At 40.2% G+C, this 72,089-nt stretch overlaps 2 protein-coding genes and 1 long non-coding RNA gene across 8 annotated transcripts in view; 2 read left to right on the forward strand and 1 right to left on the reverse strand.

The window, feature by feature from the left end:
• The first annotated feature begins 22,865 nt into the window (after window positions 1–22,865).
• Window positions 22,866–26,835, forward strand: LOC116551291. The gene is made up of 2 exons (XR_004268830.1): window positions 22,866–23,089; window positions 24,856–26,835. It is a non-coding gene; the product is annotated as an uncharacterized LOC116551291 (long non-coding RNA).
• Window positions 26,836–36,238: 9,403 nt separating this feature from the next.
• On the reverse strand, window positions 36,239–48,326 carry COMMD6 (COMM domain containing 6). Of its 3 annotated transcripts, none has more exons than XM_032277368.1 (4): window positions 48,174–48,326; window positions 48,074–48,085; window positions 39,778–39,930; window positions 36,239–36,441 (listed from the first exon to the last, which is right to left on the reverse strand). In XM_032277368.1, exons 1-4 carry the CDS (start codon window positions 48,213–48,215, stop codon window positions 36,391–36,393), a joined length of 258 nt encoding a protein of 85 aa, XP_032133259.1. In that variant the 5' UTR covers window positions 48,216–48,326; the 3' UTR covers window positions 36,239–36,390. The 3 variants fall into 3 exon arrangements, with proteins under 3 accessions (XP_032133259.1, XP_032133260.1, XP_032133261.1); XM_032277369.1 differs by having other exon boundaries at window positions 47,909–48,085; window positions 48,174–48,244; XM_032277370.1 differs by lacking the exons at window positions 48,074–48,085; window positions 48,174–48,326 and adding an exon at window positions 47,870–47,891.
• Window positions 48,327–59,207: 10,881 nt separating this feature from the next.
• Window positions 59,208–72,089, forward strand: part of UCHL3 (ubiquitin C-terminal hydrolase L3) — a 61,721-nt gene continuing 48,839 nt past the window's right edge. For all 4 annotated transcript variants that reach the window (XM_032277398.1, XM_032277399.1, XM_032277397.1 and 1 more), the window contains exons 1-3: window positions 59,208–59,542; window positions 59,657–59,668; window positions 71,092–71,220. In XM_032277398.1, the coding sequence (XP_032133289.1) occupies window positions 59,399–59,542; window positions 59,657–59,668; window positions 71,092–71,220 (285 nt within the window). In that variant the 5' untranslated portion in view covers window positions 59,208–59,398. The remainder of the gene's footprint in view (window positions 59,543–59,656; window positions 59,669–71,091; window positions 71,221–72,089) is intronic.

The raw sequence follows: 72,089 nt of genomic DNA on the forward strand, positions 1-72,089 counted from the left end.
CAGGTTAACTTCCTAAATATATCCATCCACTAATTATAAAATACTAGAAAATAATAGAACGCCTCCCAAAAATTGTAGTGGAGTTCTGGCTGGGGATGACACACAGAACCCAAGCATTTGTGATTAACAGAATGTCAAGATATTCACAGGGTTTTTCCTCATTGTTCCCTGTGACCTTCCCTCAGCTCAGGCAGCAGGGCATTCCATCTTCCCACTTCAGGGAAAGGATGACACAGCAGAACACAGAGAACAAAAGAGTCCATTCTTAGCTTTCAGGCAAAACCCAAGGACCTGGCAAGACAGGGATAAAATTTAGAATATATTATATGCTCCAAGAGTTGGTTTCTCATGCCCTAGACACTAAAGAAAATTTCCCCAAACTTGGGAGATAGAGGAAAAGAATGGGAATAAGAGGGTTCAGGTCCTGTGGATCTCCCGGGAGGGGACCTAGGCTCTATCTCTCTTGATTAAGTCAGAGGAGTGGGACAGAGATCTCCAGAGAAGAAGCTTGTGCTGCCCTTTCTTGCCAGATCTCAGCATTTCCCCCATGCCCATCATGGAGAGGGAGCAGAAGAAGGGGAGGGGGCATCTAGGCAGCAGACCTTAAACAGCCTCTGGAAATGCCCTGAATGGCAAAGGGGGCACTGGATATAGCCTCATGCAGCCGAGGAAGAGCACAGAGACAAGACAGAGTCAGTGAACTGAAAAGCCCTTGCAGTCAGAACCAGGAGGACAAGGCAGTGACTATGTTCGCTGATGCACTGGCTACACCTACCAGGACATGCAGCGAAGGCCCTACAGGAGGTCTAGAAATCATCCCATCCAGCCTACTAGTCTAAAGCTGAAAGACAGAAGCCTCCAGAAGGAAATTCCCCCTCCCCACCGAAAAAATGTTGTTAGGCAGAGAGAAAAGATGGCATAGAATACTGAGTATAATTAAATTCCTAGCTACTATGAAAGATTGGTTTGACTCAGAAGGGCTTCCCATCCACCCACAGACCAAACACAGGAAAATACTAGATAAATTTTTTTAAAACCTAAGCAACTATGAAAACTAGAAGGAAACATTTCTGGATGCCAGAAGTGAAGAGTTAGGCCAAAACCACAATGGTCAGTGGGAGTGAAAGCCAACAGCTTATGAGGCTATCAGATCTAGAAATATGGGTGGGTAGCTGGGACCATATTTTCATGTTCATGCAAGATTATAGATGAAGCTAACAGAAGTTAGGACCTGGAACGTGCTCCCCGATTAGAGACAAAAGCTGCTGACTGGCAAGGTGTCTCATCTATAAAACAAAGAGTGGAAAACTTTCATCAGCCATTCTGGAAAAGCAGCAGGGAGTCTGGCACAGCCCAAATTAACTTTATGTGCATCATGGGATAAATTGAAGTTAAGAAAATAATAAAAACAGCCTTGAACTAGTGAAAATGGACACTCTCCCTGGGGATCACGAACCAGTCTCCAGAGGACCCAGTCCTTCACCTCTAAGTTCTGTTTTCCTCTCTGTTGGCCCCATTTTTAGTTACTAAAGTAGACTGGACTACAAAGGCTGATCTCGGTTCAAATACTAGCAAGCATGTTAACTGGGAATTTACTGACACTGTTTTCCTTTTGACCACTAAGCCAGCAAAGAAACCCTGTGAGGTCAGTATTATACACATCAGTGTGTCTCAGATATGAAGCTCCTAGTAGCCTGTCTGTACTGAGGAATCAGACAGGTCAGAGATTCTCAGGCTCTCAAGGGACCGCCCTATTACCATTAGAAGAAATTCTTACTGCTCCACAATTAGAGAGTAGCACATTCTAATTTTTATGTGTGTGTTAACAGGTATCCATCAGGATTGGCCATAAACCTACCACAACCAGGCTCTTTCCTCTCTCTTTGAGGTTACAAAATCTTGTACCAGCTCCACGTTAACATCCTTACAGCTCCACTCACAGCAGAAAAGTGAACACTTCCATCCTGGTTGCCCAGGAAAAAGTTTGAATTTAGTTTTGAATGGGTTTGATTGGCTCAGCTTAATTAGATGTCCTTTCTTGGAGAAATCATGGTACCAAGAATATTCAATAGTCTGATTGGCCAAGCCTGGGTCTCATGGTCACCTATGGAGATAGCTTCAGGGTAACTTCTAACTATGTTCAATAAAAAGAAAATGCCTTATATATTTTATGTTATTCAGTGCACAAAAATGCTGACTCTGTAGAAGTAGAGAGTAGAGCCAGGCACGGTGGCTCACACCTGTTATCCCAGGACTTTGGGAGGCCAAAGCGGGCGGATCACTTGAGGTCCAGAGTTCAAGACCAGCCTGGCCAATGTGGCAAAACCCTGTCTCTACAAAAAATGCAAAAATTAGCCTGGTGTGGTGGCATGCACCTGCAATCCCTGCTACTTGGGAGGCTGAGGCTGGAGAATTGCTTGAGCCTGGGAGGTGGAGGTTGCAGTGAGCTGAGATCATACCACTATATTCCAGCCTGGGCAACATAGCAAGACTCCATCTTTAAAAAAAAAAGTAGAGGGTAGAAAGATGGTTACCAGGGGCTGGAGAAAGGGTGGTTGGGGAAGATATTGGTCAAAAGTAATAAAATTCAGTTAGATAGAAGAAATAAATTCAAGAAATCTGTTGTACAATACATTGATTTTAGTCATAACAATATATTGCATTCTTGAAAAATGCTAAGAGTAAATTTTAAGTGTTCTCACCACAAAATAACAACTATGTGAGGTAATGTATATATCAATTAGCTCAATGTAGCCATTCCACTATTATGTGTATTTCAAAACACTATGTTCAGTATCATAAATATATTACAGGTTTATCTGTCTTTTTTTTTAAGAAGAAAGACTGCTTGTGGTTGCTACATAAAAGAAGAAGAAAAGAAAGGAAGTAATAAAGATAACTCCAAAAATCAGGAAAATAGAGAATGGGAAAACAATAGGAAAAAACAGCAAATAATCAATAATCTTTTCATGTTTATTGATCACCTACATTTCTCCTTGAAGGATCTGATGCTCCTATCTTCTGCCTACTTTTAAAACTGAGGTCAAGCCGGGCGCGGTGGCTCACGCCTGTAATCCCAGCACTTTGGGAGGCCGAGGCGGGTGGATCACGAGGTCAAGAGATCGAGACCATCCTGGTCAACATAGTGAAACCCCGTCTCTACTAAAAATACAAAAAATTAGCTGGGCATGGTGGCTCGTGCCTGTAATCCCAGCTACTCAGGAGGCTGAGGCAGGAGAATTGCCTGAACCCAGGAGGCGGAGGTTGCGGTGAGCCGAGATCGCGCCATTGCACTCCAGCCTGGGTAACAAGAGCGAAACTCCGTCTCAAAAAAAAAAAAAAAAACAAAAAAAAAAACTGAGGTCAGATTATACAGTCTCCCTATATTGGGGATAGCAGCGTTTTGTCCAACATATGTTTCACATATTTTTTCCAGTCCATCATTACTTTTTGTGGGCACAAAAAAGAAAGAATGCAAATTTGTTTTCTCCAAGCACTCATGGAATATTCAGAGAAATTAATCACATCTTGTCTTTTGACATCGTTTAAGATGTCTTGACAAAAATTAGGTAATTCATTTAATTCATCCTGCACCCCAAACAGGTGCTACTTCCTAATGTTCCTGGCAGATAAATGAATGGCAAGAAATCTAAAAGTGCCATTTTTTTAGATGAAGAAATTGAAGTACAAAATAAGTAGATGAAGAAAGTAGCATTGGCCGGGCGTGGTGCCTCGTGCCTGTAACCCCAGCGGGTTGGAAGGGTAAGAGGGGCAGATGGCTTGAGCTCAGAAGTTACAGACCAGCCTCACAACATGGCGAAACCCTGTCTCTACTAAAAAATACACAAATTAGCTGGGCGTGGTGACGTGTGCGCTGCAGTCCCAGCTACTTGGGAGACTATGGTGGGAGGATGGCTTGAGCCCAGGAGGCGAAGGCTGCAGTGAGCCAAGATCATGCCATTGCACTCCAGGCTGGATAACAGAGCCAGACCATCTCAAAAAAAAAAAAAAAAAAAAAAGAGAGAGAGAGAGAGAGAGAGAGAAAGGTTGTAGAGAATTAATGGAATACAGAGCAACTAATTGCTAATCAAATGCGCAATACTTGGCACAGAGAGGGTGATTAATAAGTGCCTGGTCAATGCATTGATTTAGAGGTCTCTTGAACATCAAATAACAGAATCAGTTGGTTTCAGAAGTTAAACATTTCTACAGAGGAAGCGATTTTTTTCCCCACTAAAGGCTGGTGTGATTTTACCAATACCCATTTTTATCTTACTGCATAATTCAGAAGTCTGTGTGGTTCACATATCAGGTCTTGAGCAATCTGAAAACTCTGTTGTCATAAAACCTGTTTGAGGTGTGAAGGGAAACATAAAGTTTAAACAAACATTTATTTATTGCATGCTTTCAGGCTAGGGTTCCACACCCGCAAGCATGTGAGATAAACTGCAAGCTGTGAAATACTGCTTATTTGTATGAGGGTACTCATGTGGAATGATTAAACATTGTCTCCACTATACACTTTACCATTAAGTGAAACCTCACATGTATGCTGTTCAGAATTATGTGGACTTATATTGATATTAGTGACTATTTTCTCCTTAACGTAATGAAAACCTTTATAACTAAAAGCAGTATTCATGCCACAGTAAAATCTTGCCCCCATAAGAAAACTTATTGTTTAATTGCTATTAAACAAACAAAAATAAATCTTAAAAAGATTTATTTTTTAAGATTTATTTAAAATCTTAAAAAACAAAAATAAATCTATCTTAAATTTGTCATGGATGAATTATTCCAAGTTGTTCTTGCTGTTTTTAAAATATGTCATGCAAGCTATTAATAATAGAAATTAAAATGAACATGCATACATGTAGTACTTTTTAAATCAGGCAGTGTTGCTTTTCTTTTTTTTTTTTTTTTTTTCTTAGACGGGGAGTCTCACTCTGTCACCCAGGCTGGAGTTCAGTGGCACAATCTCGGCTCACTACATCTTCTGCCTCTTGGATTCAAATGATTCTCCTGCCTCAGCCTCCCGAATAGCCGGAATTACGGGCACTCACCACCACGCCTGGCTAATTTTTGTATTTTTTAGTAGAGATGGGTTTTGCCATGTTGGCCAGGTTGATCTCGAACTCCTGACTTCAAGTAATCTGCCCACCTGAGCCTCTCAAAGGGCTGGGATTACAGGTGTGAGCCATCATGCTCAACTCAGTCATTGTTTTCAATAGGTAATATATGCAGATGGTATACTATTCAAAAGCTACAAAAAATATGTATAGCAAAAAACCCAAGTCTCCTTTCCACTTCTTTCCCCAGCTACCCATTTTTTTTAAGAAGCAGCTTGTGTTACAAGTTTGTTCTGTATGGATGCAAAAATGAAAGAATAACAATAGTCACCATTTGTTGAATTCTTACTCTGTGGCAAACATCCGGACAACAATCACGTAAGTACCACTATTATCCTTATTTTATAGATGAGAACGCTGATTCATACAGACATTAAGAATCTTTTTTAGGTGTCACATTTTGTAGATGGGTAGATTTTGCTTCAAATAAGAGCCACTGTTCATGTGTGTACAGGTTGTACTCTAATAGGTACCATAGTAAAGAGAATAGTTAAGAAGAGAGTACCTGAACTAGAGTACTCATTACTAAGGTAATAGAGATTAGGAAAAACTAAGCAATGACACCTTTAAAAGGTCTGTAGGAATGAAGAATCACCATATTTATTTATTTATTTATATTTATTGAATACTTACTATGATTCAGGGACTGGGAACATTCTTGCCATTCTTATGGAGCTTGTCCAGTAAGAGACACAGACAAGTGAAAGGCAGCTACACAGCATTATACAGTGTATAGAACTGGGATGGTGCCATAACAGCACTCTGAATATGTGACATTGATTCCAAGATTACGTGGCAGATGGAAAAGAAATTGTTAGTGGAGGCTGGAAAAAAGAGCAAGAAAACAATTGCAGGAGACTGGGAAAAATCCTGAAGACACTGCTATAGAAGCTAAAAAATCCATGTCATGTCGTGGTACAAGAATCACCTGCAGGAGCTGGAAAAATAGTTCACTCAATAACTTGATGGACTTTTGGATTTGAGTAAGAATATTTCAAGCAGAAGATTGAGAGTGTCAGCTGGTTTATACTAGCTGTGTAGAATAAGGCACTTGAAGAAAGAGATGGACTCATGAAACCCCTGGCCAATTTGCAAGCTGAATTTAGAGAATTATAGAGGTTTAAAATTTGTCGATCTGGAAGATAAGCTATCTCTTATTTCCAGTTTCTCAAGCAAATAAAAGATACTCAAAATTTAAAAAATAGCTAAGGATAAATATCAAATCAAAGTATGGCTGTAAGACACATCTTAAAGGTTTCTAGAGAATTAAATTGGTGTTTCCACTGCTGAACAAAATGACATCCTGAAAGCTTAAAACTGAAGTTGCATGGAAGCCTGACCTCAAACTAGCAATAAGGAAACCTAAAGAAGAAAAGCCTATCTTGAAACTAATCATGGGTTTGTCTTCTGGAGCATGGAGCAAAATCAAGTCTGATATACAGAAAACCCCCCAAATTCTTAAAGGAATTGAGTCAGCAAAAGTATGGCCACCCAGGACTAACAGAGACCATGAATATTCAGATTGTAAAGAGATTTCTGAGCCACACAAGGTGACTCGCACTTGTAATTCCAGCACTTTGGGAGGCCAAGGTTGGAGGATCTCTTGAGGCCAGGAGTTTGAGACCAACCTAGGCAACATAGCAAGACCGCCAACTGTACAAAAATAAAAAATAAATAGGCAGGTGTAGTGGCACCTGCCTGCAGTACTACCCACTCTGGAGGCTGACACAGGAGGATTGCTGGAGCCCAGAAGTTTGAGGCTGCAGTGGGTCGTGATCATGTGACTGCACTCAGCTTGAGCAACAGAGTAAGATCCTGTCTTTAAATTTCTTTTTTTTACGAAAGAGCTCCTTACTTTATACAGACAGGAAGCAGGCTGATAAAGTTGCTTAAAAGGCATAGAAGAAGATGAACTGGAATTTGGCATTGCATTTGGAAGTTTTAGTATTCGTGGAATATCAGAGCAAAGAAATCAGAGGAGTTCAACAATTTAAGAGACAGATCTGGGCAAAAGATACAAACTGAGAGCTATTAGCACATAGTGAAAACACAAAATTAAAATTCCAAACTTTCAGCCTTGGTTGAAATGTACCTGAAATCTTGGAACCCCCACCCCCCGCACCTATATCATAGCGTTATTTAATGAGAACCCTTAATGGAAGCAGAATATTGTTGGCACCAGTGCTTTTTAGAATGCAAAGCACTGGGCTAGTTTTCAAAATTGTCATATCAGTCAGGTTCTCAGAAAGAAAAAAATTTACCCTAAGTGAGTTAAAATTAAGTCTTTAATGAAAGAACTCTTAACCAAGGTATGGGCAGAACTGATGAGACAGACAGGGAATATGAAGGTGCTGGGAGACTTCCAACAATGGGAAACCATTATTGGCCCTGGGACTAAAAAGCCAAGAGCAGGAGGCTTCATTGGAACCCAGTGGGAGTCACTGCCCAGCAGAACCTGTAGTTGGGGAAGGTCACAGCTAATGCCAGTGACACAGCAATGAGCAGGAAGGGGACAGAGGAGACATGCCCTGATTTCCATCTCCTCCTGGTATACCCCCAGTGTACAGTCCTGAAACAACACTGACCCAAGGCATAAGGCAAGGGAGAAAAGGGCAGACAAGGTATCTGGATGAGAAAATAGAGAATAATTAGTATAGGTTTTAAGGTAAAGGAGATGTAATAGTATTTGTAAATCAGATACCATAAATGCATAAAGAATACTCAGTACCAACCAGATGGGGAGAAGGCTATGTTCAATTTATATATACCAGTTCTGTGTCTTATTAATTTAAATGTGAAATACTGGGCCAGGTACAGTGGCTCTTGCCTGTAATTGCAACACTTTGTGAGGCCGAGTTGGGTGGATCACTTGAGGTCAGGTGTTTATCTCTACTAAAAATACAAAAATTAGCCAGGCGTGGTGGTGGATGCCTGTAATCCCAGCTACTTGGGAGGCTGAGGCACGAGAATTGCTTGAACCTGAGAGGTGAAGGTTGCAGTGAGCTGACATTGTGCCATTGCACTCCAGCCTGGGCCACAGAGTGAGACTCTGAAAAAGAAATAGACAAGGAGAGAGGAGAGAAGAAGAGACGAGGAAAGGAAGAAAGGTAGGCAGGGAAGGAGGGAGGGAAGGGAGGGAGGGAGGAAGGGAGGAAGGAAGGAAGGAAGGAAGGAAAGAAGGGAGGGAGGGAGGAAGAAAGGAAGGAAAGAAGGAAGGAAAGAAGGGAGGGAGGGAGGAAGGAAGGAAGGGAGGGAGGGAGGAAGGAAGGGAGGGAGGGAGGAAGGAAGGAAGGAAGAAAAGAAGGGAGGGAGGAAGGAAGGAAGGCAGGCAGGCAGGAAGGAAGGAAGGCAGACCGGCCGGCCCAATATTTCCAGGTGTTTCCATTTTCAGATGGAATCGAAAAGTAATAATTAAAAAATTGTGACCACTAGCTGTAGGACCACTGAAATGGAGGTTGAAGGAAATCATTTATTTGTTAAATGATATTGTTTGAACTTTTAACAATGGGTATAAAATTTATAAGGTATTTTACAAAAATTACTATTTTATTATTTCTCAGCTTTATTTATGTTTCACGTATAGTCAAGCAACAATTCCTGCCTTCAACTGTACACCATGACTAAGGGGCTTTTTTTTAAATTATTGATTATGTATTATGTTCATCTTAACACAACCCTCTGTCCTATCTTTCACTCAATTTTTTTCAAAGATTTTAGTCAAATTAGCATTTCCCAATGAGTTGACTGTAAAGCTACTTTTGGAAATTTGATAGAGTCAAATAAGCATCTTTCACTGCCAGTGTAATTATGAAGCAAGCTGCTAACTGGTTCATATATCACTAATCAAAACAGAAAAAGTACATCTTCTGGCGCAAAATACACTTCAATTATGGCAGTATATCTGATTTAGCTCAGCAGCATGATAAAAACTGCTCTGTAATATATCTTTATTTCCCACATTGGACTATGAACAAATACATTTGTAAACTAAAAATGTTAATGTCTTTTAATTTTTCATAATACATGGTAAATTCTTAGGATTTAAAAATATTTACTATGGAAATTTTTCACACACATGCAGAAAAGACAATAATATGATGAGCTCATTACCCAACTCTAAGGATTATTAATAAATGGTTAATCGTTTACCTATACCTCCAGCCATGTTCACCTCTCCCCAGTGATTTTTAAGCAAATCATACTCCTCATATACTTCATTTCAGCTGTAATGATTTTAAAATTGTAATATAATTGTCATTCCTAAAGATACAATTTGATATTGCTTTTTCCTAAAAATACAACTTAATATCATAAATTTCTAGCTAGTGTTCACACATCTCTAATTGCTATACAATTTCTTTTACATTATGCTTGAATCATAATTTAAAGTCCAAGCATTGCAATAGATGGATATATCTCTCAATTCTCTCTCTTTTTTTTAATTGCTGACTTTCCACTTTATTTTATTTTTATTTCTTTCTTAGACAGTGCCTTCACTCTGTTACCCAAGCTGAAGTGCAGTGACATGATCTTGGCTCACTGCAATCACTGCCTCCCAGATTCAAGCAATTCTAGTGACTCAGCCTACCTAGTAGCTGGGATTACAGGCATGCGCCACCATGCCCAGCAAATTTTTGTAATTTTAGTAGAGATGGGGTTTTGCCATGTTGGCCAGGCTGATCTTGAATTCCTGACCTCAAGTGATCCACCATCCTCCTGCCACCCAAAGTGCTAGGATTACAAACATGAGCCACCATGCCCAGTCTCTCTTAATTCTCTTTTAATCTATTGATTCCCCCACCATATCTTTTGTTTTGCATTAAAAAGAATTTTAGAAACCAGACTGTTTATCATATAGTGTTTCTTGTTGTCAAGATTTTGGTAATTACCTCCCAGTGGTGTCATTTAATACATCCTTCTGTCCTTATATGTCCTGGAAAATGCCTAAGCCCTGTCCAATAGAATGCTCTGCCATGATGGACATGTTTTATACCCTATCCAACACACTCTCTATGTGGCCAGGAAAATGTTACCTGTACAGCTGAGGACCTGAATTTTTAATTTTATTCCATTGTAATTCATTTATTTACATTTAAATAGCCACAGATAGCTAGTAGCTATAGCATTAGAAAGCAAAGAGCTAGAATCCTGATTAGATTGAGGGTAGAATTTTTTTGGTTTCCTTTTGTATTTGTTTTTTGTTTGATTTTGTTTTGTTTTTTTATGGCAAAATCACTTCATAGGCAATATTGTGTATTTTATGCAAGAAACACACTGTTTCTCTGTCTCTCAACATGGAAAATCATTTCTTTGATCCATTAATTCAGTAAGACTTGTAAAATTTTATCATTATGGAAAATTTAAACATACATATAAGTAGACAGACATATTTAACTTTATGTATTCGTCAACCAACTTATGGTCAGTGGTATAAGTTATACACTACTGACTTGCCTTCTCTCTTGTATCATTGTGAATTAAATTCTAGATATCATATTTTATCTATAAATATTTCAAAATTCCTGAATACGGAAGCTAATGACTTTTTAAAAAAAATAAACATAATTGTCATTCTCACACCTAAAAATGTTAATAACAGTTCCTTAATATCAAATGTATAGTCAGTTATTGCAAATTCCAGATTTAAATATGTTTGATGTATTTCAATTTATTGAAGTTGTTATTCTTACTGGCTATGTTAGTCCGTTCTCATGCTGCTAATAAGGACATACCCAAGACTGGATAATTTATAAAGGAAACAAGTTTAATGAACTCACAGTTCCACATGGCTGCGGAGGCCTCACAATCATGCAGAAGACGAAGGAAGAGCAAAGGGATGTCTTACATGGCAACAGGGAAGAGAGCTTTAATTCCCCTTTATAAAACCATCATCTCCTGAGACTTATTCACTAGCTTGAGAACAGCACGGGAAAGACCCACACCCATGATTCAGTTACCTCCCACTGGGTCCGTACCATGACACAAGGGGATTATGGGAGCTACAATTTAAGATGAGATTTAGGTGGGGACACAGCCAAACCATATCACTGGTGTTCAAAATATCCCACCTTTGGGCAGTTGGATTTCTTTTACAGTAATCAATTTGACAATATGTTCTTCTTTACATTTCCTGCCCTAGACTCTGAATCTATCATTTCTTCAGAGTCTCCTGGTTTCTTTTCATTACATCATAAAGGGATTTAATGATATTAACATGACTTATTACCTATGATACCAAACTTGACTGCTTTGTTAAAATAGGGTTTTTCAGGTTTCTCTGCTCAGTAGTTACTATTTTTTCCTTTTTCATGCTTTATTATTTGGTATTGAATCACTAAGTCTAGCCCACACTCAGAGGTGGAGGATGAGGAATAAACTTTCCCAACCTCCAGGTGGAAGAAGACTATGTTTATACAATATTTGAAAATATTCTGTAAGGAATATTTGTCCCTTATCCCCAAATGATTCATTTATTCAATCATTTATTTATATCACTGTGGGTTAATGAATATTTATTTTATACTTGGGTTGTAACACAATACCGTGTTATTTATTTTGTTGTTCAAATTGTTTCAGCTTCGGCGATTGGGAGGTCCTTCAAGTTGACTCCTGTGCCCCACTTTTTCTTTCTCTTCTTTTTAGCATTTCTTTGCTTTTTGGCATGAGATGTTTCAGGTTCATCTTATATTTTACCTGCCCTAGCCCTAGAATCAACCATTTCTCCAATAACTTACAATAGGATTTTAGCATATAAAGTTATATGAGAGGGGCTACGATTTTACTTACTATATCTCCAAAGGCTCACTGGGTGAGGTGGCTCACGCCTGTGATCCCAGTATTTTGGGAGACCAAGGCAGGTGGATCACCTCAGGTTGGGAGTGCGAGACCAGCCTAACCAACATGGAGAAACCCTGTCTCTACTAAAAATTAGCCAGGCATTGTGGTACATGCCTGTAATCCCAGCTACTCAGGAGGCCGAAGCAGGAGAATCACTTGAACCCAGGAGGCAGAGATTGCAGTGAGCCAAGATTACGCCATTGCACTCCAGCCTGGGCGACAAGAACAAAAGTAACAATCAATCAATCAATCAATAGGATATGTTCAAATCTATGTGATGAATCCTAATAGCATTCTAGTGTTTTATATCCCAATAATTCTGTGCTGACCTAGTGACACTCTGTCCCATTGTAGAAAGTTCATTATTCTGCTCATACGGAGAAATTAGAAGCCTCAAAGATATTTTAATTTTGCTCTGCCTGAAATATGGAAATTAGTAGATGCTATACCTCCACTTCAAGGTATATAGTGCCGTCTCTTGCCCACAATATAAATCTGAATAATACAGAATTACTACTAATTTCAGATATCTGTCCAGGAAGAATTAACTGAGAAATACTGGGGCGAATGTTAAAGTGATTTTCAGTAATGTGTCAATGTTCTCAGTGATCCTCAAATATTGAACCATGCCTGCAGATTCATAAATATTCCCTTGCAGAATCACACCATCAAATCACCTCTGAAATAAAGTTGTTTTAATGTAAAATGACCTTGCAACTTGCAAGCTCTGTTGGGCTGACAAGGTTTTCATCTTTAAAAGGTTAAGTTTGGCCCAGGTACGGTGGCTTATGCCTGTAATCCCAGCACTTTGGGAGGCTGAGGCGGGTGGATCACTTGAGATCAGGAGTTTGAGACCAGCCTGGCCAACATGGTGAAACCCTATCTCTACTAAAAATGCAAAAATTAGCTGGGCGTGATGACACGCACCTGTAATCCCAGCTATTTGGGATGTTGAGGTAGGAGAATCACTTGAACCTGGGAGGTGGAGGTTTCAGTGAGCCGAGATCGTGTCACTGCACTCCAGCCTGGGTGACAGCGAGACTTCATCTCAAAAACAAAAAAAGGTTAAGTTTGGAACAATGCATTAAAAACTAGCTTTCATCATATCCAACCCAGAAAAGCAACCTGAGGCATTAAATAATTGCCCTATCTCATTCACTCTTATTACTATTGCCAAAGTCACTGATTTTATAGATGCTGATTTCACTCTGCTGATAACATCCAGGTTTTTAACTTCAGAAATTTCCTTTTAAACAACTGACTCACTTTGTCAAAATAAATAACATCACAGTTTTCTAGGGGATGCATAATTAGCCAGTTTCCTCGTCAAATATACAGTTGTTAGCTTTAGCAGGGCCCTTAATAATGCTGTCTTTCCTTTTGCACACACCTGTTAATGACCTTTCCCACTCTCCTAAGCAGCTATTCAAAACACCTAACACTTTCTACAAGCTCCCAATTCAACCTCGTTCCTCCTCTCATTCTCAGAATATTGTTTATGTTCCGTTAATTACGAACAAGGGACACCAGACCCCATCTCACATTTTTCTTTCTTTCTTTTTTTTTAGAGACAAAAGTCTCGCTATGTTGCCCAGGCTGATCTTGAAATCCTGTGCTCAAGTGATCCTCCCTCTTTGGCCTGAGAAAGGCTGGGTTTACAGGTGTGACCCATTCACTGCACCTGGCCCAGATCTAACTTTCTGTATCAGACAGCATTCTGACTTGCAAGCAACAGACACAAACTCTGACCAACTGAAGCAAAAAAGAAATTTATAGTTACTAGGTAGCTCACAAGTTCTGAATGAGCAAGAGTGAGACTTGAAAGTTACAGAACCAGCAACAATGCCCAATAGACTGAAACTCGGAAGTTGCTGTGGGTAGAGGCATTTTGGAGTAAATTGTATTACTGTTAAAAATATTTTCTTCTCTCTGCAGGAGTTGTATATTTTCCTGCCCCATTTTTGTTGAGCTCAGCAATATAACTTCCTGTCTGATGGAATGTGAGTAGAAGTGATGTCTTCACTTCCCCCAAAATTTTAAGATCCACCGAGTGGATTTACCACTTCTCTTTTCCATATGCTACAAGACTTATGATTCCATAATAGCAGCTGGTCCTGGAATGAAGACAACTGGAGCAGAACCCGAGTTAACCTGCGAGAGACATTTAACTGGAATTGAAGGCTCTGTTGTTGTACAAAGAGGGTTGTTTGTAACTGCAAGGTAACCCATGTGAACTGGCTAATAGAGGACAGCTGAATAAATCCATGAGGCTTGTAGCTGAAAGAGCAATCAGCCCAAGAAATATCCTTAAAATGTAAGTATCTGTAAAAATATCTGAAATATAAATGATTTATGTCTTGAGGTCAGGATCCGTGCCTTAATTATTCAATTTATGATGAAACATTTTGAACAAAATATTTTTCCACGCAAAGTTCATATGCTATCTTATGTTTTTAAATAGAGGCAAAGGTGACTTGTTTTGAAAATAGTCTTCTAAACCATCGTAATATTTGAGAAGAGTAAGAAAATCATGATTCATAATGTTTCTATTTGTGAGCCCTGAAAGGGCCAGTCCTTCTATATGGATCCTGAGTAGCTCACTGGGCCTAAATTCAAAATACAGCAAAGCAGCCATTTGCTACTAGAGGTCACATTCACATTCTGCTTTCTCGGAAAACCCATATGCTCACCTAACTTTGGGACTTTCATAGCTATCTGTTCCTGTTTATTTCAACTGAATCAACAGCTGCTGGAAAAATCCTATGTCGCCTTCTGGACCTAAGCAGTAGGCTGTGACTTGCATTGACCAATCAGAACTAAAGAAGCATCAACCAATCAGAAATAAACAAGTTTGCATCTCTCATTTGTATAGCAGATCAGATTGGGAACCTGGGTGGGAACTTTCTCTTTTTTCTATAAAAGACATCTCCTCTCTTTGTTCCCTCAGAAGGCACCTTGGTTTTATACAGAAGGTTGTGTCTCCCTGTTTACAAACTGTTTGCTGGAATGAAGTCTCTTTTCTTCTTAAGAAATAAAATCCTCTTTAGTGCATTTGTTGACATATTGCAAAAACAACTCTCACTCCAGTTCAGAGACTTTCTGAGCAAATGGAATATTAGCATGACAGCTCTACAAGTGATTCAAGTACTCTGTATCAAAATATTAGTTACCTGTGATGAAATAGAGAAAGAGGAAGAGGCACTGTAAACACTTTTTTAAAAAAACAAAAGCAAATATTTCTTGAATGCATAGATACCCGAAGCAATACAAAGATTCATATTTAGTGTCCTCCCTTCAAAATAACTAAATAATGCCTTTTCAAAAAATGTCTTTATGGACTCTGTGATACAAAGCCCTAAGAAACATGCAATCTCACCTCTGCCAAACATGTAAAACTGTACCAAACCATGAGGAAATACCAGACAAACCTAAACTGAGATACATTCTACAAAATAATTGACCTGAACTCTTTTTAAAATGTCAGTACTGTAAGAAAGAGAAAGACAGAGGAATTGTTCCAGATTAAACAAGGTTAAAGACACAGGCCAACTGAATGTAACATATCATCTTGGATTTTCTTTTACAATAAAGTGCATTATTGGTGTCACAGGATCCTTGGGATGTCACTCCACCACATGGAAACCTCTGTGCCTGGCAGCGCTGTCTGCCTATTACTTGCACCCACTGGGCTTATTCCACCCACTCAGCCCAGCAGGCTGCATTCAGCTCACACTACTGGCCTGGATCCCACACCTGCCAAGGGTAAGCCAGGTGTGGAGCAGTGAGGAGTGTGTGGGTGAGCAAGTGTGGGGTCCAGCCACCGCATACAGCCAAGCATGTCAGCTGCTGTGGTGGGGTGGGCAGCTCCAGGTGCTGCTCCAAGCAAGGCTGCAGTTAGGCCAAATGTGCTGCACGCAGCTTCTGCTCTGGGCACTTGCACCTGGACAAGGGGAATGTGGCATCCAGAAGCTTGGAGACACCAAGAACTGCAGAGCCCCAAAGAGGGTGTCACAGCTCTGGCTGGGGGAGCCCCTAGGTCTGGGACTCCTCTCTCCTTCTTGTCACCTACAATGTGACAAGCGGTGGGGGCTGGAAGGGTGTGTTTCAGCACTGTTTGTGTTATAGCTTTCAGTCCCGTCATTCAATGGATCCCGAATTCTCTCCGGAAGTCCAGGAAGAATGAGGGATGGGGACAACTGAAGGGTGAACAAGGTGAAGAGGAGCTTCACTAAGCAACAGAACAACTCCCAGGAGACCCAAAGTGGGTATCTCCTTCTGGCAGTTGGAAGTCCTGAGGTCTGTGTGAGTCTGGCTGAGTCTAGGGTTTTTACGGGTTCAGAAGAGAGGAAGTGCAGGCTGATTGGCTCATGGGAAGCCATGGGCAGGCTGGGAAAAGCACCCTATGTTCTCACTCTGGACTGCAGACTCCACCCCAAACTAACAGCCTGGACCCCCAGACGTCACGCCATCCCTGGCTTGAAGGTGGAGTTTCACTGGGGATCCACCAGGAACCTGTCTGCCTCCTGCCATCGACATGCTGTCCAAGGTGCCAAGGCTGTTCATGCCAAAGGGTGCCTGCAAACGTGTGCTGAGCTGCCCTCAGCTCCCCATCCAGCTTCCCTCTTGCTCTCGTTGCCATTCAAAGTCTGGAAGTGGCAGGGGGCTGGCATGTTAGCACAGCCCTGAGCACATGCACACCCAGCCAGGTATTGACAGCACCTGGGCTTGGTCACAACTTTGCTCTGCACAAGAGTGGGTGCCAGGAGCAGGGAGAGGCCAGACGGTGGGAGCTGGCACTTTCAAGCCCGCAGGGGCAGGGGCTTGCCAGGTCCCTGAGAGCACAGGAATGCCCAGGTCCAGAGCTGTGACTGGGTGGCTACAGCTGCACCCAGAAATGCAGGCCTTCAGTCCTGCCAACTTGGTAGGGGGTGGGGCTCCTGCCACCCCACAGAGGTGCAATATTGGCCACACCTCCCCCGTTGCAGCCAGCATCTTTGAGGCAGCCACTCCAGATGGGCTGCTGCCATCATTGGGGCACTGGCAAAAATGGAATAAGAATTGAAGATTAGGTGATAATAGCAGTATTAATTTTCTGATTTCAATATTGATTCTGTGGTTAGTTGAGGCATTCCTTGTTCTTAGAAAATATACACTGCAGTATTTAAGAGGGAAAGAGAAAAATGTGAAGAGTGTACAAGAATGCTTTTCTTTCTTTTCTTTTTTTTTTTTTTTTTTTAGGAAAAGGTCTTACTCTGTTGCACAGGCTAGAGTGCGATGGCCTGATCTCTGCTTACTGCAACTTCTGCTTCTTGGGCTCATGTGATCCTCCCAGCCTGGGCAACACAAAGAGACCCTGCCACTAAAAATAATAAAAAATAATTAGCCAGGCATGATGTGGCATGTGCCCATAGTCCCAGCCTCAGCACGCTGGGACAGGAGGATCCCTAGAGCCTGGGAGGTTGAGGCTTCAGTGAGCCAAGATTGCACCACTGCACTCCAACCTAGGCAACACAGTGAGACCCTGTCTCTAAAAAAATACTATGGTAAGAGCACTTAACAGGAGATCTCTGCTGTTAAAATTTTAAGTGTACAATACAATATTGTAAACTATAGGCAAAGTGTTGTACAGGAGATCTCTAAAACTTAATCATTTTGTGCAACTGAAATATTATACCCATTAATAACAACTAATTAATTAATAGTAACTCCCCATTTCTATCTCCCTCCAGCCCCTGACAATCACCATTGCGCTTCTTGCTTCTGTGCGTTTGACTGTTTTGGATACTTCATGTAAGCAGAATCATGAAGTATTTGTCCCTCTGAGGCTAGCTGATTTCACTTGACATAATGTCCTCAAGCTTCATTTACATTGTCACACATAGCAGGGTCTCCTTCTTTTTTAAAGGCTGGATTATATTTCATTGTAATTATGTACCATGTTTTTTAAATCAAATTATCAATCAGTGGACATTTAGGTTGTTTCCACATCCTGGCTATTGTGAGTAATGCTACAATTAACGTGAGAATGCAAATATCTCTTTGAGATAATAATAATTTAATACTTTAATTTAGATAAATATCCAGAAGTGGGACTGCTGAATCAGATGGTATTTCTGGTTTTGGTTTTTGAGGAGCATCTTACTGTTTTTATAGCAGCTGTACTATTTTGAATTCTTACTAACTGTACAAGGCTTCCAATTTTTTCACATCCTCCCCAATGCTTGTTACCTTTTGTTATTTTGACATTAGCCATCCTAACAAATGAGAGGTGCTATCTCATTGTGGTTCTGACTTGCATTTCCCTGAGGATTAACGATGTTGACCATCATTTCTGAGTCCTATTGGCCATTGGTATGTCTTCCTTGGAGAAGTGTCTTTGCCTATTTTTTTTTTAAGAGATGGAGTCTCACTCTGTCATCCAGGCTGGAGTGCAGTGGTATGATCACAGCTCACTGCAGCCTCAAACTTCTGGGCTCAAGCGACCCTCCTGACTCAGCCTCCTCAGTAGCTGAGACTACAGGCATGCACCACCATGCCCGACCCCCATTTGTAATTTGGTTTGAAGAAGCTCCTTATGTATTTTGTTTATTAACCACTTATCCGATATAAGATTTACAAATCTTTTCTCCCATTTCCCAGGTTGCCTTTTCACTCTGTTGTTTCCTTTGCAGTTCTGCTATCATTTTGATATGAGCTTTGTTGTTCTCTGGAAGATAATTTTTGTACACAGATATTACTCACAAAGTTTATTTTTGTTTTAATAATTGGTTCTTAACATATAAAAGTTATAAATTCAAAATTCCTCTCTGTCAGGTTGTCAGTTTACAAAAATTTGTGTCTGACATTTCTAAGAAGACTTTGAATGATATTCAGTTCCTTTTTTCAAAGTTAAGTAGCTTCAACAATTTTTTAATTTTATAAAATTAATTTTTCTAATTTTATTTTTCAGACTTGATTTGCTTAGTCTGAATTAACAAACAGAATCTTCCACCGAGTTTAAATAACTTCAATACACTTAAGAGGTTAAGTATACAAATAGGCTGAAACTAAAATTGTCTTAACTGTTCCATCACCATACATAAGTTGAGAAAGTTACCACCTTAGACTCTCAAGTCTAAATCAATTATTCAATTACATAGATTGAAGTTAGAAGGCTATCCCTCTATTAGGACAAATTATTTTATAAAATTACTTCAAATATCATATATGTACATATTCCTTTTAACACAAAAATATTCGTACTATGGCTTCAATTCTCTTAAGTATTTCTATACTTACCTCAAGATCTTCTGGAGTGGAAAAATGCTTATCCACCTGAAGAAGATAATTACTGTCTCACTTAACTGTGGTTGCCAACTCAGTATGAAAAACAATCTTTGCCCCAATTAATTACAAATGTTTTTGGTGTGGACAGTCTGAGTTGTTATCAAGTCCCCTATTGGATTGAATGAACCCTATTTTTAAAATGCTATTTAATAGTTACTGGGTCATGGGCTTTAAGATTTAAAACAGGGTATGTTTAGCAGGTCATGGATATCGAATTCATGGATATAAGTAATAGACACATTTGTTGAGAAATGTTAAGTTTACCTGCCCCCGTGGCTCCCTTGTGGGGAATTTTTTAGTTTGCAATTAGTGGTAGTTAGATAACAGCTGTCTACTTAGTATATTTTTGAGTTATGAGTAAATACAGAACACCTGTTTATTAATAAGAATCACCTGTTTAAAAGAGACTATATGGATGAAAATCTGCTCAGGGGCCTTCAGCCTAGAATGCTGTGAGCCCATGAGTCTCTTAGCTCGGTAGGCTGCTGGGCCCCTGAATAGCCCCACTTTTCTATTCTTTGCCTCCCATTGCCTTCAGCACCACCTGGATGGGGGTCTTCCAGCCAAGCTGGTACTCAGTAACTGGTGCCCAAGTGTGGGGACTTGAACCCAGGACAAAGAGTTGCCTGAGCAACGGAGAGAGGAGAAGCTAAGCTGAAGGTATCCCAAGTACTCTTGGAAAAAATACCCAGGGTAAGTAGGGGAGCTTGGAAGGAGCCCAGGATCTTTTGAAAGAGTGTCCCAGGTGAGTTAGGGAGAGCCCAGAAGTAGACCGAGAGCCCTTGAAAAAATCTCCCAGAGTTAGTTGGGGGAGTCCGGAATAAGCCCAAGAACTCTTTAAAAAAATCTTGCAGGGTTAGTGGGCGGAGCTCAGAATTAGCCCAAGAACTCTTGTAAGAATCTTCCAGGGTGAGCTGGGGGAGCTTGGTAATATTAGGGTAACATGGGACAAAGATCACGCAAACGTAGGGCTTATTTGGTGTGGTCTGCCCTGGAGCTGTTTCAGACAGTCAAGGAGGAAGATGATTCAGGAGAGGAGTATGATGAAATATGTCAAGAAATTATAGAGCAAAAGGATGAGAAGTCAAACGACGAAAGGGTGTGTCTGTCAGCGTCCCCTCCCCCCAGCCTTAATATCTTGTCGAGGGATGGTCAGATCCTCCTGATATTTCTACCTCTGCTTCTGTTGGCCTGAGTATTCCCAGAACTACGGTAACTAGTTCGGGCGTTTGTACTCCCAGAACTATGGTAACCTGTTCCCTCCAAGCTGGAATTCAACGAGCGAGAAAAGAGGGAGATTTGGAGTCATGGCAATTTCCAGTTGTTGTACACCCTGAAGATCGGCAGGGGCAAGTACAGGTTGCTTTTGAACCCTTCCCTTTAAATTGCTGAAGGAGTTTAAACAAGCCATTACCCAATACTGGCCTGTGTCTCCATTTGTGCTAGGATTACTGAAGAACATAGCTACTTCTTATGGGCTGATTCCAATAGACTGGGATATGTTAACCGGAACGTGTTTATCGCCTTCTCAATTTTTGCAGTTCAGGACCAGGTGGACTGATGAGGCTAATACTGAAGCTAGTATAAAAACATATCCTTTTTATATTACACATATTAGGGCTCATGCCACTCTTCCAGGGCCTCTCACTGCAGGCAATCGATCTGCAGATCGGTTGGCTGCTACGGTTGTATCTGATGCTCAATATTTCCACACACTGACACACTTAAATGCAGCAGGGCTGCAGAAAAAATATGGCTCAACTTGGAGAGAAGCTAGAAGGATTGTTCAGAATTGTCCGACTTGTCAATTGGTCAATTCTCCTCCCAAATCAGGGGGTGTAAACGCCCAGGAGTTAGAGCCAAATACTTTGGCAAATGGACATTACTCACATCTCATCTTTTGGGAAATTAGGATACGTACATGTTTGCGTGGATACTGTTTCACACTTTGGGCTACATGTCAGACTAGGGAATTATCCGCTTGTGTCAAAAGACATCTTATACAATGTTTTGCTGTTATGGGTATTCCATCCTTCATAAAAACTGATAATGCCCCAGGACATATTAATCTTTAACATAATTTTTTACTCAATGGAAGATCACACATATAACAGGTACTCCACATAACTCTCAAAGGCAGGCCATTGTGGAGTGAATTAATCTTTCCCTTAAACAGCAGCAACGGATAAAAGGAGGGGACAAGGAATATGAAACCCCACAAATGCCGTTAAACCTGGAATCGCTGGCTTTGAATTTTTTGAGTTTGCCCAGAGGAGGACAATTAACAGCAGATGAACAACACCTGAATAAACCAAGGAAGCAACTGTAAGGCAATTAATCTGGTGGTGAGATCCATTCACAAAGAACTGGAAAAAGGCAATGTAGTAACATGGGGTGGAGGATTTGCTTGTTTCTTCAGGTCCAAATCAACAACCAGCGTGGGTACCATCCAGACATTTAAAGCTGTGCTATGAGCCAGATACCAAAAAAGAGACTTACAAGGGAACCCCAGTCACAGAGATGGTGAGACTAACATGGAGGGGGAATACTGTTCCCACAAGAACACACCGAACATCACCCCCAACTTGGGGTCAAATTAAGAAGCTTTCACAAAGAGTGGAGGAAAACCTGAATAAAGCAGGATAGCCTATTTTGGTAATCATGATGACAGTTATTAGGATTAAAGTGAGTATTTCTGGAGTTGGGATAAAAGTAAAAGGGAGTTTCATATACTGGGCATATATTTTCCCTTCTGTTATTGGCTATAATAATTTAGGAAATAATGTTTCTGCCATCAAGACCTGAATGCAGGTAAAATAAGGAATGGTCCCCTAAGTTAAAAACATTAACCTGGAAAGATTGTGTTGTGATAGAGGCTGAGGTGCTGCGCAACAATTCCTGTGGAATTATAATTGATTATTGGTCCCCTAAGGGGATATTTAGCATTGATTGCACCAGTCAGTCATCTTGTAGTAATATGGAATTCAGATGGTGGACAAAGAACTACAATTATTTGGAATTTATACCTAGCGAGATCAGCTCTATTTTCTGGAGAGATGGGAGATTAATAGACTCACCCCAAAAATTGTATGGCTAATGTTAAAAGCTGAATAAAAAGAACTTTGAAAAATACCCATGGCCCTAGAACCAACACAAGTCTGGGAAGGAAAATAAAATAGAGAATCAGGCCCTAATTCTTATTCATTAGAACTTTATAAGAAATAAAAGCTCTTTAGATTCAGAGCTGTGTTAAACCCGTCATATCTTGTGGTGGTGAAAGTTACAAATTGACTTCATTAACTTTAATGAGTCTGAACATGATGGGGGAGAATAAAACATCACCTGGAAAGACCTTTAGACAGCAAGCAAGGGGCAAGGGACCCAGAAGACCCTTGAGGCACCTTTTCAGCAGGAAGTAGTTACGGAACAACCTCTGCCCCCTTTTCCAAAAGATTTCCGGGTCCCAACTTCTTAAGGAAGAAATGTAAGATTTGGCAGTTAGTCAGGCTCTGGGGTGCTTTGGGAAGCTGCTGATGGATTGCCAGCCCTAAAATCTGGTTGCAAACACATCGAGGATCTATGATTGCTGTTGTGATTGTTACTAATCTGTTTTGTTTTTCTTTGTGTAGTCTGCAGGTTCGGATCCAGAATCCTCTAAGAAACAGTTCACCAAGAGAGAGCTGAACTTGCTTACCTAGCGTTGTTGAAACAAAGAAGGGGGAAGATGTTGAGAAACATTAAGTTTGCCCTGCCCCGTGGCTCCCTTGTGGAGAATACCTTTTAGTTTGCAATTAGTGGTAAGCGGATAACAGCTGCCTACTTTGTATATTTGAGTTATGAGTAAATACAGAACACCTGCTTATTAATAAGAATCAGCTGTTTAAAAGAATTAAATATGTGGATGAGAATCTGCTTGGGGCCTTCAGCCTGGAATGCTGTCAGCCCCTGAGGCTTTTAGCTCAGTAGGCTGCTGGCCCCCAATAGACCCACTTTGCTGTTCTATCTGGGTGTTTGCTTCTCATTGCCTTCAGCGCCACCAGGGTGGGAGTCTCCCAGCCAAGCTGGTGCTCGGTGCACATTAATTTCTCCGTATGCTCACATACCTCTCTGGCTCCTGCTGAGGTTTATCATGCATTTTATATTTCCTTAGCTGTTAAGAAATATACTTTTCTATAAACATAGCTTAGTAGATAAGATCTCTGTTTTTGAAGTCAGACTGTCTGGGTAAGCATCCAACTGTGACCATAGGAGCATTACTTAGCATTTTTGTACCTTAGTTTTCACATCTGTAAAAATCAAAATAACAGTACCTACCTCATAGGGTTATTCTAAGACTAAAATGTATGAATGAATATTTATAAATCTCTTAAGCAGGGCTGGGCACACTCCTATCTACAAACACTTATCCAGTACTTACTGATAAGGAGTACTGTTCCCCAGATGACTTGTACTTGCCCTAAATTTTGAAAGCCACTATCACGGAACTGTGGATCCTCAAGGGCATGGTCTATTTCAGCAGCCTTGTCTCTTGGCATATATTAGGTTGATGCAAAAGTTATTGCAATTTTTGCCATTACTTTTAATTAAAAGGCCGAGGCAGGTGAATCACTTGAGGTCAAGAGGTCGAGACCATTCTGGCAACATGGTGAAACCCTGTCTCTACTAAAAATACAAAAAAAATAGCTGGGCGTGGTGGTGCATGCCCAGCTACTGGAGAGGTTAGGCAGGAGAATCACTTGAACCTGGGTCATGAAGGTTGCAGTGAGCCGAGATCAGGCCACTGTACTCCAGGAGCCTGGCAACGGAGTGAGACTCCATCTCAAAAAAAATTTGCGATTAAAAGTAATGACGAAAACTGCAATAACTTTTGCACCAACCTAATATGTAGTACAGAGTAGGTACCAACCATATGATTGATCGTCTGTGCTAGAAAGCAAGTTTTTTTCCCCTCTCTGGGTGGCATTTTTAGACTTTTAGCGATCCTCCAGCCTCGGCCTCCTGAGTAGCTGTGATCACAGGCATGGGCCAGCATGCCTCGCTATAATTCAAGAATCTGTAACGACTGTAACTATAATTTGTTATTTTGAATACAACATTGTAATCAATGTCATGAGCCATTGATAAGAAACATTCTTTTAATTAGTGTCAGGATGTTGATAAGAAACTATTAGGACAACATTATGAGCCATTGATGAGAAACTCTTTTAGCTAGTGTCAGGATGTTGTCCTAACAGAGAAGGTACAGTACGTTCTCTATTAGGCAGGACCTGTGGGTAAAATTGGATCTCTTTCCTTGAATAAATTGGGCTTCGTCTTGAACTAAATGTGTGATTTTTTTCCTTACAGTGTCTCTAATGGGTTGCAGAGGTTGTTTTTATTGTTAACTTTAAAAAATTCATAGTCAAATTTGCAATCCAACTTAAACCACTGTACATGATGGTGTCCAATACACACATATTCTCTACACTGAACTTACCCCGGGTTACTATTTTCTCCTAATATTTTTAATATGCGCTGATTTCTACAGTGCTTTTCTAACTTTTTATTATGTATATTTTTTCAGACACATCAAAACCTCTCAGATGAGCCACCTAGGAAGACAAATAGGAAGAAAATGAGGATATCGAAATCGTAACACATCTAAAGAAAGACTGTGGGGGAAAAGAGGGGATGCAAGTAGTTGATATTGAAAAATGAAAGCCACAGGTTGAGAACTAGTCAATGTGTCATTAAGCACTGCAAGGAAAGAGGCTAGACTGACCAGCTGTCAGAAGTACTTGGGCCTGCTGGGCAGATACATTCTTCTGGTAAAGACAGCTACTTCTGGCTTGCATCATTCCCCATTCTCTGATTTCATCTTCCTTGAGCACCCTTCAGATTTGCATTCCTCAAAGCATGTTAACATGTTTTCAGCGTTGACTATGTTTTACGTATAGTATTTAATTTTACAGCAATCCCAGGAGTTGTTTCCCCTATTTTACAGCTGAGAAAAAATAGCCATTTCCTTTTTCTTTTCTTTATTTTTTTTTCGTTTTTTGAGACAGAGTCTCACTCTGTCACCCAAGCTAGAATGCAGCGGCATGATCAGGGCTTTCTGCAGCCTCGACTTCCTAGGCTTATGTGATCCTTTCACCTCAGCCTCCCAAGAAGCTGGGACTACAGGCATTTACCACCATGCCCAGATAATTTTTTTTTTTTAATTTCTGTAGAGACAGAGTTTCACCATGTTATTCAGGATGGTCCCAAACTCCTGGAATCAAGCAATCCTCCTGTCTTAGCATCCCAAAGTCCTGGGATTTACAGGTATGAGCCACTGCATCTGGCCATAGCTAGTCATTTCTGCCAGGAGCTGCCACTCTGGCCTCCAAATATCCACAGCACTTCTCTTCCCACACATACAAAACACCACATCCTTATCTAAGTGAAGGATCTCCATCTGATGCTTGTTGTCACCATCATATTTAAATGTAGATCCACATAGTACAGCAACCTAGGAATCAAAAGTCAACATATCTAGCCACCCATGACACACCTGTTAAATAAACTGTAGCCTAGAGCTGCCTCCTTACCTACTTTAAGTTCAGCCTAAAGGTTTCTCTGTATATAGTGAATGCTAACCTAGCTGGATGTGTAAATAGATTATAATCTATTCTTATACCAAACATCATGTTTTGGCCAATCAAAGGCAACCAACTGTTCAAACCATATTCACATGAGACAAACACCCAGCTGGAAGCAATCCAGCTGTTTCTGTATCTCACTTCCGTTTTCTGTATGTCATTTTCTTCTTTTTTCTTTCCATGAATCCTCTCCAACCACACAGCAGTGCCAGCAGTGTATCTATTCTGGTTTAGGGGAACTGCCCGATTTGCAAATGGTTCTTTGCTTAATGAAACCACAAATTTGTGTAAAGTTTTTCTTTTAACACAACCAATATACACTGATGGATCAGGGACAAAGTAAAGATACCACAAGTAAGCTTCCCATTTGGAAAGAGACTGATGGGAAGCTCGGAGGTCCTGATCTACAGAAGTGACAAAATGTTGTAAAGCAGGCATGGTGAAGACCTCCTACCCAAGGTCACATGGCTACATTGATTTGTTCAGTCTTAAAATTGGATAAAGCTTCCACTCCTCCACATTGTGTAAAGCAAGTTAGTAGGCTGATCAGCTGATTTTTATTGTGTTATTAAATAACTGGCTTTCTAATACATTACAAGCCTTGTAAAAAATTTCTTATTCACCACTGTATCCCAAGTGATTAACAAAGTGTCTGGCACATAGGTTATATCCAATAAATATTTATTGAATGAATAACATAACCATTATAGTCCACTTGGCCATTACATTTTTCAGTGTAAATTAGAAAGCAGAAATTTTGAGTTCCATATCAGTCTTCATTGACTTTGCTCAGGGTGAATCATCCCTCTGGAAGCAGAGTTGCTAGCCTGAGTTTTTAAACTTACAAAGTTGAGATCTAGTATATTGGACAGTCGATGCCTTGTTTTTTTTTTTTTTTTTAAATAATGCCTACATCAGCAAAATGCATACAATCATAGGGTTTTTTTGTATGTTTATTTGCTTTTTTTAACTTGAGAGGCACAGAACTGTACACTAGATTAATCATCTAATTATGTTTCTTGGCTTGTAGCACTTTCATCTAAACATCACTGGTCTAAGCCCGTTTTTATTTTATGGATTTAATGATATGAACAACACCATACATTTATCACCCAACCTGAAGGCTTGAACATTACCAGGAACTGATGTCTCCTATGGGCTCCTCTTCTCTTCTGCCCCTAACTTCTTATAGCTTGGAAGTAACCACTATTCTCCATTTTGTTTTTCTGTCCCTTATTTTTCAGTGTTTTCACATACACATATATTACATGCATGATATTACTAAGATTCACTCATGGTGTTGTGTGTAGCTTTACCTCGTTGATTTTCCCTTCAGTACAATGCTCCACTGTGAAACCCACTATCAGTTTTCCTATGTATGGTCATTTGGGCTGTGGCCAGTTTTTCGGCAGTTGTGAACAGGAAGCTGTGAACATTCTTGATAAATGGAAAAAGTTTCTAGCAGTGGAATTGCTGAGTCATAGGACATAGATAATTCAACTTTATAAAATAATCCAAATAATTTTCCAAAGTGGTTATACCAATGTATACTCCCTGCAGCAATATACAAGGTCCCACTGGTATTATCTAACTTCTTGTTTTCCTTTAAATTATATTTTGATTTGCCTGACAATGCCAATTCTCTATGAAAATGCCAAAATATATTTTGAAAGTACTTATCACAGGATTTTAGAATGACCAAAAAAAAAAGACTGTAATGCCAAACAATGTGTATTTTGGGCTTACAATAATGAATTTTACATTCATATTTGAATGTATGTAACATCATTTTAAAATGACTAACATTGATTCAGTTAGAAGAATCTTATTACTATGTAATTTCTTCTTTTTCTAATTTTTTTATTTCTTAGGGTGGACAAGAGCCTCTAGGGAGCCTTTAGCAACCCACTAGTCTCTTCCACACTCATACAATACTCTGTACGTACATTTGTCTTAACACTTAGAGTGGAAACTATTTGCCTTCCTGTATTAGTCCATTTTCATGCAGCTGATAAAGACATACCTGTGACTAGGTAATGAATAAAGAAAAAGAGGTTTAATGAAATCATAGTTCCACATCGCTGGGGAGGCCTCACAATTATGACAGAAGGTAAAAGACACATCTTACATGGTGGCAAAGAGAGACAATGAGAAAAGGGAAGCCCCTTATAAAACCATCAGTTCTCATGAGACTTATTTGCTACCATGAGAACAATGTGGGGGAAACTGTCCCCATGATTCAATTATCTCCCACCTGGTCCTTCCACAACACATGGGAATTATGAATTACGGGAGCTGCAATTCAAGATGAGATTTTGGTGGGGACACAGCCAAATCGTGTCGCCTCCAATATCTCTGTTTCTTTCTCATGGTTATGGAACTTTTATGTAGGCACAGTGTCGCTAAGGTTAAACTGCCAGCTTTCCTTGTAGGTAGTTATGGCCATGTTACTAGGTCTGGCCAATGATATACAAGCAGAAGCGACAGGGAAACTTCTGGGTTATGCCCCTAAAACATCACTTCTACTGGAAGTTGAATATGAAGCCAGGGGTTGGAGTAACCATACTGAATCTATTAAGGAAGCTATACATTGAGAATAGCAGTTACAAGACAGAAGACTAGGCACCTGATGTCTTCAAGTAGAGCAGCCAGCCTGGACATAAGAAATAAATCTGTCTTATTAAAACCATTTTGGGTTTACTACTACAGCAGCAGGACTGATATCCTAATACATAATTTGTACCTAGAAGTAAGATGATACTGTAATAAAACCTATAACAAGAGGCAGTGGCAGTCAGGCAACAGGTGATGAGCATATTGCAGACTGTAACACTGGCGACTCTTCTGCTTGGCTCAACATTTGGTAAAACTGTCACCATATGATGCCGTAAAATTTAGACCACATCCACGCAGAGCCTATAGCTCTATGGTAGTGTTTCTAAATATGTATCATATTTGAATTTTCGGTAAAGCAGTTTTGCTGTGGTTCAAGTATGCCTTGGGCATTTCAGGATGTTCAGTATTTTTGCTTGTAACACATGAAATGCTCAGTCAATACAACAACCAAAAACATCCCCATGTTCTTCCTAATGTCCCTTTTAAGAGCTGACCCTAGGTAAGAACTGCTGCATTAGAGGAAGTAGCTAGAAAAAAATGTCAGAACATCAGTGTGCTGGATGCATCTTCCCACTTTTGCCAATGTCCTACAAGAAACAGACACTCAGTGCTATGGTTTGAATGTGTCCCCCAAAGTTCATGTGTTGGAAACTTAATCCTCAGTACAATAGTGTCCAGAGGTAGGACCTGTAAGAGGTGATTAGAACCCGAGGGCTCTGCTTTCATGAATGACTAATACTGTTATTGTGGGATTGAGTTAATTACTGTAGGAGTGCGAATCTGATTAGAGGATGAGTTCAACCTCTCTCTGTCTCTCTGTCTCTCTTTCTCTCTCTCTCTCTTTCTCCCCCTGTACTCTTTTGCCCATGCTTCATTACCCTTCTACCTTCTGCCACCATGAGATAATGTAGCAAGAAGACCTTCACCAAATACAGGCCCCTCAATCTTGGACTTTCCAGTTTCCAGACTTAAGAAATACATCTTTGCTCTAAGCTGGGTGGGGTGGCTCATGCCTGTAATCGTAGATCTTTGGGAGACCAAGGTGAGCAAATCATGAGGTCAGGAGATTGAGACCAGCCTGGCCAACATGATGAAAATCCCATCTCTACTAAAAATGCAAAAACTAGCTAGGCATGGTGGCAGGTGCTGTCCCAGCTACTCAGGAGGCTGAGGCAGGAGAATCGTTTGAACCCAGGAGGTGGAGGTTGCAGTGAGCCAAGATCTCACCATTGCACTCCAACCTGGGCAACAGGGTGAGACTCCATCTCAAAAAAAAAAGAAAAAGAAATACATCTTTGCTTTTTATAAATTACCTCATCTCAAATAACCTGTTACAGCAACACAAAATGGACTAAGACACCCAGGCAAATTTCACAGAGATGGACAACACAGCTCGGGAAATTAGGTTGGCTGGATGTAGAAATTGGATGGGAGCTCTCGATGACTTGCAAAGGAGAGCCACCATGTCAGCTCAAATACTTAAGCGAAAGAGAAATAAACTGGCCAGGTGCAGTGGCTCATGCTTGTAATCCCAGAACTTTAGGAGGCCAAGGCAGGTGGATCATTTGAGCTCAGAAGTTTGAGACCAGCCTAGGCAAAATGGCAAAACCCCATCTCAATAATAATAATAATAATAATAATAAGAAGAAGAAGAAGAAGAAGCAGCAGCAGCAGCAGCAGCAGCAGCCAGGTGTGGTGGTGCAGGACTAAAGTCCCAACTACTGAGGAGGCTGAGACGGGAGGATTGCTTGAGCCCGGGAGGCAGAGGTTGCAGTGAGCCAACATCACGTCACTGCACTCAATCCTGAGCAACAAAGCAAGACCCTGTCTCAAAAGAGACAGCGAGAAATGAATTTATTGCATAAACCTTATCAATGTCAGTTCTCTCTTATATAAATTGGACCCATATGCTAAATAATACAACACTTACCACCCTGATTTACAATCTTTGACTAGATTTAAAGTGGTTTGAGGCCTGGAAACCTGCCATTTTTGTTTTTATTTTCAATGTCTAGGACAGTGTTGGGTATTTTAAACATCTTTCTTGCTCTGAGAAAGCAAAAATAAATTCTGAGCCAGACAGTGGAATATTATTCAACAGTAAAAAGAAATAAGCTATCAAGCCGTGAGAAGACATGGAGAAAACTTAAATACATATTGCTAAGTGAAAGAAGCCAATCTGGAAAGGCTGCATGCTGTATGATACCAACCATATGATCTTCTGGAAAATGCAAAACTATGGAGACAGGAAAAGATCAGTGGTTGCCAGGGGCTTATGGCCCTCCTAGTGATGACTAGGCAGAGCACAGAGGATTCTTAGGGCAGTGAGTCTGCTCGTTATACTTTAATGGTGGATACATGTCATTACACATTTATTCAAACCATAGATATAACATCCAGAGTGAATTCTAAAGTAAGCTATGGACTCTGGGTGATAATAATTTGTCAATTTAGGTTCATCCATTGTAACGAATGTATCACTTTGGTGGGCCATGTTGATAATGGGTGGTTGTGTGTGTGTGTGTGTGCATGTATGTGGTAGGGGGCAAATATGTGGGAACTTTCTACTCAATTTTGTGGTGAACCTAAAACTGCTCTAAGCAAATGAAGTCTACTGCAATTTTTTAAAAAGTTCTTCCTCAGACATAAACTACTGATCACATGAATTGGGGCCATGATATTGATACGGTTTGGATCTGTGTCCCTGCCTAAATCTCATGTCAAATTGTAACCTCCAGGGTTGGAGGTGGGGCCTGGTGGGAGGTGACTAGATCATGAGGGTGGATTTCCCCCTTTGGTGCTGTTCTCATGTTAGGGTTCTGACAAGATCAGGTTGTTTAAAAGTGTGTGGCACTTCTCACCTCTCCTCTTCCTCCTGCTTTTGGCTATGCGAAGAAGTGCCAGCTTCCCCTTTGCCTTCCAGCATGATGGTAGGTTTCCTGAGGCCTCCCGAGAAACTGAGGAGATGCTGCCACACTTCCTATACAGCCTGCGGAACAATGAACCAATTAAACCTCTTCTTTGTAAATTACCAAGTTCTTTATAGCAGAGTGAGAATGGATTAATACAAAAAATTGGTACTGAGAAGTGAGGCATTGCTATAAAGATACCTGAATATGTGGAAGTGGCTTTGGAACTGGGCAGTGGGCAGAGGCTGGAAGAGTGCAAAGGGCTCAGAAGAAGACAGGAAGATGAGGGAAAATCTGGAACTTCCTAGAGATTTGTTAAAATGTTGTGACCAAAATGCTGATAGTAATATGGACAATGAAGTCCAGGTTGAGGAGGTCTCCAACAGAGATGAAGAGCTCATTGGGAACTGGAGCAAAGGTCACTTTTGTTATGCATTAGCAAAGCACCTGGCTGCATTGCCCCCTGCCCTAGGGATCTGTGAAACTTTGAACTTGACAATGATTTAGCTTATCTGGCAGAAGAAATTTCTAAGCAGAAAAGTGTTCAAGACATGGCCTGGCTGCTTCTGATACCTATGTTCATATGTGAGCAAAGAAATGATATGAAACTGGAACTTATATTTAAAGGGAAGCAGAGCATAAAAGTTTGGAAAACTTGTAGCCCAGCCATGTGGTCGAAAAGAAAAGCCCATATTCAGGGAAGAAATTCAAGCAGCTGTAGAAATTTGCATAACTAAAAGGAAGGTGAGTGCTGATAGCCAAGGCAATGGAGGAAACACCTCAAAGGCATTTCAGAGAACTTTGCGGCAGTCTCTCCCATCACAGGAGAGAAAAATGGTTTCCTGGGCCAGACCAGGGCCCAGCAGTGTGCAGCCTTAAAATGCTGCTTTTTGCATCCCAGTCTTCAGCTCCAGCTGTGGCTTAAAGGGGCCCAGCTACAGTTCACGTCACTGCTTAAGAAGGTTCAAACCATAAGCCTAGGCAGCTTCCATGTCCTGTTAAGCCTCAGGGTACACAGAGTATAAGAGCTGAGACTTGGGAGCCTCTGCCTGAATTTCAGAGAATAAATGGAATAGCCTGGATGTATAGGCAGAAGTCTGCTGCAGGGGCAGAGCCCTCATGGAGAACTTCTACTAGGGCAGTGTAGAAGAAAAAAGGTGAGGCTGGAGCTACCACACAGAATTCCTACTGGGGCACTGCCTAGTGGAGCTGTGAGATGAAGGCCACCATCCTCCAGACCCCAAAATGGTAGATCCACCAGCAGCTTGCACCCTGCACCTGGTAAAGATGCGGGCATTCAATGTCAGGTCAGGAGAGCAGTCACAGGGACTAAACCCTGCGAAGTCACAGGGTGGAGCTGCCCAAGGATTTAGGAGCCCACCTCTTGCACCAACGTGCCCTAGATGTGAAACATGGAGCCAAAAGAGATTATTTTGGAGCTAAGATGCAATGATTGCCCTGATGGGTTTTGGACTTGCATGGTGCCTGTAACCTCTTTCTTTTGACCAATTTTTCCATTTGGGGATAAGAATATCTACCCAATGCTCATACCTCCATTATATCTTGAAAGTAACCAACTTGGTTTTGATGTTACAGGTTCATAAGGGGAAGGGGCCATCCTTGTCTCAGATGAGACAGTGGACTCTGTACTTTTTAGTGAATGCTGGAGTAAGATTTTGAAGGACTATCAGGAAGAAATGCTTGCATTTCGAATGTGAGAAGGACATGAAATTTGGGAGGGACTGTAGCAGAACGATATGGTTTGGATCTGTGTCCCCACCCAAATCTCATGTTGAATTGTAATCCCCAGTGTCAGAGATGGTGCCTGGTCAGAGGTGACTGGATCAAGGGAACATATTTCTCTTCTTGGTGCTGTTCTCATGATAGTGAGTTTTCAGGAAATCTGGTTTAAATGTGTGGTACCACCTCTGTCTTTTCTTCCTGCTCTTGGTCATATGAAATGCTCACTTCCTCTTTGCCTCTCACCATAATTGTAAGTTTCCTGAGGCCTCCCTAGAAGCCAAGGAGAAGCTGCCATGCTTCCTACACAGTCTGCAGAACTGTGAGCCACTTAAACCTCTTTTCTTCATAAATCACCCAGTCTCAGGTATTTCTTTATAGCAGTGCAAGAACGGACTAATACAACATTTGATGATGAATACTTTATATACATGTAGGTATCTTTCAAATGTAAAATGTTTTTTCCCTTAGGGCATGACCAGTAAGTCTAATACAAGCTGTGATTGGCCATCACTAGGTCTACATTAAGGGGGCTACATTGAATGCTTCAACAGGCTTGATGATGCAAAGAGAAATAGAGCATAGATGTGGCTAAGTAATCATTTCTTTGTATGATGAGAATTGGGTGAGCATATGTCCTGGTTTGCTCAGGGCAGTCCCACTTTGTATCTGTTTTGTAACATATTAATGATGTCCCCTTTTATTTTCAAAAATGTCCTGGTAAGAGTGGGCCTTCTCCCCATTCATCCCACCTAGCTCAAAACAGTATGAAAAAGAGCAAGCCCAAAATTCTGGGCTCCTCAAACCCAGATGAGATCTCACTCCTCAAGAGCTAGTAAAACTATTAACCTCTGGACCATCTTATCAAGTAGACATATCCACTTTCTTGCATCTTTGATCATATATATATATATATATTGAGACGGAGTCTTGCACTGTCACCCAGGCTGGAGTGCAGGGGTGTGATCTTGGTTCACTGCAACCTCTGCCTCCTGGGTTCAAGAGATTCTCCTGTCTCAGTTCCCCGAGTACCTGGGATTACAGGTGCCCAGCACTATGCCTGGCTAATTTTTCATATTTTTAGTAGAAACAGAGTTTCACGATTTGGCCAGGCCAGTCTCGAACTCTTAACTTTGTGATTCACCCGCCTTGGCCTCCCAAAGTGCTAGGATTAAAGGTGTGAGCCACTGCATTCAGCCAATCTTCTATGTCTTTGACCTTATACATACAAACAGGGCATATACAAAATACTGTCCTGTTTGTTAGGTGGTTCCATCGTAAACTAAAGTGAGAGCATTTACTGAGGCCAGGTCATATTCTCACCAGCTCTCGAAGAAGGGCTTGGCTTTGTGGTCTAAAATCTAACATATCTTGGCAGCAGAACTTTTATTATTTTTTTTTAGAGGCAGGGTCTTGCCCTGTCACCCAGGCTGGATGATCATAGCTAACTGTAACCTCAAAAGCTTAGCAATTCTCCTACCTCAGCCTCCCAAATTGAGATTGCAGGCATGAGCTACCACGCCTGGCTGACTTCTACATTTTAATGCTCTCGAAATATAAAATATAGAGCAAAACCAGCATCCATGTTTTAGTTTCTAAAACCATAGTTTGATTAAAATAACCAGAGGTACTGAAAGTAATGGGCTTCTAGGACTGTGACAGGAAACATCAGCTAACTCATCAAGCTGGTGAGAATCTGAGCGCACACGTGGGCTGCGGGAGGAAGCTGTCCTGGGCTCCTCACATCAGTATGCTACCTAGCAGGAAACAAAGAGGAAAGTGGATTCACACAGACCTGCAGAAATGCACACAGTGTGTGAAGAGGGTTTAAATCTCCAATATGGAGGACTACAATGTCTTGATCTATTTCCAGGCCATCTATTCTATTCCAGTGGCCTATTTGCTTACTTCTAAACAAATGCGATTACAATGTGGTGGCTTTATAGTATAAAAGAGTTTAATAAACAGGTTTATGTATGTAAATTGAACAGAGATCATCTAATGCAATAACTTGTATTAACAGGTTAACTCAGTCTTACAGAACTCAGAATAAAACTCATCTTTCTTTCCAACTCTGTGTATGTATTTGAACTTTTAATTGTACTTTAAGTTCTGGTATACATGTGCAGAACGTGCAGGTTTGCCACATAGGTATACATGTGCTGTGATGGTTTACTGCACCCATCAATCTGTCACCTACATTAAGCATTTCTCCTAATGCTATCCCTCCCCTAATCCCCCACTCCCTGACAGGCCCCGGTGTGTAATGTTCCCCTCGTGTCCATGTGTTCTCATTGTTCAACTATCACTTATGAGGGAGAACTTATAGTGTCTGGTTTTCTGTTGATGTATTAGTTTGCTAAGAATGATGGTTTCTACCTTCATCCATGTCCTTGCAAATGACATGAACTCACCCTTTTTCATGGCTGCATAGTATTCCATGGTGCATATGTGCCACATTTTCTTTATCCAGTCGATCATTAATGGGCATTTGGGTTGGTTCCAAGTCTTTGCTATTGTGAACAGTGCTGCAATAAACATACATGTGCATGTGTCTTTATAGGAGAATGATTTATAACCCTTTGGCTATATACCTAGTCATGGAATTGCCAGGTCAAATGGTATCTCTGGCTGTATTTGAACTTTCTACAACTATTAATAACAGAAACAAGCGAATGTCAGACTAATACTGTGTAAAGGAGCAATGGTAAATCTTAATCTGATTACAAATGTTTGAAAAAAGAACCCTCACTCTTATGATTGCTGTTATAATAAGTGATGGCTATAAAATTAAACTTGTAAAATTATTTTAATCAAATATTACTTTTCTGATTTATATATATATATTTATATATATATTACTGCATATGATTGTTTATAAAATGGGTGCCATCCAGTACAAGTTTTTAAACCATTGTTCTAACACATAAATTTGTGCTGCCTCCAATAGCAATGATTCAACTGTTAATCTGGTTATATAAATCACATTATCACCACGTACACTCTTTAAAGTGTCTAGTTCACACATTCACGAAGCTGTGCATTGATTACCACTACCCAATTCCTGTTTGATTTTTTTTATTATTTAAAAAAATGGAAAAGCAAAAGTACATTTTTCATTCAATATATGTTGCATTCTTATGTGGTTTTGTTGCAGAAAGTGAAGTCCATGACTTTAGAATGATAGCAGTTTACCAACCAAATAATCAGTCTTCACACAGTTTCAATAACTGCAGCAATTTCCTTGAATTGTCTGTAGAAATTCTGGAGAGAAAGGGGGAAAATAATATTAATTTTGCTTTTAGAAGATCCTTAAGTAGTTATTTTAATGATATCTGACTACCAGAGACTATGTAACATATTGTTTGTATTTTAATGTTACATCTCAATTACTGAAGGTTGCAATAAGAAATAAACAGGTGCAATTTGGTACAGTAAGCAAAAATACTACTGAAGAGTTGGATAATTATCTCATGACTAAACTTTTAATAAAAAGCACATGAGAAAGTCCTTTTAAGATCACACCAGAAGCCAGGCGCAGTGGCTCATGCCTGTAATCCCAGCACTTTGGGAGGGCAAGGCAGAAAGATCACAAGGTCAAGAGTTCAAGACCAGACTGGCCAACACGATGAAACCCCGTCTCTACTAAAAAATACAAAAATTAGCTGGGCATGGTGGCTCATGCTAATAATCCCAGCTACTTGGGAGGCTAAGGTAGGAGAACTGCTTGAACTGGGTCCTGGGCGGTGGAGGTTGCAGTGAGCCAAGATCAGGCCACTACACTCCAGTCTGGGCTACAGAGCAAGACTCCATCTCAAAACAAAACAAAACAAAAAACAAATCACACCAGGTTTATTAAATAACCAGCACTGTCCTAGACACTGAAAATAAAAATAACAGGTTGGTTCCAGGCCTCAAAACACTAAATCTAGTAAAAGACTGCATTTCAGTGTGCTGGGACTGTCTCATTTAAGATTATGGGTTCAATTACTAGAAGAAAGATCCAACATTAACAATGGTTTATATGATAGAAGTTTGTTTCTCTGTCATTTAAAAATTATGCTGGTACAATGGTTCTCCTATAGAAGTCATCTGCTTCTAAATCTCAGGGAAGAAAGGAATCAAGCAAATTGTTCTCCTGTCTTCTCTTGTACCTGCCAGGAAGCTAGGAGGCAAATCTGAAACTTAACCTTAGCAATCAGGATACCGTCTAATAATTTACACATCTGCACTTTCCTTCTTATTTGGTCTTAATTTTCTATTTTGCTACTTAAGAGGATATGTATTATTTTCATTTATGTTTGTCACAGAATGAAGCAAAGTGTACTTATTTCTTTAAAAATATGTATTGATGTTCAAAATTTTAGTTATCAACAAGACATAAATTAAAAGCTCAAAGAATGTTCCTTAGCTCTCAGTCATGTAATGTGATTAATAGGCTATCTTGCGAAGTTTTAAGCCATGTAAGAACTATCTTTAAAAGAGTTGCCTCCAATGAAAATATTTTTTGTGTATATTTATATTTAATATGTTTATAATGTATGCATACATTGTATGTATATACTATATATTTGTATACATACATCCACAATGGAATATCACACAGCCATAAAAAAGGAAATCCTGCCATTTGCAACATGGATGAACCTGGAGGACATTATGCAAAGTGAAGTAAGTCAGACACAGAAAGGCAAATGCTGCATGATCTCATATGGGGAACCTAAAAAAGTCAAACTCACAGAAGCAGAGAGAAGAGTGGAGGTTGCCCGGAGCTGAGTTTGGGGTTAATGGTGAAATGTTAGTAAAAAGGTACAAACCTTTGGTTATAAAATGAGTAAGTCTGAGATCTAATGTACAATATGGTAGCAGTAATTAATAATATTGTATTGTTTACTTGAAACTTGCTTTAAAAAAAAGGAGATTTTACATGCCCTCACCACACACACATACACACCAAAAAAAAAAAAAAAAAAAATAAAGTGGTCATCATTACACAATGTTTATGTTTATTAAATCATCACATTGTGATACCTTCAAAATACGCAATTTTAATTTGTTAACCGTACCTCAATAAAGCCGGGGGAAAAAAGTTAATCCATTTGTGATTTTTTTTCTATAGGAAAAAATGTTTAGAGGTGGAATTTAGAGAGCTGCAAAGAATAAGAAGAACTGGGCCAGCACCCATGAATTACAGAAAAGACCAAAATGTATATTCTCTTTTCAAATTGACTGAGTTCTTGTATTTAGTTGAATGTTATTCCCATATCACACTATACATTTATTTCCTTTTCACTAAGTCTCAGTCCTTCTAAGACACTAATAATAATGTTAAATTTGTGACCATTATTTTTGTTTCAAAGCAGTGATAGCTATTGTAAAGAAAAAAAAGTGGGCTGAGCATGGTGGCTCACACTTGTAATCCCAGCACTTTGAGAGGCTGAGGCGGGTGGATCAACTGAGGTCAGGAGTTTGAGACCAGCCTGGCCAACATGGTGAAACCCCATCTCTACTAAAAACACAAAAATTAACTGAGCATGGTGGCAGGCGCCTGTAATCCCAGCAATCGGGAGGCTGAGGCAGGAGAATTGCTTAACCCAGGAGGCGGAGGTTGCAGTGAGCAGATATCATGCCATTGCACTCCAGCCTGGGTAACAAGAGTGAAACTGTGTCTCAAAAAAAAAAAAGAAAAAAAAAAGAAAAGAAAATGGAAAGAAATTATTTAAAATACAGTTTATAAAAGTAGAAATCAAAAGTATCATAAAGTGGTATATGAAAAGCTTTTCTTTAAAAGGAACCCTAGGAACAATATACTTTTAGTTTTAAAAAGAATCACTTTTTATTTCCATTTCATTCACGATGGTTGCTTTTCTTTGACTTTTAGAGTACAAACGGCTGTTTAAGTACTAAGTGTAAGCACTAAGTTACTACTAGTGTAAATGCTAAAAACAGATTCTTACCTATTCACTCACCAAAAGGAACAAACAAAGCAAAACTGTACAGGACAGTTAAATTAATGACAAAACATCTCCCAGTATGTACATTTAAAAGAAAACCTTATTTCTTGTCCACTCCCTTTCCTTTTACTCCCCCTTGGTTACAGAAAAGAGGTAGAATGATAATATGGTAACATAACTCTGAACGACTGAGTTACTTAAGTCCCTAGCTGATAAAGTCAGTCAGCAAGTACAGTTGCTTTGACCTGCATTTTGTAAACATAATTAGTCAGAAAATTTAGGGTCAACACTATTCAACGATTCATTTAGCTTAACATTCTTGAACATGAAGCCCAAAGGAGTAAGGATCAAACAGTTAAATGCAAAGTAAATATCCTGCCACTGATGATAAAAATTTCCTAAATATACTGAGACTGTTCAAGTGATCAAACGGCGCAGAACGCAAATTCAGCACAATATATTGAAAATAATTTATCAAATTCCCAAAGACAAATTCACATCTGTTGCATATACTACTAGTAAAGGTAAAGTTTACAAATCAATTTACAAATAAAAACCATTAAAGTTTTCCTGTAGATTTTATACCTCTTTTTAAGCGACAATTATAGAAAAAATGAACTAAAACTGAACGAGTTAAATCACAAACCTGAAACTGTGGAATCGTCATTTCAAAGCACTTGGTCTTTACTTGGCCTGAATGATCTGCCACTTTTAGCATCACTGCAACATAAGGATACTTAAGCGATCTGCAAGTGTCTGAGCTCACTGCCATACCCAGTTTCCACTGGAAATCGACAAGCTTTAATAAGAAAGGGCAAAATAATACATTAGTAGCAACGTTACCTGGAATGCAGATATTTATTCAATTTTACTACTCTCACACTCAACTTTTAGTTTCAATGATGGCCATATTTAACTAAAATATCTTCATTTTAATATTGCTAGAGGAACAATAATCAAATGAAAACTGGAGAGGTAATAAGGGATACAAACACAGTTAGAAAACACCACCACAGTAAAAAACGGAAAAAAGTAAAAAGTGGAAAAACAAATCTCCACTCCAATGGATAATGGAAGTGGAAGGAAGGTGTGGCAGTACTGGTTTTCTTTAACAGGCTTAAATTTTGCTCCTGCGCTTCAGGGACTCCAAATGCTTTGGAGTATCTTTTAGTTCACTTTCCTGTTCCATGCTCAAGCCTTACATTAGCATGTATAGTGATGAGGTGGTTTTGGACTTCATCAGTGTTCATGACAGATACATGTCCTGGGTGATGTGCTATGCAGTTTACATGTATTAAATACCTCAACGAATCAACATAACATTATAGGTTATTGTTTCCACTTTTCACACGACAAAAGCCAACTTCAGAGAGCTTAGGTAATGTGCATAAGGTCACACATGTCTGGAACCAGAACTGAAATCAAAGTCTGACTCCAAAGATTACATGCTTAGTGACTACTGGTTCTCTCAATACTTTTTATCTAATTCCTGTCAATGACTGTTAAATGATGCCATGGCATAAAATATGCAGCTGTTAATACTGCCTCAAAAACATGACTAAAACACAAAACACAGGGGCCGGGCACAGTGGCTCACACCTATAATCCCAGCACTTTGGGAGGCCGAGGCAGGCGGATCACGAGGTCAAGAGATCAAGACCATCCTGGCCAACATGGTGAAACCCCATCTCTATGAAAAATGCAAAAATTAGCTGCTTGAGGTGGCATGTGCCTGTGGTCCCAGCTACTTGGGAGGCTGAGGCGGAAGAATCGCTTGAACCCCGGAGGCAAAGGTTGCAGTGAGCCGAGATTGGGCCACTGCACTCCAGCCTGGCGACAGAGCAAGACTCCGTCTCAAAAAAAACAAACAAACAAAAAAAACAAAACACAAAACACAGGGATAGAATACTGTCTATCTTGTTTCCAAAGGTTAGCCTGGTACATAGCAGGCACTCAAAAAGTACTTGCTCACTGACTAATGCCTTTTTCTACCAAACTAATGCTCACTGGACAAAAAACTTCATTTGCTAATATATTTCTTTTTGTAAAAGTTAGGATTTTTGTAAATCCCACCACGTATCCTACACATATCCATCATGAACACTGATGAAATCCAAACTGCCTTATCACTATTTACACTAATGTAATACTTGAGCCTGAGGACTATGGTGAGAAAAAGAAATGGAATGGTTCCCATGGGTGCCTCAATCAACTGTGAAAGTTATATAACCCATCCTCTATTTTAGGACTTTTGGGGTACAGAATACGGGAAGGCGCTCGTAAATCCCCCATTTTTATAAAAGGGGGATTTTATAAAAATTCCTCCTCTCTCAGACTTGCTGTGCATCAATCTCCTAGAGCATTAAGTCTCAGCTGGTGCTGACAAAAGGATAACATCTTTTATAAATAAAAAGATTGAATAAATTCATTTTAAAGGAACATTCTCCAAAAAGGCAAGTCACAAAGTAACTACAAATCTCTAATAAACACATGAAAATGTGCTCAACTTAAGAAACAGGAAATTAAAGCCACAATTAGATACCACTACACAGCTACCAAAATGGCAAAAATTTAAGTCTGAAAATTCCAAGTATTGGTAAGGAAGGATGTGAGGCAATGGGAAGTGTCACATGCTGTTGATGGAAGTGTAAACTGGGCCAATCTATTAACGAACTTGCTTTAGCTAGTAAAACTGTAGCTATGCATCCTGAGATCCAGATTTTACTAGGGTTAGAACTTGGAAAAACTTGTGCATATGTACATGGGACATACATGAGAATGTGTTTGGCAGCTTTATTCATAATAGCCCTAAGCTGGAAACCCAAATGTTCATTAGAAATAAAATGGATAAATGAAATGCTAGACAGCAATGAAAATGAACTTCCATTACACGTAAAACCAAAAATGTTAAAACAAGTCCAAAATTTATGATTCTGTTCAATGAAACTTGAGAAACAGCTGGTAAGCTATAAAGAGATGAATCTGACTATCCTTTGCGGTGGAGAGAAGTGATTGAAGAGGAGCATATGGTGGGCTTCTGGGGGACTGGTAACACTCAATTTACTGACTTTTGCTTGTGGTTACATGAGTTTTCACTTTTAAATAATTCATTTTTTGTGCACTTTTTTGCGTATATGGTCCAGAGAGAGGGCAATATAAGTGAGCATATTCCAGGCTGAAAGGAAGAATTTATAGTAGTGTAGGGAGCTAAGGGAAAGCTCTACAGAAGGCATAATATTTAAGCTCTATTTTGAAGAATAAACAGAACTGGAATTGGGAGGAAAATGCGTTTTATTTGTATATACCATAAATGCACACCTAGCAAACAATACTTAATATTAGGTGGAACCAATTACAGATGAAAAGAGTCAAAATGTGGTTTAGGAATGGAACATTCATCTCTCTTAAAGTAGATGGCTCTTGTAAGAAAGTACGGAAAATAAAGTCGACAAAAGTGATCAAAAAGTCAGTAATTCTTTGCAAATTGAGCTCTCTGAGGTTTTCACATTACTTTTATATCCTTTATCATAATACGGAAAAGTTACCATATTAAGTCACTTAAAATTTCCCTGTAGGCACTGGGGATACACTGAAAGTTTTTGAATAGAGAAATTGATAGCAAGATATTCATTAACGGATACTCAGGCTGGGCACAGTGGCTCACACCTGTAATCCCAGCACTTTGGGAGGCCAAGGGAAGTGGATCATTTGACTGCCAGTTCCAGACCAGCCTGGGCAACAGCCCTGTTTCTACAAAAAACACAAAAATAAGCCAGGCGTGGTGGGGCACTCCTACAGTCCAGCTACTTGGGAGGATAAAGTGGGAGGATCACCTGAGCCCAGGAGGTCAAGGCTGCAGTGAGCTGTGGGCATGCCACTGCACTCCAGCCTGGGCAGAGCAAGACTCCAGTTCTAAAAAAAAAAAAAAAAAAAAAGAGAGAGAGAGAGAAAGAGATGTTCATCTGGTGGCAGCAGAACACAATAATCCAAGTCTGAAGTTAAGTAAGTGCCTGAACTAAGCTGGTGACAACTAGGATTAAACTGATCTTATATTAAGGATGTGTGACTAGGTCTTGATTGCTGATAGAATACAACTATAGTTGTTTATAGAAAACTATAAAAATTCGAGCTTGGATAACTGGGAGAATGTTGAGATATCAAGTCTAAAAGTAGCATTAAGAGAGGATACTAGGGATATCTCAATAGGAATGTTCAGAAAGTGGCTAAAAATCCAAAAACAGAATTCAGGGGAGTTCATGTGTAGAGAGAGTTTTAATTCCAGTTCAACAGTGATATCCAAAAACTGAACCGGGAATTTCTTTTCCTTCTTTTTTTTTTCCAGACAGGCTCTCAGTCTGTTGCTCAAGCTGGAGTGCAGTGGCATGGACATGACCCACTGCAGCCTAGACTTCCTGGGCTCAAGCAATCCTTCTACCTGGGCCTCCCTCCCCTAAATGTTTGAGTAAGAAATAAGTAAGCAATTTCTTATTTTTAACATTACTTAGCCTGTACAACTTGATGGAAGAAGTTCCACTTCTACCATCCACATTAAAGTGGTAGATTAAAGCATTGCCTATTTGATTCTCAGAATCTAAAATAAAACTGGAAGATTTCAAGCAGAAAAGCAATGAAGGTGTGCAATGCTGGAAAATTCGCCATTGAAACAGTGAAACTGTCAGGTGAGGAAACAGGGAGAGCTGCCATCAAGACACTGTGCAAAGTTAGTCTTCACAACTGAAAGAAAGCTAGGACTAGGTTTATGAGATGTGAATTTCCAAAACTCTAACCTCAACATTTAAATGCAAACTGAAAGCAAACCTTCTGATAAATGTATTTTGGCCTTAAGGAGGAGTGAACTGCATAGAATTTAAAAATAAAGGAACATAAAAGAAAAAATCAGAACAGAGAGCACTTAACACTATGGAGAATGTTAAGAATGAAACAACATACATGGTAGCCCCAAAATTATTGTATAATGAAGTATTGAAAAAGGAAAACATGCAAAGAAACAAAAAGCTAGTAGTAAAAAACGAAATATAAAAACATCCAGAAGTAGGCCGGGCGCGGTGGCTCAAGCCTGTAATCCCAGCACTTTGGGAGGCCGAGGCAGGTGGATCACGAGGTCAAGAGATCGAGACCAACCTGGTCAACATGGTGAAACCCCGTCTCTACAAAAATTACAAAAAATTAGCTGGGCAAGGTGGCGCGTGCCTGTAGTCCCAGCTACTCAGGAGGCTGAGGCAGGGAATTGCTTGAACCCAGGAGGCGGAGGTTGCGGTGAGCCGAGATCGCGCCATTGCACTCCAGCCTGGGTAACAAGAGCGAAACTCCGTCTCAAAAAAAAAAAAAAAAAACATCCAGAAGTAAAATGAATACAAAGAATCAGAAAGTAAATATATAAAAAGGTAAACAAATTAGCTGTAGTCACATCAAGAACTGATGTGAAGGCTGAAGCTACTAATAATAAAAAACATGACCATAAAAACTGTCTATAAAGATAAAACTGGCAATTCCGATGTGTTTTGAGTAAGAAAGAGAGGCCTCATTTTTAAGTATTTACTAAGCAATACTACGTTCTAGGCTTTAGGGATGTGAAAAATAAAACAGAGTACTTGACCTTCAGAATTCTAGTGGGGAAGGCAGACAATAAACAAAAATATAATGAAATTGTAGTAAGTATTATTATTAAAAGTGTGACAAAATGCAGGATAAGGTGACAAGGTGACCAAAAAGTCTATTTAGATAGAGCCTGAGAAGACCTCTTTTATGTGGCTTTTGAACAGAAAGAGAACCAAATAAAATGAAGAAAAAGCCACAGGATATCTGGAGAAAAGAGCATTCTGGACTGAAGGAGAAGCATGGTTGGTGTGTTTAGGGAACAATGAGCCCCAGGTGGTTGGAGGAGCTTGAGCTAGGAAGAGTGGTAAGAGATGAGGAATCCATTTACAAAGGGCCATGTAGGCCAAGGTAAATACCTAAGACTTCTCCAGTGTGACAAGAATCTCTTAAAAAGCTCTGAATATGGCCAGGCACAGTGGTTCACCCAACACTTTGGGAGGCCAAGGCGGGTGGATCACAAGGTCAAGAGATTCAGATCATCCTGGCTAACACAGTGTAGGGTATCTACTAAAAATACAAAAAACTTAGCCGGGCATGGTGGCACGTGCCTGTAGTCCCAGCTACTCCAGAGGCTGAGCCAGGAGAATCGCTTGAATCTGGCAGGAGGAGGATGCAGTGAGCCCAGATCACACCACTGCATTCCAGCCTGAGTGACAGAACAAGGCTCCATCTGAAAAAACAAACAAACAAACAAAAGCTCTGAGTAGCAGAGATACCTGTCCTAACTTAGATTACAAAAGGCTCATCCAGACTGCCAGGTGAAGTACAAAGTTTAAGAGAGAAAATTGGGAGACCCTATGAGGAGGCTACTGCAGCATTCCAGAAAAGAGAATAGCAGCTTGGACCCAGGTGGCAGCAAGAGGAGGTGAATTTGGAGCCAGAGAGAACAATACGCTGGTGTGACTGTATGTCAGGCGTGAGGGAGAGTTGGGAGCCACAGCAATTTGTCAATTACAGTTTAGGCATTGGTTTCTGCCGAGTTTCTGCTCTCAGTTGTGATTCTCTGTATTCACATTTTGTCTCACCAATTTGGGGACAGCAATTTGCCCTGTGATCTCGCTTCTCTGATAGATCCAAGAGGAGTTGTTGATTTTTTTCAGTTTGTTCAGTTTTTCCTTGTTGTTAGGACAAGGTAGTAACTTACAAGCTCCTTACGCGCTGGATTACAATGTAAAAGTCTACTGCTTTTTGTAATTTTCTTCATAAAACTTTTAAATATCTTCTGTTAGATTTATTTCAAGGTGCTCTGTAATTTCTTTCTTCTTTTTGTTTTTTTAGAGACAGGGTCTCACTCTGTCACCCAGGCTGGACTGGAGTGGTGTAATCACAGCTCACTGCTGTCTCAAACTCCTGTGCTCAAGAGATCTGGTCTCAGCCTCCTGAGTAGCTAGGACTACAAGTCTGTGCCTTGAAACCTGAATGCTTTTTTTAATTTTTAGAGAGATAAAGTCTTTCTATGTTGCCCAGGCCGGTCTCAAACTCCTGGCCTTAAGCAATCCTCCCAAAGCCCTGAGATTACAGTGGTGAGCCACCACACCTCACCTATAATTTCTTAATGTTATAAATGACATCTTTAAAATTATATTTTCCAACTCTTTATGTCCGAACTAAAGAACAACAAACAATAGAATCACCTTGCTGAACTCTCATATTAATTCTAATAATCTGTTTGTAAATGATCTTGGCTTTTCCTATGTAAACAATCATATAACCTCTGAATGACAGCAGAGAAGGATGTGCAGTAGGCTGAATAATAGCCCCCCAAATATGTCCACATCCTAATCCCCAAAATCTATGAATATGTTACCTTAGGTGACAAAACAGTCTTGGTAGATGTGATAAAATTAAGGATTTGGAGATGGGGAGATTTTCCTGGATTATCCAGGTGGGCCCAATGTAATTGCAAGGGTCCTTATAAGAGGGAGGACAAAAGGTCAGAGTCAGAGAAGGCAACGTGACAATAGAAGCAGAGGCTGGAATGATGTGCTCTGAAGATGGAAGCAGATACCACAAGCCGAAGAGGAATCATTCTCTTCTACCGCCTCAGAAGGAACACAGCCCTGCAGACACCTTGATTTTAGCCCCGTAAGACTAGTTTAGGACTTGTGACCTCCAGAACTATAAGATAATAAATTTGTGTTTAAGCCAAAAAGAGTTCAATTTTAAATTGAACTCTTTAATTAGTGTGATTCTGCTTCAGAATATCTTTCTTTCTTTTTTTTTTTTTTTTTTAGAGACGGAGTCTCGCTCTGTTGCCCAGGCTGGAGTGCAGTGGCCAGGTCTCACCTCACTGCAACCTCCTACCTCAGCCTCCTGAGTAGCTGGGATTACAGGTGCCCACCACCACACCCAGCTAGTTTTTGCATTTTTAGTAGAGATGGGGTTTCACCATGTTGGCCAGGCTGGTCTCAAACTCCTGACCTCATGCGATCTGCATGTCTTGGCCTCCCAAAGTGCTGAGATTACAGGTTCAGCCACCATGCCGGGCCTTCAGAATATCTTACATACAAAACTTAACGTAAGAGAATGGATAAAATGGCTTATGAAAGATTGAATCGAAATGCACTAAGTCGATGCACTAAGCAAAGCCAGGCAAATGGTTGACATATCTTTGACTTCCCCTCGCTCCCAGGAATCCTCGAAAGCAGGATCAGTTAGAGAAAAATGACAGAGAGCACTCAATGGACACCTCTTTCAGCCCCTGTATTCTAATTATTTCTTACCTCATCCCTTTCTTATACTTTGTATGGACTTGGGTAACTCCTGGCCTAAAAATACTCTAGTTTTAGTGCTCATATTCTGGGAAGTGTGTTATAAGTTATGTGCCTAAAAATAGTTTATTAGCTAAAACAGCACAGTAACACTTGAAACAGAAATGGGACTAAGGTATACTTTAATAGTCAAATTCATACTTCTAGCATTATGAATCCATACTCTAAAAGGCTAAAATGCTATACTGCATCTTCAAAAATAACTTTTTTAGAGACTAAGAAAATGTTTGAGGTGCTGTATCTGAAAATTTTAATAACTTCTTCTATACCCATGACACTTTAAAATGCCGTATTTCTAGCTTCGAATAAACGTCGCCTAATCAATGCCCAGCAATCCTTGATCTGCACTTTGGGCTAGAGCGGATACATTACAATGGCAACGGCTACCGGCTCAGGTGCAAAGGAGAAGCAGCAATGCAGGGATGCGGACTGAAGGTCACAGGCTCGCGGACACAGGACTGGGGGAGACCCGGGGAAGGCTCAGGGTGGCACGGTCTAGCAGCCGTGGGAGGCTGGCCGGTGGAGGACAGGGCGGGGCGGCCGCTCACTCACCTGGTTGGTGACCTGAAACGGAAGCAGAAACACAATTTAGGGAGACATCGTTCTTGTTCCAGAGCCTTGCTGCCCGCTATCCTTCCAGGCTGGGACTCACCTTGGACTTGGCATCCAGCAGCGGCTCGCTGGACGCCTCCATGGGCAGCACGCAGGGGTAGGGCCGCGGACTCCAGCGAACGCCCGCCCAGCCAGCGCTTCCGCTTCCACGTCCTGCCCGTCGCGGCCTGGCGCACGCGGCGGGCGTAGTGGGGGAAGCTGAGAAAAAGCATCTTTATGTAACTCAATTATTTCCTAACTAAACATTAGTTTTAAGGAGACACTGAGCTAAAAGAAAATGATTGTATAGAAAAGGCCAAAGGCTTGGGAGACACTTTGAAAAGAAAAGCACTTATTAAATTTAGGATGCCGCTTCCTCTCCCTAACACTGACATGTGGGCTCTTCCAGTCTGGAGCGGGGCGGGCACAGCAGCTCCAGACTGGAAGAGCCCAACCAAACTCGGAAACCACTGGGCGACCACACCCCCCTGCCCGTGGGAGTTTGTCCGGCGTGGGAGGCCTGTGGGGACTACAGTTACAGGGTGAGCTTCGGTCACTCGGAGTTACTTCGCTGGCCTAGCTGTGGGCGGGGGATGCTTTCCATTATCCGTCCTGTCCGTGTCCTACCCCAGCCCTCAGTCTGGCTGCGGCAATACCTTCCCATCTGGGCTTCCCATTCCTTTCCTATTGACCTCAAATCCATCCTACACAAAGTATCCACAATGATTTTTTTCCCCGCCAACTGTTTATTTTGAAAAACTATTTTTTTCAGAAAAATTGCAAAAACAATTCAATGAACATCTGTATATCCTTCTTTTAGATTGACCAACCGTTCGCATTGTACACATTTGCTTTACCTCGGCTTGTGGTGAGGATGATACTTCACTCCTAAATGCTTGAGCATGTTGTCTCCTAAGAGCGAGGGCATTCTTCTAAATAACCACAGTACAACTACCACACTCGGGAAATTTAACATTGATAAAATACTATTATCTAATAAATAGGTCAAATTAAAATTTCCCCAGTTGTTTCAACAATATTCTTTAAAGTTATTCCCTACCGTATTCACAAACAGAATCTAATTAAGGGCCACCTGGAATTTGGTGATCATGTCTCTTTAGTCTCCTCTAATCTAGAACTGCACCAGTAAAGTGGTAGCAGGCCTGTGTTTCTCAGTAAAGGTTCCGGGGTGGTGGGGTTTGGAGGGGGAGATGGAAAGGGAGAGCTCTGCTTTTAGGCTCATTCACGTTGTTGGCAGAGCTCAGTTCTGTACAGTTTATTTACTGGCTTTTAGATGGGGATTCCCAGCTCCTAGAGGCCATCTGCATTCCTTGGCTCATGGCCCCTTCCTCCATCTTCAAAGCCAGGAAGGGCAGGTCAAGTCCTCCTCACACTTTAAATCTCTCTGATCTCCCTTTCTGTATGATCTCTCCTGTTCCTATTCCTTCTTTTGCCACATCTCTCTGATTATAACCTGAAAAAGTTCTCTGTTTCTAAGGGCTGAAATCATTACTAGATCAGGTATAACCAAATAAGAATAACCTTTTTTTTTTGAAACAGAGTCTCACTCTGTCATCCAGGCTGGAGTGCAGTGGCATGATCTCAGTTCACTGTAACCTCTGCCTCCCTGTTTTAAGCAATTCTTCTGTCTCAGCCTCCTGAGTAGCTGGGATTACAGGCATGCATCACCATGCCCAGCTAATTTTTGTATTTTTAGTAGAGATGGGTCTCTTCATTTTGGCCAGGCTTATCTCAAACTCCTGTCTTCAAGTAATCTGCCCACTTCGGGCCTTGGCCTCCCAAAGTGCTGGGATTACAGGCGTGAGCCACCGTGCCTGGCCTCTCTTTACATAAATTTTAATTATATTTTAAAAGTTCCTTCAGATCAGTACCTAAATTAGTGTTTCAATGAATAATCAGGATGGAAATCTTTGGAGGGGGAAATTTTTAGAATAATGCTTACTTCAAATACCCTTATAGGATTGTTGGAGAATTACATTAGTTAATGCATGTTAAGCACCTAAAAATGTCCCTGGCATGTAGTACTCAGAAACTAGGCCAAAAAAAAAAAAAAAAAAAAAGCAAAAAGCAAAAAAAAACCCTGATTCAAATGTTATTGGACCTGATAAAATGTACTAATTAGCTTGGGAGGATGGTCCCTGAATGAATCAGATGATTTCTTCTCTGTGAAAGTCTGATGGAAAGACAGAACACTGCTGTGCATCCAGCTGGTCAGTGCATCCGTTCTATTTGCCACGAAATCTTTTTCTTGAGTTCTTGGTGTCATGGGAGTGAGGGGTGGGGGTACACACACACACACGCCCCTTAACTTTGTAAAAATGCTTCAAAAAGGTGAAAAGATATATTTTAAGAGGTAATTTTTGTTATTTCTTTGTATTTTTCATGCATTCTTTTAAAAACTGTTTACTATTGTTCTAATTCAACATGAGTGCACTTCAAAAACCTATTGATCTTCTTTGGGAGAGTATAATGTCATTAGCATTTAGGGTAATTTCTGCCAATTGTTACTCCAGCAACACATGTTATAATTTATGTTTCAGATCTACTATTTATGTTTCAGATCTCTATCTTACAAGAGATCAGAACTTACACAAATTTTGCACTTAGAAAATACAGATGTTACGAATAGAGTCAAAAAATGCTAACATTAAAAATGCATGAGTATAATTTTGTTTTATTTATTTTTACATAATGACATATAACATGTCAGAACATATTTTTGGAGCTCTTACAATAAGCCTAGTACTATCACATGCATAGGAAGAAATCCATAGAACTATGGCATAAACTCTGATCTCATGAGCATTATGGTGTAATGTAGAAAATGAAATTGATACTCATGAAGCGGGCAACCCTTCAGCGTAAGTATTTATTTTAAGGCTTTTTGTGTCAAGTGATATGCAGTTGTTCCTAAGTATACTCAGGAGATCGGTTCCAGGACCAGTTAAGGCAGATGACAATGTACCCAAATCTGCATCTACTCCAGTCCTGTTGCCTGTCCTGCCGAACTTGAGTATAGGAGAAGTCTGCCTCCCTGTTTGTGGGTTTAGCATCTTGGGAGTATACCAGCTTTGATCTGAGATTGGTTTTTAAAAAATCTCACCAGCCCATTTCAAACCCATGTTGTTCAAGGGTCAACTGAAATTGGAGCTCAAGGCAGCCTAAGCAAAGTAACAGAAATTACTGTCTCACAGAGGCAGCCTCTGAAATGTAGCAGGGGAGCCAGCTACAGGGTCAACAGAATTGTGAGATTGAAATAGCAAAAGTGCCCCATCTCCACTTCTCAGTTGTGGCCTGGCCTGCTTGTCTGTTGGCTGCGTTCTCTTCAGCTTCTCCATACGTTGTTGGAGAGCGGTGTATATATATAGAAATATGACCTCCAACATCTCTGGTTTCACAGCCTTATGACTCATGATCCAAGGAGAAAGAGGAAGCTGCCTGTCCATCTCAATTCTCAGAGAAGGACTCTAGTTGATCTGCTTGGACCAACACTGGGTTTGGAGTGATGTATTACTATTTTTGCCCATGCTGCCTTCTGTGTCCCTAATGGGTAGAGTTCTGTGATTGGTAGAGTCACTGGAAACCAAAGGGGTGAAAAGATGTGCCCTATAGGAAATAGAGGTGAGAATGATGCAACAAAACTTGGATGAAAATATACTAGGGAAACAAAATTTATTTTGTTTCAAATATGTTTGTTTCCACTCAACATATTTGCTATACTGTATTATAGTACACTATCCTGTGTAATAAATGGATATGGTAGGCAGAATAATGGCTCCAAATATGTTAATTTCTAATTCCCAGAATTTATGGATATATTATATTGCATGTTGAAATAACAAACAGAGGCTCTCTAAAAGAAAATATTTAGGGGGTGGGGAGGGAGGTAAGGGTGGGGAGGAATAAAATGGGGAGAAATGCCAGATATAGTATGCATCTAAAGTAAAATAAATTTAAAAAAAATAAAAGAAAATATTTATTCACTCATAGGGCATCGCAGCAGAAATACGTATGCCATAGTAAACTATGTGCATATTCAAAAAGGTAAAGGAAGACAAAGGTTTCTAATGGAAAAATGAGAAGGATTACATAATTGTTTTGTGATAATTATCCTTGCCAACAAGTATTAATAACAAGGGTGATGCCAGTCAGAGTCTGGACAGGCAATTGCTGGGCAGATGGCCTTGCAAAAGTATTTTTTGTGTAAGGATGCAATGGCCTTTGTGCAAGGTTGTGGTTTTGGCAGAGTCTTTTGTGATAGTTTTTGTTATCAAGCATTTATGCATAAAAGCTCTCTCATGGCCTTCCCCAGCTCTATTTGTCAAGGTTTCTTTCTTCTTCTTCTTCTTTTTTTGATACAGTTTCACCCTTATCGCCCAGGCTGGAGTACAATGGCATGGTCTTGGCTCACTGCAACCTCTGCCTCCCAGGTTTAAGCGATTCGCCTGCCTTAGCCTCTCAAGTAGCTGGGATTACAGGCATGTGCCACCACGCCTGGCTCACTTTGTATTTTTAGTAGAGACGGGGTTTCACCATGTTGGTCAGTCTGGTCTTGAACTCCTGACCTCAGGTGGTCTGTCTGCCCCGGCTTCCCAAAGTGCTGGGATTACAGGTGTGAGCGACTGCGCTGGCCCCCTTTTTTTTCTTTTTAACGCATGTGACTCCATTATGATTCTTACAACTTTCACAGTTACGTAAAAAGGAGGAATTAAGGTTGCTAATTAGCTGACCTTAAAAGGAGGAGAGTTTCTTGGATTACTCAGATGAGTCCAGTGTATTCACAGCTTCCTTAAAGACGGAAGATAAAGGCAGAGGAGTTAGAGTCAGGGAGAGAGAGTGTGTTAGAGTGATAGATTCCATGTGAGAAAGACTCAGCCATCCTTTGCTGGTTTTGAAGACAGAAGAAGGCCAAGAGCCAAAGAAGGGAGGCTACTTCTAGAAGCTAGAATTGGCACACTAGCAAAGACGTGAAATCAACCTAGATGCCCATCAATGGTGGACCTGGATAAAGAAAAGGTACATATATTCCATGGAATACTGTGCAGCCATAAAAGAGAACAAAAGCACGTCCTTTGCAGCAACATGGATGGAGCTGAAGGCTGTTATCCTAAGCAAATTCATGCAGAAACAGAAAAACAAATACATGTTCTCACTTATAAGAGGGAGCTGAACACTGAGTTTACATGAACACAAAGAAGGGAACACACGGTGGGGCCTACTTGAAGGTAGAGAGTGGGAGGAAGGTGAGGATTGAAAACCTACCTGTTGGACACTATGCTCATTACCTGGGTGATGAAATAATCTGTCTGCTGAGCCCCCTCGACACACAATTTACCAATGTAACAGAGCTGTCCTGAACCTAATATAAGTTGGAAAGAAAAAAAAAGCTGGAATAGGAAAGAAAATGGATTCTCCCTTATATCTTCCAATAATTTCCAGATGGAACACAGCTCTGCCAGCACTGTTTTAGCCCAGTGAGCCCCATTTCAGACTTCTGAACTTCAGATCCTAAGATATAAATTTGTGTTTTTTTGTTTTTGTCTGTTTTTTTGAGATGGAATCTAGCTTTGTCACCCAGGCTGGAGTGCAGTGGTGTGGTCTCGGCTCACTGCAAGCTCCACCTCCCGGGTTCAAGCGATTCTTCTGTCTCAGCCTCCCAAGTAGTTGGGATTACAGGCGGCCGCCACCACGCCCAACTAATTTTCGTATTTTTAGTAGAGATGGGGTTTCACCATGTTGGTTGGCCAGGCTGATCTCGAACTGCCAACCTCGTGATCCGCCCACCTTGGCCTCCCAAAGTGTTGGGATTACAGGCGTGAGCCAGTGCACCTGGCCACATTATCTCCATTTTAAAGGTGAGAAAACTGAAGTTCAGGAATGATAAGCAACATCACTTAGCTAATAAAACAGTCTGATATTAATTTACATCTGAAATCTAATTTCAGAGAGCTCTGGAGAGATTCCAAACTCCCAGTGTATCTGCTGAAAAGCTCTTCAGCTACTTTCTGCTAATTGACTGTTTTATTTGTACTTCAGGCTATTCAAGAAGATGAGTAATTCTGTGTGTGTTGTGGTGGTGGTGGGGTGGGTAATCAATGAGCAGCATCAGTCAGATGCAGAACCGGGAATAAGCATGATCACTAATCCTAGAATCATGGAAGTTTTAGAGCTTAAAGTAGGGCTTAAAATTTTTAGCCTTTGGGCCAAATTTGGCCTACTCACACGATTGAAAAACAAAACAAAAAACAATCTATCAAAAACTCTGAATGAGAATGCGTTTAGAAAAGTTTGATGTCTTCCAGTTGTCACAGTCTTCACATCACTCATTTCACCTGCCTACTTCACACATTTGAAACCTTTAAGACATGGTTTTCAACCTTCAGCTTAAAGGTTGAAACATCTTGTGTTTAAAAAAAATGAGACCAGCCAGGCACGGTGTTTCACACCTGTAATCCCAGCACTTTGAGAGGCCGAGTAGGGTGGATCACTTGAGGTCAGGAGTTCAAGACCAGCCTGGCCAACATGGTGAAACCCCGTCTCTACTAAAAATTTACAAAAATTAGCCAGGTGTGGTGGCGCACGCCTGTGATCCCAGCTTATCCGGAGGCTAAGGCAGGAGAATTGCTTGAACCCAGGAAGGGGAGGTTGCAGTAAGCCAAGATCATACCACTGCACTCCAGCCTAGGTGACAGAGTAAGACTTTGTCTCAGAAATAAAATACAAAAAGTTAGCCGGGCATGGTGGTGCATGCCTGTAGTCCCAGCTATTTGGGAGGCTGAGGCACTAGAGTAGCTTGAACCCAGGAGGCAAAAGTTGCCGTGAGCCAAGATTGCCCCACTATACTCTAGCCTGGGTAACTGAGCGAGACTGTCTCCAAAAAAAAAAAAAAAAAAAAAAAAAAGACCTAAGTAGGTTAAGTGCCTGGTTTAGAGAAACATAGCTAGATAGTCATGACTTCTGATCAAGTGTGGAGAATGAGTTCATTCCGAGGACAGACAGGGCCAAATTATGTAAGGCTTTGGTACGTTTTCAAGCACTGCCAAAAGGCCACATTTAGGAATGATAGTTTGGCAATACAACGTACACTCAAGGCAGAGGCAGGGTATAAACCCATGCAGCAGGAAGAAAGCTGGACATACTGCTATTAAGATAAGTAATATAAAATAGTGAGTAGTCAAGGTGAAGTGCCATGAATGAGTTACAGTGTACAGAGAGACTGACCTCCCCCAACCCCTACAGCCCTAGGGTCAGCTAGGTGGGGCCTGAACCTGAAAGATTTCCCTGGGCTGGTTACAACTGTGATGACAAACTTAAGTCAGGTGTTGTACAAATAGCAAATTTCATCAGTTCTTAGACATGTATCTTTTTATGTTTAACATCAGGAATTATAGTGAACATTACATCAGATGGCTTCTTAGAGTGACAGTTAATCAGGGCAGCAGCTGTGACTCAATTGTTTTGGCAGGTGCATGCATGAACTTCTTCATAGCTCTTCTACACTTCTATAGAGTTATGAGTATTGTTTGTCTATACTTACTATGTTTAATTGCCATTTATAGCACAACAGGGTGACTAGAGTCAATAATAACTTAATTGTACATTTTTAAAATAAGGAGTGTAATTGGATTGTTTGTAACTCAAAGGAGAAATGCTTGAGGGGATAGATACTCCATTCTCCATGATGTGTTTATTTCACCCTGTATGCCTGTTTCAAAGCATCTCATGTACCCCATCAATATATATACTTACTAAGTACCCACAAAAATTAAAAAATAAAAATTTAAAACATTGACATTAAAATGTCTTTTAAAAGACTATGATTTGGCTTAACAAAAGTTTATTGGGTATGGAAATAAGCATGAAAACAGAACAGCAGTTTGCAAATGTAGTGGTGAGGCAAATATGGATTATTGGAGGAGTAGTCACAATTCCATGTATTCTTGCAAAGCATCCAAGTAATTTACAATTCCTTAGAAAGGTGGATAGCTTTGAGTAGATAAGCTACTCAAATTGCTTACTTCAATTTAAGGTTGAAGAAACCACCAGATCCCTCAGAATATAAGAAAAAAATGTGTAAGAATGAGAGAACAGTTTTTGAGTTACAAGTACTCTTGTTAAGGCATCACACATTACTTTGTCAAAAACTTCCTGCTGTCTTTGAATAGAAGCTATTAAATGATTCAGCAGTTGCTGCAAAACGTAACTATATGTTGAGTCAAGTAGGAAAGGGCAATAAACCTTTATATTCTTTGACAACCATCAGCATTATACTGCCAATGCTAAAGACACCAAAAGTGTGTGGATTTATGTAAATAAGTGGCGTGACACTATGACACTGTGCATAGGCATGCCACTATATTTAATTGGAAACTGTAAGATATTTAATAAAATCTCCTGTGATGATACTGTGCATACTCACAAGAAGGGGATGTGCAGTGTTTTCGTTGATGATCTATAAAGTTGCCATGGGCACTGAATTAGCAAATACTAAATCATTGCTTCTAGGGGAAATACAGGTTAAGTTCCTGTGAGTGTGTGGTCACAGTAATTTCATTGGCTGATCAACATATAACCTTGTTTTATGTGCATTTCTGTTTAAAAGCACCTTATTTGATTCATTAGCATTGAACTGCAGCCAACTGCACTGTAACTGAAAGTGTGAACAAACCTTATCTAATACACGTATTTTCTCTGTAAGGTACGTGAAAGCCTTCTTGGGCTTGGAATCATTAAATAGAAGTTGAGCACTATGCTTGAGGGCCATTTTAAACATTGAATTCACTGACAAAAACCTCAAAAATGGGAAAACTAGCATTAAATAGACCATCAAGAGGACACTTGTTTCCAGTATAAGAGCTGAAAGAAGAAGGCAGAGTATCAACCTTGGCTGGGAACTAAAATGTTTTGCCACCCTGTGAATATTTGTGAGTGACCATGAGAACTCTGTGTGTATAGATTTGGGAATCACAAATAAATTTTAGCATGTAGGTGTAAAATGCAAGACCCATAAATAACGACGATGGACAGAACTTTGCAAAACTTTGAAGTCATGTGTGGGTAAAGGGAATATTAAAAAATTGGAACCAATGATGCCAAATCTTGAGCCCCATCTCAGATTTATTCAGTCACAACCTGCATTTCCTATTCCCCAAGTGTTTGTATGCACATCTGAGACACGCTGCCCTTGGTACCATGATAGGTACATCTGTACCAGACAGTGAAAGTTAAACTGTATAAGCCGTATAAACCAGATGGTGGAAGTTAAATTTTGTACAGTTTAACTCTACAAATTGGAGACCTACATTTGTAACGTTTTTTTTTGGGGGGGGGTCTAAAGGTCTGGGGTGTGCTAGGACAATCCCTGTAAGGTGAAAGACAATGTATTGCATCTTACAATTCCTATTAATAGCAAAGTGGCAGAGTACCTCGTGAATCTCTTTGGCTTTTGGAGATAGACTATACACTTGGGAATACAGATTCAAAACATTTATTTGGTGGTATGGAAAGCTGTCTGTTTGAGTGGATCCCTAGCAAGTGAGTGCTCTGCAGCAAGTCCCTGCTGGGATGCAAACTGTCTTACTGTCTGGTCTTGTGTCTCAGCAGATCCAATGCTGCTAGAGTCCCTGACAGATAAAGATACTGTGTGAAGTCTCAAGCAACCCTAACAGGTGAATCACAGTGCAGAACCTCAGGGATCTGAAGCAAGGCCTCCTTTCATAGTAAGCAATTTGAAAAGCAGCCACTGGCATGCACTGTGCCCAGCAGAGACTAAGAGTCTGGCCATGTAACTCTAGTGATAACGCAACTAAGCCCATCACAAGCTGGACACTGCCAGTTTTGCCAAGCCAAAGTGTTAGGTGATCATAGCAGTGATCCATTAGACAGATAACAACGAAGAGGAGTTAGGGTAATGAAATGCCTCTGAGGTCAAAGAACAGTGGCCAGAAGAACATGGGGGGGAGAGTTGGAAGTTTCCCAAGAAAGGGAAGCTCAGCATAATAACATTATCTTTTTCTGACTCCCGAACTGCTCTCTCTCTGAATTTCCTCTATTAGGTGCAGAATAGTAATATGCACTCTTCCCCAGATCAAATTTATGGAGTCATCATTGATAACTTCTGCTCATCAAAGAGATCATCCCTTAAAACAGTATCTCTTTAATCTGTGCCTTTCTCCGTGGCTATTGTCTTAATTTTTTCAGGATTTTTTTTTCTTACACGTTTTCCACATTATTGGCAAGGGGTGTTTCTGCATATCTGATCATCCCATCAAATGTTTATTGAGCATTTTCTGCGTATCACACACTGGGTTAGGCCCTGGATAAATAATGTGAAGAAGAAAAAAGAGACAATGCTGCTGGCCTCCTGGAATTTACAGTTTGGTGAAAAAGACACACAACAAATCCTGCTTAAGATCATTCAGGGTTCCTTGCTGTTTCAGGAAGCCCAGATGTCTTGACTGGGTTGCCTCTGCTTACCTCTCCAGCATCACCTCTAATCAGCGCCCTTTACTCTACAGCTACAATGCGTTTTCCCTGCTTCACAGCACCCTCCTCTCTGCCTGGGTCAAGTCTACCAACTTTTAAGGGTTCAGTCCAGGAATCCACTTTCTCAGGAACACTTCCACACCTCATGCCATCACTACCATGTAGGTACCACGCTTTTTATCCTGATTCTCTGTTGTCTTGTCCACTGCTAACTCCATAGTGAACTCAACTTTGTGTCCGCAACACTTGGTACAGTGATTTATAGTACTCGACATTTTTTGTCAAATGGAATCGGATATATAGAAATACCGCCTGCCTCCCGCAAGTGCAGACAAGGCCAGCCCATCAGTCCTGCACCCCGACAAAGGAACAACAGCTGCACGGCGTCCACCGACCTTGCTGCCTGGCAAAGGGTAGCCACCTGGCGTCTGTCTCAGAATAGGACTCCGCGGCGCGCCTCCTAGCGCCGTCGGTTGACACTGCAAGAATGCGAGGGGGCTGGTGAGCACGCGGTCCCAGACCAGCGCCCGGCGCATGCGTAGAACGTGAGCGCTCGGCCTAGCCCGGCCCGGCTCGGAAGAGTCCAAGCGTGAGGGGAGAGGACTGTGGATTTAGATACTCTTTTTCCTCCCGAAATAGGAACTTGGGTCTTATTTTTTTCCTACTCAACATCATCTTAATTTAAAATATGACACTTGACCTACGGCCCTGCAGGGAGCGGTTAAGAGGGTGAGAGGCCCGTTAAGCTCTTTTTGGTACTTAGGCTCCCTCCTCGGGGCGATGGGTTGGGCGGGCCCAGGTCAAGGCGCGCGTGGGCGGAAGCGGCGGCGGCGGCGGCGAAGGCGGCGGCTGTCAGAGCTGGAGGGGCCGGGCACAGCGGACATGGAGGGACAGCGCTGGCTGCCGCTGGAGGCCAATCCTGAGGTGGGCGCGCTTCGGGACAGCCCTGGGGCCCTGGGCAGGCACAGAGATAGCCGGGTTGCTGCCGCGAGTCCACGGTAGTTTGTCTCTAAAGCGTGTTCTCTGTTTCGTTTTCAGGTCACCAACCAGGTGAGTGAGGTGTCTGTCGCTTGGGACCTCGGAGTCCTTTCTGTCTGCTCGGTCCGCTTCCCTGCTGGACTCCACCTCCACGCTTCCAACGATTCTGGGATTTAATTTCTTGAGGGCCCCTCTTGTTCGGCTTTACGCGGGTCCACCCCTTCCAGAAAGGGCCGTCTCCCTGCCACCTGGCTCCTGAAGATGCTTCCAGCTGGGAGCATCTCAGCCTCTCCTCTGGTTCCGTTCCCCAGCCACCACGTATCCTGGGGACTCCCGGTCTGAGGTTTGGAGAGACTTTTACCCTGTATTCCTATTCCTCTTCCTTCTTCATTTTACCTCCTGTTAGTGTCGATTCCATAATTTTCCTACTGGTGTACCTTCTGGATGACTAATTTGCCCACACTTCCTGACTCCAAGCTTTGTAAACTCGCCCACCCAGTCCTTGTAATTTCATCCACCGCCTGCACTATGAAATCATCTTCCAATTATCTCTTGCCCCACCAAGTCACTTTTCTTCCCCGCCACGCCCCCTTTATCTTTCAGTCTTCTAAGACTGGACACTTAGTTGCTGTTATATCAAAGAAAGCTCACTTTAGTAGTTTCCACGCCATTCTTTGCCATCTACAGAGATTGAAGTTCCTTTTGGGTGGTGGAGGTCAGAGGTCAGAGGTCGGAGGTCGGGGGTTGGGGCGGGGCGGGGGAACATCACCCAGCCATTCAAAAGAACGGTAAGTGCTACCAGGTATAAACTTTTGATCTGCTCAGGTGTGCTTTATCTTACCCTGGTTTTTTTTTTTTTTTTTTTTTTTTTTGTACTTCTCAACAGCTCGTTTATTTTTACTGCTCTCCAAGTTTATCACATTCGCCTTATCTCCTCATCACTGAGGAACAATTCACCGTGTTCTTAAAAATCTTGGTTTTTGGTTTTCAAAGCTTGTGGCCAATTCCCTGGACAGAGAGACATCCTTGTCTTGTTCTCTATCTTAGGGAGAAAATATTTGATCTTTTACCTTTAAGTATGTTAGCTTTAGGTTTTTGGTAGATGTTTTTCAAGTCAGGCTAAGTTTCCCTTTTCCCCCTAGTTTGCTTAGAGTTTTTCTTATCAATCAGTGTTGAATTTTCGCAAATGATTTTTCTGCATCTTTTGAGACATGATCATTTAAGGAAGAAGTAATGCCAGTTCTACATAAAAAGATGGGAGATGGCCGGGCGCAGTGGCTCACGCCTGTAATCTCAGTACTTTGGAAGGCCGAGGCGGTCGGATCATCTCAGGAGTTCGAGACCATCCTGGTCAGTGAAACCTTGTCTCTACTAAAAATACAAAAATTACCCGGGCATGGTGCTGCTCGCCTGTAATCCCAGCTACTTGGGAGGCTGAGGCGGGAGAATTGCTTGAACCCGGAAGGCAGAGGTTGCAGTGAGCCTGGGTGACAGAGCAAGACTGTCTCAAAAAAAAAAAAAAAAAAAAAGGAGGGGAGAACACTTCCGAACTCATTCTAGCATTACCCTGACACCGAACTAGACAATTCATAATAAGAAAAACTGCAGTCCGGGTGTGGTGGTACGTGCCTGTAATACCAGTTACTCGGGAGGCTGAGGCAGGAGAATCGCTTGAACCCTGGAGGCAGAGGTTGCAGTGAGCCGAGATTGCGCCTTTGCACTCCAGCCTGGGCAACATGGCGAGACTCCGTCTCAAAAAAAGAAAAAGAAAAACTGCAGATCACTATCCTTTATGAACATGGATGTAAGCAATCCTCTACAAACTATTAGCAAATAAAATGCAGCAATAAAGATATAAAAAGAGTAACGTATGACCAAAAGCAGTTTATCCTGGTGTTGCAAAGTGGGTTCACCATTACAAAATCAGTGCAATTAGCCATGTCAGTAGACTAAAAAATAAAACTTTTTAGATGATAATTGTTTTAACAAACTGTAAGCTTGTGTAAGTGGGAACCTACGTTCTGTGATTCAGCTGCTAGTGGACCTTGTTCCTAGGGTGTCTTGAAAAATTATCAAACACATTAGTATTTTGGGGGCACCTTTTTTAATACCAGTAATCTGAACAGGGGCTGGTGACACTTTGTTGATTAGTAAGAAAAAGACCATAGTGCTTTGATAGAAACCATCAGGGAAAATTTAATAAGTTGAATAGTGACAGAAGACCTTTCTGAGATGATATAAACAGAGAATGTTATTTAACATGTGATTGCACACTATATCAGCATGCTTTAACATGATTTAGCTGGTTTTAAATTTATTTTTTAAAGAAATAATGTGCTTTTAGTGGGAGTATGGGCAAGTATGTAAGAAGTGGTTAGTTTTAACTAAAAATTTTGTGGTTTCTTTATTTTCTATGTTTTAGCGGCAGAACCAAGACTAGAAAATGAATAGAAATTTATTTAACTGACTTAGAATTTGGAGAATAACCAAACTCTAACAGCAGTATCCATCCACCTTCTTATTTCCTCAACCTAATGGAATGGTAGGATCTTGAACTCACTCTGTTGCCATCTGGTAATTGCATGTGTTGTTGTTATAATTAGTGTGAGCAAATACTCCTTTAGGCTCTGATGATGCCTAGTGTTGTATAAGAATGGCCATCACATGTGCACTATATGCAGATGAGTATTGTTAGACATTAGCTGGTAACCATGTGTCTCAGCAGATGTGGTAGACAGTGATTTCTCTTGTTGGTTGGTATGCTGTCAGCCCCTTTGAAGGATGATGTGTCATGCTACAGGTAGGACTTAATCAGAATAAAATAAGTGATCAAAAAATTATTTAAACATTTTAAGCTTTACTTTATTTACCTATGCATATGAAGGGGTAAATGCAGCTTGCAACTGATAGAAAGTTACAGATAATTGAACATCAAGAATTATGATGTTTTTTAGAAGTATAGAATGTGGTCTAGGCAAATCATTATTTATGACTATACTAAATCTTCATGGTGATTATTTTTTGTGATTTGAGTATAGTACAACCATATTATATGTATTTTACACATTGTTGTGTTTTAGAACTAATGATTTTTTTTAATATGGATCTCTCTCCCCCAGGGATTATTCCTACTTGTGATTTTATTGAGGAGGCAAAATATTTTCTAGCATAATATCGGAAGGGAAATAAATTTACTACAGCATAACTGTTCTATTTAATCTCTATGCTTAGAGTTAGAAAAAGAATTACAGGTCGTCTGCTGGTTTATAGCCATAAATACTCACAAAAATAAATCATATAAATTCTCATAATAAGATTTTTCTAATTAGTAGATACCATTTTAGGAAAAAAACCTTTGTTATCCAGTCCTCCTTGAGCTGCTGCCTTATCTGTTTTCCTCCTTTGTAAACTTTCCACAAAGAATTGTTCATATCTGCTGCCACTGCTATTTTATCTCGCATTCTTTTCTGTATTTGTTCCTATGTAGCTTGCTTCTTTGTCTACTGTTTCATAGTAACTACTTTTGTCAGGTTTACTAGTGATTGTCAGTTTGCCAGATCCAGTGGTCACTTTTCTGTCACCGCATTTCTTAGCCTTTCAGCAGCATTTGGTAGAATAGCCTACTCTATCCTTATTGAAACATCTTTTCCTGGTTTCTGTGATAATTCTGATTGTCCTCTATTGTCCTAATTGCTTCCAAGAGTCTCTTGCTAGATCATCTCCCTTCCAACTTTTAAGGAGCTCCTCAGCTGCTTCATCCTAGATGTGTCTTCTTATCCTAATAATGTTTTCTTGCCCTAATAATGTTTTCTATTGTATAGCTCTAATACCCTCTGTTGTCACATAGATGACCCCATGTCCCTCTAAACCCTGACATTGCCACCAAATTGGAAATCTGTATATTCAGCTCTCTTTGGTTTCTCTGTCTGGATGTCTTAAGTTACCTTAAACTTAATATGGCCAAAAAAGAAATAATGGATTTTCATCTTCCCATCTCTGCTCTAAACCCATTTCTTCCCCAGTCTTCCAAGGGCATAGCCATCCATCCAGTGTTCAGGGTGACGAGTTGATGCCATTGAGTCTTCTTTCAGATTGCCATTCCGGAGAGGCCGTAGTGTCTTGATTTTTGGATTGTAACCTCTGCTTTGCTATCTACCAGCTTTGAGACCATGGGCAGTTATCTAACCTCTTTATGCTTTAGTTTCTTAATTTTTTCCTTTCTTTTTTCTTTTTTTTAAAGACAGGATCTTGTTCTGTCGCCCAGGCAGGCTGGAGTACAGTGGCACAATCATAGCTCACTATAATCTTGGAATTCCTGGGCTCAAGCAATCCTCCCACCTCAGCCTCCCAAATAGGTAGGACTATAAGCTTGCACCACCACACCTGGCTAATTTTTGCATTTTTTTGTAGAGACAAGACGGTTTTACTCTGTTTGCCAGGCTGGTCTCAAATGCCTGGCCTTAAGCAATTAGTTCCTTCATTTCTTATAGTCTCTTCTCATCTTGTAAAATCATTGTAAGGATCAAACAAATTACTACATGGAAAATACATAGAACAATGTCTTGAACAAAGCATGTTCTCCCTGAATGTCAGCTATTTTTAATATTCTGTTTCTCAGTCCTCAGATCTAATTGATCTGCACTTCTCATGGACTCTTCTTGCAAAGACTTTTGGAATAGTCTTAATACCTTAAACTTAATATGGCCAAAAAAGAAATAATGGATTTTCATCTTCCCATCTCTGCTCTAAACCCATTTCTTCCCCAGTCTTCCAAGGGCATAGCCATCCATCCAGTGTTCAGGGTGACGAGTTGATGCCATTGAGTCTTCTTTCAGATTGCCTGATTGTCCTCTATTGTCCTAATTGCTTCCAAGAGTCTCTTGCTAGATCATCTCCCTTCCAACTTTTAAGGAGCTCCTCAGCTGCTTCATCCTAGATGTGTCTTCTTATCCTAATAATGTTTTCTTGCCCTAATAATTTCTATTTCAGCCCTTCTATTTTAGCCATCACAGTGCAAGCCAGCATCATCCTTGGCTTGGACAACTGTAGTAGCCTCCTAACTAGTTCTTCTGCTTCTCCTTTTGCCTCCCTAAAATCTAATTTCCATATACACCCAAAGTGGCCTAAAAAATGTGAATCACATCTTATGATTTCCTGCTTATAATACTCTACTGGTCTTCCAATGCCTGTCCTTAGAATAGGTATACTTCAAACTTCTTTTCTGTTTTTTTAAACTTTTAGCTTCAGGGGGACATGTGCAGATTTATTATATAGGTAAACTCGTGTCACAGGGATTTGTTGTACAGATTATTTTGTCACCCAGGTGCTAAACCTAGTACCTAATAGTTATTTTTTCTGATCCTCTCCCCAGCTTCCAACCTCAAGTAGGCTCCAGTGTCTGTTCCCCTCCTTGTGTCCATGTGTTCTCATCATTTAGCTCCCACTTATGAGTGTGAACATACGGTGTTCGGTTTTCTGTTCTTGCGTTAGTTTGCTGAGGATAATGGCCTCCAGCTCCACTTCAAGCTTCTACCGTGGCTGAATGAGGAGGTACTTCCTGTCTCTGTCCCACTCATGCTGTGCTGCAGTCTTTGAATGTGGAGTCTGTTCCTGCCTCAGCATCTTTACACTTGCTCATCCTTTGCTTGAGTTGCCACTCCTGGTTGTTTCATGGTAGGTTCAAGTTCAAGTCATCGCATCAGTGAGTCTTTGAGTACACAGCTAAATTAGCCCCCCAAATCTGTACTGACATCCTCTCTTATTTTCTTCATAGTACTTCCCACCTTATGAAATTATCTTGTTTTTGTGTTTACCTGTTTATCTGTGTATCTTACCACTAGAATGTAAGTTTTGTGAGAGCAGGGATGTATCTAAAGTATGAGAATGGTGCCTGGCTCATAGGGGACCATCAACAAATATGTAGTTGTCAGATGAAAGAATGAATGGATCTTATGAAGCTGCTTTCCTGCTCCAGAAGATCTCCCAACATGATCTTTAATGTGGTCACGAATCCTTTGCTTAGTTCAATGAGCAACATTCTATCTCTTAAAGTGATTTACTTTTTTTATTATAATAATGAAAATAATATATAACTAGAAGAATTATATCTTTTATTGAAATAAAATCTGCTTTCCTGTAATTTTCTCCAGTTGTCTATCATTCTTCACATTGAAACCATACAGAGTAAATCTAATTGCTCATTAAAAACCTTTTTCAATTAAAAACATTTTTTTCTTTTTGAGATGGAGGTCTCACTGTGTTGCCTAGGCTGGCCTCCTGCTCCTGGGGTCAAACAGTTCTGCCCCCTCAGCCTCCTGAGTGGGTGGGACTACAGGTATATGCCACTGAACCTGGCTCCTAATTGTTCTTTTATGATATTACTAAAAATATCTAGGGACAGGATTCATAGTAATTTTAAGTCCTCTCTGAACATGCTTAGAAACTTCAGCTGTGATGTCTTCCAGAACCTTATCATTCTGTTCACCTGCCTTTGGGCCTTCTTTTCTTGATCATTGACTTTCATAAAATATACCTCCTATAGCATATTTTCTGTTGAATAATCCATGTCGAGTACAGTGGGCTATTAACATGAACTTAAATGATCCTTTTAAAGCAGACTGACGTTATATCACCTTTGTTGACAATTTTGTAGTTAGTCCATATTGAGCCTGCAGTGAAGTAAACCTCATTTTTTCTTAATCTACACATAACATGTTTTCAGTGTTTCCTCATTATGTACTTTAATAATTTCATTAAAAAATTTTTTTATTCTGTCTCTATTAAAATCTATTTTTGCTAGTTTCTATACTGCCATTTTCTCATTTAACTAATAGTTATTCTCCTAGTTCTGCATTTATCAGTTAATACTAGTATACTGTTAAGGGTGGTAGTATCATGCAATTCCTGCGTAAGTATAATTTTATATCGTAATTCAAATCACTAATAAATTAGTAACAAGGCAGAATCTCTGGCTGCCCTGAGCAGACCATTAAAGACCCAAGGAAGTGGCTTTAAGAACAAATTTGAAAGGAAAGTGAATTTTATCTATTTTTTACAAAATATATAAAATCAGAGTTTTTGTTATTTGTCACCTAAAGAATGAGGAAGAATTTGTTATGATTTAGGGACAGGAATGAGCAGGTTTTTTTGAGATGGAGTCTTGCTCTGTTGTCCAGGCTGGAGTGCAGTGGTATGATCTCAGCTTACTGCAACCTCCACCTTCCACGTTCAAGCAATCTTCCTGCCTCAACCCCCCTGGTAGCTGGGATTACAGGCACGTACCACCATGCCTGGCTAATTTTTGTATTTTTAGTGGAGATAGGGTTTCGCCGTGTTGGCCAGGTTGGTCTTGAACTCCTGACCTCAGATGATTCACCCGCCTCAGCCTCCCAAAGTGCTGGAATTACAGGTATGAGCCACTGTGCCTGGCTGATGAACAGTTTTTTAAGACAGAGGAGTCTAGTTTGTGTGCGAAAACCTGGAGGGAAGAGATGGTTATTGACACTTTGAAAACTCTCAGGCGTTCACTGTGGCAAAGTTAGAGAATAAAATACCAGTAAGATACTCTGGACAGAGAAATGAAGCTGGAAAAGTAAATAGGGGCCAGAGTGTTCACAGCCTAGTTCTGGCAGTGTGATCTTGAAAAATCACTTAACCTCCTCCACATCATTTTCTTATTGGTTGGTAAAAGGATACCCTGGGTTGAGTGCAGTGGTTCACACCTAGTGAGCACTTTGAGAGGCTGAGGCCAGAGAATTGCTTGAGTTTAGGAGTTTGAGACCAGCTTGAGCAAAATAGTGAGACGTCTCTACTAAAAATAAAAAAAATTAGCTGGCTGTGATGATGCATGCCTGTAGTCTCAGCTACCTGGGAGGCTGAGGCAGGACGACCCCTTTAGCCTCAGGAGTTCGAGGTTGCAGTGAGCTGTGATCATGCCACTGCACTCCAGCCTGGCCAATGGAGCAAGACCCTGTCTGGAAAAAAAAGAGAGGTTAAAATGAAACCTGCCTTGCCATGGCAGTAGAGGTAAAGTGGATCACTCCTAGCTCCTTACATACAAGGATCTGAAAACATATTTACAAGTAATTTTAAATACTCTTGATCTGGTGAAAAATTTGTCACTGGACAATAGAATAAAAAGAATTGACTAAAGATTTTTTGACAACCAAATGTTAGAATTTATCAATTATTTTTCTCAATTGACCAAAATTTTAGAGACATTGTAAAAATTTGTTGAGTTAATCAGTCAGAGGTTTTTTTTGGTTGCTTTATTACCCAATATGTAAGTTAGAAAAGCCAGAAGACTGGTGTTAGAGGTTATGAAACCTTTGATCCTGCTTGATGTCAATGGGATGCTTCTAATTAAGTGTCTAGGGATGGCTTTGCAAATGCATATATAGATATTTATCTTTGTGAGTAGTCTGGAAAAATTTTTTTCGTATACTTTAAAGACCATCATTTTGGGTTTTCTCCCAGTTTTGTAAATTTAAATAGAATACATATGTGTATCAGTTCTACAGATTTGTAACTTACAACTACATATAATTATTGTAAAACTAATTAATTTAAAACATACTAGAAAATAAAAAGCTGGAGTCACACCACCCAAGCCAACTGCTAACATTTTAGAAAATTTCCTTCCTATCTTTCTGTATTTGCATATGATCATTTCAAACACAGATTTCTTTTTTTAATGCAAAAGTAGGACATTTTAATGTGTGTTTTTTTTTTTTTGAAAAAGTGAGAGGTAAAAGTTGAAGACCCTCTTCTCTACCTTTTCTCCACTTCCCAGAGGCAGTCTTTGTAACTGCTTTTATTTGTATTCATATAGTTTTCGGTGAGCCTGACTTATGGCAATCTGGAGTCAGGATGTAACTGATATATTTAATAGACATTAGTTGCATTGAACTTCTTTATATCTGTCTCATTTAATTGTTGATATGAGTAAAAAGTTAAAAAGTATGATTCCTGTAAAAATTTAATCAAGTTGTGATTTTATCTGCAGTTTAATCATTCATTGTGTCCTCAGTTTGATACTAATTGGTGTTACTACAGTTGCTGCCTTTGGTTCCTAGTACATTCTGTACTTGTTAGCTTTGGCTGACATGGAGTAGATTTGCAGTGAACTGATTTATAGTACTTACTGATTTTGTCCAGACCTTTCACTAAAATAATCTGTGACATTTAGTTTGCAGCACAGGTGTTAAATTGCTCTGTTGTATGTACCACCTTGTTTTATAACTTTATAACAGATGACTTTGGGGGTATATAAAATTAACAAATAAATTTAAGTTCTATTATCAGGGTTCATGATGTTTTTCCTTAAAAGGCAAATTTCGGTAGTATTCAGATTTGATTAAATGAATGCCAGGTTTTAGATTAAGAGCCAAATGTATCTTTGCTACCTCTTTTCTTCATTGTACACAGGCTTCACTGATGTATATACACATACAGATGGCTAGGTTATCCACTAAAGCAGGGATGTAATCTTTAGTCAGTTCTAGAAAGGTAACTTAGGTGTCTATGATTCAGCCATGTATAGTGCTAGGCAATAGGAGTAAAAACATTGAATAAGACAGTTTTTTTTCCTTGACTTTGCAGTTAATTTTTATTCTTTTTGGCTTTTAGATAGAATTGAATACTGAAAAAGCATAGACTGGGAAGTTTGGAGGAAGTGGAGAAGGGGGCGGGAAGTGGTTTGGAGTGCTTTAGTGGACTATAAATAGAATCAAGTGAAGAAGGGATATAATGTCGAGGAGTCCTTTGATCTCAGCCCTGGACTCTTACAGGGCATGTGACTTGATGCAAGAATGAAGCTGATCTATACTGAGCACATTCTTCTAAGAAAGTTTTTATAAATCAGTACATTTCTTATTAAACATACTTAGAACCTTATGTTTGACCAATGATATTATTGGCAAGTAGGTTATCTTCTATAAGCAGAGAAATGAAGGGATAAGGACAGTTGCCCTTTGAACAGGAAGGCCTTGTCTTGCAAAACTCAAATGTTTGAGAGATGAATAGCACCGTTCCTATAACACATCATGGCTTACATTGGTTTTACAAGACCTTATTTGATGATCTAAGTACATGTGATCGTTCTTCAGGGAGAAATGACTATGGCACCTTTTTGTTTGTTTTTAGTTTTAAAATTTCAGATGTTAGACCAGCAAATACCATAATGTGTTCTTGAGGTAAGATATAATGATGTATTTTTAATGTGATTTTTGTTTATTCCTTTTTTCTATCATCTAAAACTTAATTTGTAATGATGTATTTTTTAAAAATCAGCTTCCTTCAGTATAAACAGTTATTAATTTATTGTGAGAATGACATTCTCATTTTTTTCTGTATGTGATAGATTAAGGTCTGACATTTTATTTTCCTGTGACATCTTAGGAATTGTAAAAAAAAAAAAAAAAAAGTACTAATCTTTTGTTATAGTTATTTTACCAGATATAAGAGAGGCAATGAAGTTAAGTAGGTTTCATTATGTAGTAGAGGTCAGGAAGCCAGCAGTTTACTTCCTATATCAAGCATTTTCTGTTGTCCATACATTGCATTAGATGCGTTTTTGGCTTATATTTCTCTTTGGTCATTGATACAATTCACAGCTGTCAATTGATCTTTAAACCTCAGACATCATTTTTGGTAAATAGGATAAACTATGCTGATTTCCTGATAAAATATTTATTTACTATAATGTAAATGCCTCTCCTTAAAAACCAAGTGCTGGAAATGAGTTTAAGATATCAACCAAGCCAAGTTGTATATATTTGATGAAGTCCAGGCTTATTAAATTTAGTTCCAAAGAAATGGAGTTTGAAAAAAGAGGTTGTTTTTCATGTTATGAATTTTAAATGTTTGTTATGTGCTATAAATAAATTGCTATTGGCCAGGCGCGGTGGCTCACGCCTGTAATGCTAGCACTTTGGGAGGCCAAGGCGGGCAGATCATGAGGTCAGGAGATCTAGACCATCCTGGCCGTGGTGAAACCTCATCTCTACGAAAATACAAAAAATTAGCCAGACATGGTGGCGTGCGCCTGTAGTCCCAGCTACTCAGGAGGCTGAGGCAGGAGAATCACTTGAATCCGGGAGACCGAGGTTGCAATGAGCTGAGATTGTGCCACTGCACTCCAGACTGGCGAAAGAGCAAGACTCCATCTCAAAAAACTAACTAAATAAATAAATTGCTATCTTTTCTCACCCTATTCATAGAAAATCTGCTTTACTACATTCTTTTCTCCCTAGTTTTATTAAAGTATAATTGACAAAAATTGCACATATTTATGGTATACATTGTGATGTTTTGATATATGCTGCTTTACTGCATTCCTACTGAATATCAGTTGCATTTGTATTTTATCCCCTTATATGTATTAGATACACAGTATCTATTTGCTGATCATTTCCCTTTTAACACTATATATAGTATACTAGTTTTCTTTTACCAACTAATGTTCCACTATTTTTTTTCTTTCTTTCTTTTACCAGTTTCTCAAACAATTAGGTCTGCATCCTAACTGGCAATTCGTCGACGTATATGGAATGGATCCTGAACTCCTTAGCATGGTACCAAGACCAGTCTGTGCAGTATTACTTCTCTTTCCTATTACAGAAAAGGTAATTGTTAAGTAAAATAGAAAGTTTCTGGTAAATACAATTTTTGTTTTATTTTATCTTACATTTTGAGGCAGGTTCTCACTCTGTTGCCTAGGCTAGAGTGCAGATGTGTGATCGGGGCTCACTGCAGCCTCAACCTCCCAGGCTCAAGCAGTCTTCTCACCTTAGCCTCTTGAGTAGCTGGGACTACAGGCATGTTCCACGACACGTAGCTAATGCTTTTATTTTATTTTGTAGAGACAGGGTCTCACTATGTTGCCCAGGCTGGTCTCCCAACTCATGGGCTAAAGTGATCCTCCCACATCTTCTCCCAAAGTGCTAGGCTTATAGGCATGAGCCTCTGTGCCCAGCCCAATCTCTTTCTTTTTTTTAATTTACAAAATTTTTGTTAAATACAATCTTCAAGAGTAAATGATCCCTTTCTTGCATAAAACTAGGCAATCTAGGCAGTGAAGAAATCTTAAAAATGTTTTTATTAAAGAGACGATACTTAGATTTTGATGACGGTAAAGTCCTAGGTTAGTGCTTTAAGCTTGGGTAGTTTTCTTCTTTTATAAAAATTCGGTTAGTTTGCCTCAGCTGTGTTTTGATGTCACATGTAATCACATTTTGACTTACATATTTTAGAGATTTTGGGTACTAGAATAAACTTAAATAAAATTTTTTCTGTATATATAAAAAAGGAATATCCTTTGCCTATTTTAAGTTGGTAGGGGAAATTGATAATGTGGGTTACATTATTTTCAAAATAAACTTGATTTGAGTGGGAATCACTAACCTTAAATACATTTAACTGGCAGATTTAGGGTGTGTTGGGAATTAGAAATAGCTATTCTTTGAGCTCTGTATTTAAATTCAAGTCTCCATAT

This window comes from Sapajus apella, unplaced genomic scaffold, assembly GCF_009761245.1.
Source record: "Sapajus apella isolate SASKATOON/1434 unplaced genomic scaffold, GSC_monkey_1.0 scaffold9, whole genome shotgun sequence".
Lineage (NCBI taxonomy): Eukaryota > Metazoa > Chordata > Mammalia > Primates > Cebidae > Sapajus > Sapajus apella.

Bases quoted from the DNA above. Each gene is read 5' to 3' on its own strand.
- COMMD6 (XM_032277368.1), bottom strand. From the start codon at position 48,215: ATGGAGGCGTCCAGCGAGCCGCTGCTGGATGCCAAGTCCAAG. The intron at 36,442-39,777 runs GTTTGTGATTTA...CTTTCTCTCCAG, and splicing joins TGACGATTCCACAGTTTCAG to AATTTCTACAGACAATTCAA.